Source organism: Chenopodium album, chromosome 7 (assembly GCF_948465745.1).
Source record: "Chenopodium album chromosome 7, dcCheAlbu1.1, whole genome shotgun sequence".
Classification (NCBI taxonomy): domain Eukaryota; kingdom Viridiplantae; phylum Streptophyta; class Magnoliopsida; order Caryophyllales; family Amaranthaceae; genus Chenopodium; species Chenopodium album.
Genome location: NC_137840.1, coordinates 36,782,220 through 36,854,308, shown reverse-complemented (window position 1 = coordinate 36,854,308; position 72,089 = coordinate 36,782,220). Strand labels below are relative to the sequence as shown.

General features: G+C 38.7%; 1 long non-coding RNA gene across 1 annotated transcript; it reads right to left on the bottom strand.

Moving 5' to 3' along the window:
• Positions 1–31,399: 31,399 nt before the first annotated feature.
• Positions 31,400–32,521, bottom strand: LOC145641053 (uncharacterized). The gene is made up of 2 exons (XR_014115126.1): positions 32,209–32,521; positions 31,400–31,614 (listed from the first exon to the last, which is right to left on the bottom strand). It is a non-coding gene; the product is annotated as an uncharacterized LOC145641053 (long non-coding RNA).
• Between the last annotated feature and the right edge of the window lie 39,568 nt (positions 32,522–72,089).

Genomic DNA, 72,089 nt, shown 5'->3' with positions numbered 1-72,089 from the left:
ATTGTACAGACGGAATTCATAATTCTCCCGTCTGGTTGGGGCTGACATCAGGTAGAACCTGTGTTTCCAGCTATCGAACTTGGAGACCTTGTCCAAGGTCATCATATATTGCGGCTGCGTGGTTAGAGTGTACCACGCCCTCCAGCCGCCTGGACTCCTGCTGAGATAGTGCATGCTTGCAAAAGCCTCCCAGCCGGGGTTAAGCCCCTGGAACTCGCAGGCGGCAACATACCCCAGAATGTTGGTCCAGGAGTTGGGGGTAAGTTGCCAGATCCCAAGGCCGTAGCCTCTCAAAATTGCCTTCACCGCCTGGTGAAGGGGGAAGCGAAGGCCGGCTTTGAACGCCGCCTCATAACAGCCAAAATAGTTGTTGGCGTTCTGTTGATCGTCACCCCAGGCGATAGTGCCCAGCTCAGGTGGCACCCGGATCTTATACCCGTCTCCTAGCGGGTTCATTTTCCTAAAATTCTCTAAGTTCTCCTCCATTTGGATCCGGTCCTTGGAGGAGACGTGGATGCTGAAGGGATCGTCCTTCTCACTCCACTTTTTCCTTTCTTCCTCCTCGCTATCCGGAAGAGGGGGCAAGTCATCGCTGCTCTCGGAGGTAGAGGCGGAGCTATCACTCTCCGTCTCCCCCTCACTTTGGTCCATGGGGGCAGAGGCGGCATCGTCGCCGCCTTGGTCACACTCCTCTAGGAAAGAGTCAGCGGGGGTTGAAGGGGCGCGCGGAGGGGATCTCTCCAGAGTCATCTGACCTCCCTGATCAGACGTGTCTCCCTCAGGCGTTTGGCCGCCTGAGCCTTCGCCTCTGTAATTTGGATCATTGGCCGTCTGCATTGTCCGAGCCATGGTGTCCTGCACAGACACATAACTAGTCGGAATCCATGTCAAAGGGTGGTCCCAACACCCCGAGCCGGCACTCCCAGTCCTAGACTCAGCCGTCCCCGGTGACCGGCTGGACTCTAACCTAGGTTGTGCCGTGTGTGTTGGTGATGCATCCATTTATTGCAAGAAATATGTACAGGCGGTGAAAAAAGAAAAGAGCTGAGAGAGACAGAGACGGTACCTTTGTATGTGGTATCTGAAGGAGGGCGGGTCCGGCTGGGTTGCGGAAGAACAAAAGTTTCTTGCTTGCGCCTGACTCAAACGAATGACTTCTGCTCTCTCAAAGTTTTTCTCTCTAGAAAATTTTTGTAAACGTACAAAATTATGAGGGTAAAACGGCTATATATATAGGGTAAATACGGGGGCATTTCCATAATTTACCTGGAAGGTGAACGGTTACTCTATAACTGTAAAATTACCGCCAACCGGAGAGTGGCATGTGTCACAGATGCCACGTGGCATGCCACGTCACATCTGTGAGGGGCAAATGTTTAGGGTATTTTTACCCTGCCACGTGGCCCAATCAGAGGGTGACACGTGTCAGCCTCAGATTGGTCCAAAATGGACCAATCCTTGTTTGACACGTGTCATTCCAGAGATAAAAGGGAAAAGGCGGCCTTCAGGCCCAAATCCCGAGAAAGCCGGAATACGGCGCAGCCCACCAATGATTAGGGTTCAGTGACCTAATCAGGGGCAATTCCCAATGACCCTATAAATTGGGAGATGTCCCTCATTTTGAGGACACGTTTTTTACCATTTTATTACAACTGCATTCTCTTACATCAGAGAAACACCTGAGCTTGGAATCCGAGCAGATACCCACCTAAATTTCTGTTCTCTTTATCCCGTTTCAAGTTACTAACTTGTGCGTCGGAGGCGGAGCACCACCCAACAGGTGTCTCCGTTGGTTTTGCAGGATTAACTCTTCCCGGATCAGTCTTCGTGTTGTAACTCTCCCGAGGGACAAAAACACCCAAAACACTAGGGGTTTAAAATGGCTTGTTGTAGCGAAAAACAAATGTGATTCCTACGACAGTGAGTCTTAGTGTATATTCTAATCTTGAGTCTTTCTTTTTCTTTTTGAATAAATCTTTCATCCTTATCCTTTCTTACTTTGTTTTGCTCGAGGACGAGCAAAAGTTTAGCTTGGGAAAATTTGATGAGTGTCATTTATGGCACTCATTTGGCTTCTTTTAGGATGAATTTCATGCTATTTTATAGCTCTTTTCTTTAGTTTTCCTTAGTTTTGTTCTTTATTTCTTCAGTTTGTGCTTTCCTTAGTTAGTTTTCTTTCTTTGTGCATTTCTTTGTTTATTTGGTCTTTTTCCCTTTTATTTGCTTGTTTTCGTGTATTTTCAGGTTATGATCGTGTTCCGAGGATTCCCGAGCCTTCCTCTCGTATTTCTCATCACTTTAGATGCCTCTTGCTTGTCATTTGGAGCTCAAGTATGAAGGAATGCAAAGAGCAAGTTCATGAGATCAGTGCATGCATTCGGTGGGGGCATCATCTTTGGCATGAACCCACTAAAATAGTCATTTCAAGACTGCCTACCTTAGTGTTCATCAACATCACCAAGACGAGTGCACAAGGATGAGCTAGGATGAAGAAGAGGGGGGCTCCCCTGCGGCAAAGTGCGGGCGCGCACGAGTGTGGTGTGGCGGCGCACCTAGGTGGCGCAGGCGCGCCTGATGCGGGCGCAAGCGCGCCTGCCAGGGCCTCTGTTCCGTACCCTTTTTCTCGCGGACGCGCCTCTCTCTTGATGCGACCTCACCTTCCGGGGTTTCTTTTGGGACGATCTAACTATCTCTTCTTTTGTATCTTTCCTATATATAGTTTTTCCTTCTATTTTTAGGAGGAGGAGAACTCAATTAGAGAATAGGTTAGATCATAATTAGATCATAATTAGAGAGATTTTAAAGAGAGAAACTCTAGGTTTTTAGAGAGAGAAATTCATGGTGGATTGTTGATGATTGATTATTTCTTCATTTCCTTTGATTTTTGAACAAGTTTGTAAGAATTACTTTTATTTAATTCAATCTTTAGTTTAATCTTTAGTTTGATTTCAATTGTTTTGTTGAATGTTCTAGTTTGATTGAAGTTTAATTGATTTGTGTTTGATTTTAGATTGTTTGATTTGATCATGATGAATTTGTTGCTTAGTGTTGTTTTATTCTTAATTTCAATGGCTAGTGAGTATATAGCTTGCTAGGGTAATGGTGAAGCATGTATGATTAATGGATTAATGCTAATTGGGGAAAATTGATGGAGTTGACTATGTGATTAAATTGGTTGATGATCATGTGAATGTGTGTGATTAATTAAAAGAGTAGCTAACTTTGATTGTTACACTAGATTTCGTTGTAAGTTCACATTGATACAGACCATTGATTTGTGGCTCGCATTTAACGATTGAGGTGTCTTATGACGTTCCTAGCTAGAGCTTATCGTAGTTGGCGCTAGTAAGACCTCTAGGAAAAGCTTGATATGCTCTTTTGGTTGCATGATTGGTCTTCCCTCTCGTTGCTTGACTTAGTCACTTTAACCTCCCAATTAGTTGAATCCGTTACGATTGCATGTGGATCCTAGCCCTAGCGTTTTACATACCTACACCCTATTATTTCGGAGTAGCTTGACTTAGGCAATAGATAATCGCCAATCGTTCCTTAGTGGTTCGACCCTCAACTTACCATTATACTCGTGTAAGGGTTTGTTGAGAGATTATAAATTTTGTTTGACCTTTGGTAGGGGTTAGTCTGAACGACCTAGTTTCGACCCTCGTCACCTTTCATGTATAGGGAGAAGGCAACTTCGAACTTGGCTATGTGTTCCTAGATCTTGTGAATGCGGAATTTTGTATGAGAAAAGCTAGTTTAGAAAAAAGAGAGAGAGAGAGTAATCAAGAGATTCTTGATGAGAGTTGGTGAGAAGAGAGAATTCCTAAGAATTGATGATTGAAAACGGAGGTTTTAGGAGGCTATTTTTAGAGAAAATCAGCTGGATATGATAAAAAAACGAATTAGAGTTTCGAAAAGAATAAAGCACGACTGCAGTGCCAAACACGCGCCTGTCGCCAGACGACAGATCTGTCGCCAGTCGCTGCACGTGTCACCAGGCGACAGAGCTGTCGTATGGCGCTGCAATTAATTTTCCACGCGTTTTCTTATTTTGATAAAATTTAAGCGTATGAGAGGGCAAAATTGTATTTTCCTTAAAAACACTTCTTTTATTCTGATTAATACTCCTTAAATTCAACTAAAGTCAATTGATCAATGCTAATAAATTAGGACTCAAAAGAACATTCTAGAAGATTTTAGAAGACTATAATCAATCTTAATTGCATTAGGAATGATAAACCAATAATAGGCCCTTCTCTAGATCATTAGGCTGCATATAAATATCAAACCGGGCCTAGTTTAGTAATTTGGCCATAACATCCTCAATATTCATCGGAATTGGGCTTATAATATATTGATTGAAACCTCTTTTTGAACCCAATCCAACTAAACCATTATTAAACCTTTGCCATGGACCAAACCAAACTGGATTGACTGTTTTCTTAAAATAGGTTTTCAAAAAAGAGAGAAAGAAAATAAATAAAAACTAACCGCAACACTAGACTTTCAACACTTTCACTTCATTCGATTATGATTCGACGCGAAAGGTACTCATCACTGGGTTTGGTTTTTGGGAGACACAAATGGGTGTCTACAGAAGCCCCCACTTTGACTGAGTTTGGAGAAACGCAAGTTTCGAAAACAAAAGTCACAGTATCGATAGGGATGGAGAATGATTAAGAACGTTCTGCAATCCTAAACCACTCTTGTAACGCCGATACCTGCAAAATAGCGTTAGTTAAAACAGATAAAAGAGCTATGAAACGCGTATCTTGCACCGTCGAGCACACGTCACTGAAGGTAACCGATTTGTTGTTGCATTTGATGTTGTTGTGACAACCTTCCATAGCTAGGGAATGCCATCTTGCTGTTTGTTTTGACAATCTTCTGCAAGCTAGAGAATACCGCCTGAAGACTACTACGCCTATAACTGCCTCCAATTACACTATGATAGACTTCTACAAGCTAGAGAACCCCATCGAAGATTGCTTCGCCTAAAACGACCTTCTAGCGCTTTGTGACCATCTTCCGCAAGCCAGGGAACACGATCAAAGATTGCTTCGCCTGAAACTATCTTCATTTGTTGCGATAATACCCTGAAGAGTATCACAGAAGACAAACGCCTGTCGATCCTTAGCTTTTTCTATGCCAGTGCGTCGGCCCTTTCCTGCTTGTGAACCAGTATGTCGGTGCTTCTGAATTGTGAAACAGTATGTCGGTTCCTTTGCTGTATTGAACCATTATGACAGTGCTTTTGTATATGTATGAACCATTATGTCAGTGCCTTTGCAGTGAGCCAATGTTTAGGCGCTTTAAGCTAAGTGAAACGATCATTTATTAGGTCGATCACTTAATGCGATTGTAACCGAGCCGATTACTAAATCATGTCAAATTTCTTATATGGGCTAACTGGCGTACCAAGGAACCCAAAATTTCTATAAGAGGTCGAAATAATCGTTCTTAGTTGTTTAGAGTTGTGTCGCTACTGCAACGTCGCTGGCGCCAAGATTTTGCTCTGTCGCCAGACGCTGCACTCTGTCGCCTGGCGACAGAGCTGTCGTTTGGAGCCTAAATCGAGATTTCTGTATAAATCCTTTTTCTTCGTCATTTTTGCTGTTGTTGCTCTTTTCTTCGAAAAATCGCCGTGGAGATTTGAATTGCTCTAACTTGCTCGTTTCTCAACCAAATTTTCTCAAATTTGTTACAAATCGAAGCTTTGTTCATCTACTTTCCCAATCAATGTAAGTTTTCTTCAAAATCACCCCGGTTTTTGTTGAATTTGTGCGTTTTTGTTCACGAATTTTTGAAAAAATCGAAACTTCTTTTGCTTAATTTGCTTTGTTTGTAAAATTTTATGTCGTGAAACTGCTTGATTATGTTTGTATATTGCCTTGGGAGTATTTTGAGACTTGTTTGACTCTATTTGGTGAAGAAACGAACAATTTACTATTGTTGAACCTCTTAAGGTCGGGAAGACAATGTGGCTCGTTCATGATGTTTTTGCTAACAATTCTTGTCCAATTTGTTACAATAATTATCATAGTATTGCAAGAAATTGTTTGGAGGCTTGAAAAATGTCGTATATGCTTGAATTGAAATTTGCTCTGTTTTAGTACTACGTACTCTGTTTTTTGCGAACATAGTATCATGAGGCTAGGCATACCTTAGATACTATAGAACCTTAATTTTTGTCAATTTTGCACAATGTAGTATGGCTAGACAGTGGGGTTCGGGTTCACGGTCCTGAGATACGTGACGGGAGCATAAGCCTGTTGAGAAGAACGCTGACCCGTCCACTTCTCTTAGTCCCTTCCCCGAGTGGGATGAGCGGACTTTTTACTTTGCCACCGACCACCACATTTCTAAGAGGGTACGTCGTGGGATCATTGCTAGTAGGACGCGTTGCCACGGCTCGGGCAACGATACCTTGGGCAAGATGTACCGTACGTTCTTTAGTGTCGACGAGGGTTTGAGACTTCTCTGGGAGTCTTGTGGGCTGTCTGCCCTGTTTCAGGCTGCGCAGGCCATGAGCTCTTTTAACGGAGGTCACCGCGCGGTTCGTGCTCTAGTGGAGTTGTTCGGGGACACCACCAACACTTTTCACTTTCCTTAGGGTAAGATGATGGTCACCCCAGCCGACTTCAGCCTCATTTCGGGACTAGATCGGAGTTTGGTTCTACTACGCTGTCGTTGACCACACCATCAACATCTACTATTGATGCGGTTCCAAGGCATCCATATTGTTATTATAATTATTTTTATTGTTATTTTTAGTTTATTATTAGATGAACGAATTTATTAGGATATTTTTGTTAGTTTAATTCGGTTAGTATAAGATAAGCTTAACTTTAAAGATCATATTTGCAAAATATTATCTTTACAAGTTAGAGTTAGTTTCCTAGTTAGATTAGAATTTGTTTTACCGATTTTCAGGCTAATTATTTACCTTATAAGTACGTGATGGTGTTTAACGAAAAGTATGATTGATTGATTTGAAATTTATAAAGTTTTGCGTAAGCTTGTGCTTGTGTATTCTTGGCCTAGTTTAGGTTTTAAGCTCGTGTTGCTTAGCGTTTCTTGACCGAGACTCAAGATTCCAAACCTTTCAACTGCGATTGAAGGTTATATCCATCAAAATTCATATCAAATTGGTGTGGCTGCTGTTTGACGAGGGACGAGTTTGACAATTTGTGTCAAAAAACTCAGTTTCGAATGTCATATTGATCGACTTGGTTCTCCTTTGTTTCTAACGATTTTGAGGTGATTATTTTTTTCAAATTGGTTAATTTTTTGTCTAGTTTTCACCTGAAAAATTTGAGAATTGTTCGAGAAGCATAGCTATTAAACTGGGTTTGTTCTTTACACCTGGTCAAAAATCAAATTAATCTGTCATTGTTGAGGAAAAAATAAACTGCGATTACTTGGCTGGGGATTTTTTTCTGAATTTTTGGTCGAGTATTTTAGACAGATAGGGCTAGCAGTATACAAAATTTCAGAATTTTTCGAGGTGTTTTCATTGGGTTTTGGTCCTCGTACTTTCGATCAATTTCTGGACTGGTTTTGTGTGTTTTCTCATCCACATAAACATGGAAAATAAAAGTTGGTTTGAAGCATTTATGTTGGAAATCAAGAAAATGAATGAATGTTTGGATAGAATTGATGGTCGTTTTCAAATTCATGACGTGAGATGTGGTGTACAAGATATGTCTTATGAGAAAGAGACGGAGCAACCAATTGTTGTGGCTATATACGAGGAAAAGATTGTATCTTTACCGAGTGATAATCTTACAAATCCAATTTTAGAGCAATCTCATGAACAACTAGTAGAAGAAAAAGAAATTATGGAGCACAAAAGTGTATATTTGTCTAGTTTTGTTGACGAGGAGGTTACATTTGAACTATCTAAGTTGGTAGCAAAAAGTCAAATTTCTACAACTTCCTTTTATGGTGATAATTGGGATACAAATATTTTCACGTATTATTTCCATTATATTGATTGCATTGACAAAGGTGTGTCATCAATTAAAATTTTGGAGCATTCAATTGAAGTTTGTGGTGCATTCATTGGTGTAAAATATAAGCATGACGTGGTTGGATGGAGACATATTCTTTTAGCTCATGTTCGATTAATTTGGATAATATCTTGGTTCCATGATTTGCTAAAACTTGGGACAAGTTTTTTTCAAGAGGGGGAGTATGATGCGGTTCCAAGGCATCAATATTGTTATTATAATTATTTTTATTGTTATTTTTAGTTTATTATTAGATGACCGAATTTATTAGGATATTTTTGTTAGTTTAATTCGGTTAGTATAAGATAAGCTTAACTTTAAAGATCATATTTGCAAAATATTATCTTTACAAGTTAGAGTTAGTTTCCTAGTTAGATTAGAATTTGTTTTACCGATTTTTAGGCTAATTATTTAGCTTATAAATACGTGATGGTGTTTAACGAAAAGTATGATTGATTGATTTGAAATTTATAAAGTTTTGCAAAAGCTTGTGCTTGTGTATTCTTGGCCTAGTTTAGGTTTTAAGCTCGTGTTGCTTAGCGTTTCTTGACCGAGACTCAAGATTCCAAACCTTTCAACTGCGATTGAAGGTTATATACATCAAAATTCATATCAACTGTCCTGAGGTAGATGAGCTCATGGGTTCTATTGTTGTTCGGGCCCATGTTGAGGTGGAGTCATCACAGTTCAGCACCAAGTGTATTCGTCGGTCTACTCTGGCGGCAGCTTTCGAGGACGATGCTACCACCCGAGAGCAGCGGGTGCGCATCTTTCAGCTTATCTTGCTGTCAAGGACGTTTTCCCTAGACAAGGGTAGTAGGGCGTTGCTTTACTACCTTCCTGCCGTCCGCGACTTTACCTAATCGGGACTTATGACTTGGCCAGCTTTGCCTATGCCGACTTTCTACGTGCGTTGCGAGACTCCTGTCGACACCGATCTTACACGGGAGACATCGCTCTGTCTAGATTCTGGAGAGTCATGGAGGTATACTTTATCTCCCACAAAGTTAGCTCTAAGCTTTTGTTAGATCTGGTTCTACGAGTACTTTCCTCCACTTGCGCCGGCGAGGCCATCACCACGCGAGTTTCCCGTTAGTGCCAACTGGGGAGGGGTCGCCAACTGGTACCCCTTGGCGATCTCATGCGGTCCCAGGGTGGTGCTATGAGGAGGAGTTGCTGCCATTGTTAGCTTCGACCCCTGTTCTATCTGTGGAGGCGGCGGTATGATTTTTCATCTTTTACCTTTTGCTAAGTAGCCCACAAGTGATATTTTATTCACTTTGATTTGTTTTTTTCCAGGCTGGGCCTACTGAGTTTGTTCCCCCTCGTATTTCCATCCACTACAAGGGGACATACGGCCTATTGAGGAGATAATTCCTCCTGCTCCTGAGGATAAGCGCTTTGTGGAGCGATCGATTCCTCGCCACTAAACTCGGAGAGTTATTTTCTTGCTATTTGTTAATATTGGTCTTGCATTGTTACTGACTTTATTTCTTTGACAGTTGTCGTGCAAGGTGGTTATGGCGATGGCGAGATGCATAGACGCCTTCCCTAGATAGCTCGTACGGATAAGGAATGTGGCTACGTGTCATCGCGGCAACGCTGTTATATTTCTATTTTGATTGCTTTTTCTCCTTATTTCTGCATTGTTATATTTCTATTTTGATTGCTTCTGACTTGAGTTCTCCTTTCAGGGACAACCCAATCCTTCTCGTACTCGGACGAGACCAAAGGTTCGGAGAAAGCCGGCGAGGTCTAGCTCGAAGAGTCGCCACACTAGTTCTGGCGGTCGGGGTGGTCGATTTGACGCTGCCCGGACTGAGGCGGTGGAGGGCTCGGGCTCTTCATATGAGGGTGCACAGGCTAGGCCGGTAGGCCACAAAGAGGCCACTTTGGCTCCGAGAGGTGGTGGGATGTACGAGGTCGGCTCGTCGTTGCAACAGCCTTAGCCTCTGCTGATTTATCAGGGCGACCTTGGGTGGACAGGTCCTGAGCTGAGTTTTCCTCCTCCTGGAGAGACTGGAGCTGGTGGGGAGCATACTCCTTGTTATGTACAGTTTTTTTATATGATGAACATCCCTCATCATCTGCGTCCTCCAGCACTATAGTCTGTACCTGTGTTGTATTTATTTTGACTTGTATAGGACTTTGCCTAATTGACTCACATATTTGTACATATTTGTATATACATATTATTATTTATTATGACTAAAATATTTTTCATTTATTTTTCATTTTTATGTGCATATTTGTGTGTGCAAAAAATTGTAATAAAATTGATTTTGCACAAAAAATTCCGTCATTTTTATTATTGATGGAGGGTATCCGACTTTCTCCCCCAAAAAGAAAAAATTAAAAATAAATTGGACTTGAAAAAAATTTAAAATTAAATAAAGTCTGAATAAATCCAAGAAAGAAAAATTGAACGAAAATATATGAAATTAATGTGTAAGGGTATTTGTAGGAAGGGTAAGAATCGTAAAGTCATTGTACAAGTTCGAATCATAGTCCGAAAAAACGCGGTTTGTATAGCTCGTTGAAAAAACGCTGCAGCGCCATGTGTTGCCACTTGTTGGTGTTGTCGCCAAGCGCTGCCTCTCTCGCCAGGAGACAGAGTTGTCGTTTGGCGCTGAAGTGCGCTGACTCCGAGTCCTTTCCGGATTAAAACTGCAACGATTTTGTGCATAAATAGCCCCCTAACCTGCCGAATTTCTTCTTAATTCCAACAGATTAATCATAGTCTTAGTTTCTCAACAAAAAATCATGTCTTTAGTTACTAAGAGTTTTACCATTTTCACTTGTGAATGGTGTCGGTCCTTCACTGCTTAAGAGAGAAAAGAATTTGACTTTTTTCACATGGGAGGTATTTATGGTGTTAAGGGGGTAGATCTTGATATAGATTTTATACATACTGCCTTAGAATATTGGGACATAGATACTCATTGTTTTAGACTAGGGTGTGATGAAATTAGTCCTTTACCGGAAGAATTTGGTGCCATCATAGGCTTCCCTTCATTAGATCTTGCGGTAATCCCTAGAATAAATGAATATTATTATAAAGATTTTGAGAGCTTCTTTAATTTGAGAGACAAAGATCTAACAAATATTGTAGATTGTAGTGTAGTTAATTTGAAAGAATTTGCACGCCATTACTTTCATAGACCTTATTCTGAATCTTTTCATGTTTATAGAAGAAGGGCTTTTTTCTTTTGTATACTTAACCAATATCTTCACACTAGTGGTAGAACTAATGAGGGTCAAGCAAATATATTAACTAATTTGGAGAAAATTGAATCTGGAAGAAATCCAATGTCATTAATTGTTGGAGAGACTATGCTCAGTCTTGATGAATTGAAGAGAAATCCTAAAGCACCTTTTCGGGGCTCTCCAATTTTATTACAGGTAGAAAAATAATATTTTAATTACAGAAATCAAAAACTTATTTTTGTATAGTAATATTAATTTATTTGCATTGAATTTTTGCAGATATGGCTAATGGAGAGACTAGAATTAATTAGTCCTCCCGACAATGTTGAAAAATATACTCCAAATTGCTTTGTGAGGCGAAAGAAATTCTTCTCTAAGATGGGGCGCCATGAGTGGAAAAAAGTCTTTTCTTTTTGCAACTTTTCTATCAAGTGGGTCATCCCCTGGTGAAAAATAGAGAAGATGGTTGGTGTCAACAAGCAACCCTTCTGTCGTCTTCTAAGCTTAACCAAGATGACTTTTTATTATCCCTACTGGGTTAAAAGACAGTACGACCTACTTCAAACAATTCGTTCGGGGGATCTTAGTCGTCCCTATGAATTCCCTATTTCACAAGAAGTAGAGAAATTTGACGCATATTGGAGCGCTAGACCTTTATGGGAAGTGATTAACCAAAAGGTTCCTCCTTCCTTGCCCAACGATGTAAAGAAGTGGCTTCTCAAGAAACCTTCAAAGGACATGAAGAAAAATCAGAGTAAATCCAATGTGAAGAATCGTCTAGGTGACAAAGTGATTCTTGTTAAGTAACGTTTGGGTTAAAAGATTGAATTCAAAACACCTATGATGCCTAAAAATAAAGACTACAAAGGATAAAAGGGAAGAGAAAAGCTGACACTTCAGAGAAGAAGGTTTGGGTAGAAAAGAAACACGGAGTCCTAGCTAATGGAGAAACCATTTACTCGAAAATTGAATGCCAGTCCTCTAAAGGGTGCTGACTAGCTAAAGTCATGGCCGATGAAGAGGATTTAGATAAAAATTGGAAAAGAGCAAAGAAAGAGAAGAAAGATTAAAGCTGATTTGGGTATTTTTGTACCCGGCCAGGTGGCCTAATCGGAACCCGCCACGTGTCATTAGAAGGGGTGCCATCTGGACCTTTAAGATGGTGACACGTGATAGGCAGACATTCCCCCGTTCTGAGATGATTGATGATCCAGCATGGACCATTAAGAGGGCGACACGTGTCACCCTAAGAGATGCCCAAAAGCCTTTTGGGCTTAGTGACACGCGTCACTCAGGCATTACTTATGGAATGGCGGCCTTCAAGGGCCCAAACCTTGAGGTGGCGTTTTACGGCGTGACCTAATCCCTAAGTCACCAGATCCTAGGAAGGGCACACATTTAAAAAAGACCCAATAAATAGGGACAATTCCTACATTTATGACAAGGAATACACGTGATACGAGACAACACGTCACTTTCACATTTATTACAGAGATGTCGTTTTCAAGAAACATTCAGCACCTTACCTGAGGTTGGAATCCGAGCAGATAACATTATTTCCGCACGTTTTACTCCGAATATTACTAACTTAATCTTTGGAGGCGGACCACCGACCATCCGGCGGTCCGTTTACTTTGCAGGTATTGGCGCCCTTTGCTAAATCAAGTCTCAGTTTTGTAACTCTCCCAACGGACAAAAACCCCCGAAACATTTTGCGTCGTCTGTGGGGAGAGAACCTCTGAGATGCCTTCATAAGTCCCTGTACCGAATCTTGAGACCAATCGGCCTCTAGAAGACATAATGGTCCAGACGGACCATGACTTAGGGGACGACGCTGACGTCGAAACCTATGTGGATCCTAACGGGTCCCTCATCTTAAGATGCATCCGCAGTAGGGAAAAGCGGGAGCGTCACACTAATCAGGCGGGGCCAAGCAAAACTTCTTGTCAGCCCAAAAAGACCTCGGTGCGGACGGGTGATCCTTCCCAGGCGGCAGGATCGAGTCCTGTCACTCGAGATGAACTCATGAAACTCCTGAGATGTCTCAGGGGTGAAATCAAACAACTCGCCTCCAAGAAGTCGCCTACTTCTAGAAAGGAGTAGTCGGCAAAGAAGCAAGCCCAAGCTGGCAAACAGAAGTCGGTCAGGGACCGTCAGCCGACTCCTCATCCTGCCCCTACGGAGAAGGCCCAACCCCAATTTGACCTCACCAGGCTCCGTTTCTCATAAACGGGTACAAGAAAAGTAATCCGGCACATACAGCCGGATGGTAGCAAGAAAACATTCTCTGATGCTCGACAATACATGAAGCAGAAGAAGACCCAGCTATCAGAGTTGGCTTCAACGTCGACCTACCGTGATAGCTTTCGGAATACCTTTGTGAGGCATTCCCAGTCTGTACATGAGACCCCAACAAGCAGCCTACGAGTTCAATCTGGCCCTCATATAATCCAGTCGGCCTAGTACATGACTCTGCCATTGTACTAGTCGCCGGCTTTACCTTACATGAAGCCTGCCCTCTTTGGAGGTTAGGCGACATATGGCTATTAGCCGCTAGACTGGCAGCTTAGGCTGCAACACCTTAGAGATCAACCCTCTGCCTTCTCCATGGAAATAACCGAAGCCGAATAGCCGACCAAGGTTAAAAATGTTCTGGTTGGAACCTATTACGGGACCTCCAACCTAGAAGACCACTTGCTAGCATACACCCACCTCATGTATTTACAGGGGTTGGATGATGCCGCATGGTGTCGTTGTTTTCCAGCCACCCTAAAGGGCATAGCCCAACAGTGGTTCGGCAATCTGCTGGCTGGTTGTATTAATAGCTTCAAGACGCTTGCGTTCTTGTTCGCTTCAAACTTCTCTATGAACATCCCTGCAAAAAAGACAAGCATTTATTTGGGTAATGTACAACAGGGAGATAGAGAAGGCCTGCGTTCCTATGTCAGGCGGTTCAATCTGGTACGAATCCAGATTCATAGGCTATCTGATGAGGTCGCTTTCACAGACTTCTTTAAGGGTCTGAAGGACGGGTCAACTTTTAAGTATGAACTCGTCCGCAAACAAATTTTTACTCTGCAAGGAGCCTTACGAGCGGCGGAAGCCTATATACAGGCGACCGAGCTCTGCTCCTCCAATAAGCAGTCGGGCCCTAAGAAGTCCGACTGACAGAAGGAGAGTTGGCCTGCTCAGCCGGCTCCTAAGCCAGAAGAGAGCAAAAAGAAAAAACAAATCTGGGCCATTGATAACTCTGATCAACCGGCCCAGAAGAAGAAAAAAGAGTGGAAACCATACATCCCAAGGTACGAGTTCCACAAGGACTTCTGCTCCATCCACTTGGAAATTAAGGATCGGCTGACTCTTGAGAAGCCGACTCTTATGAAAGGTTCCGCTGAAAATCGGAACAAAAACAAGCATTGCCATTTCCATGAGGATGTCGGCCATGACACGAACAACTGATTCAGTCTCAAGCGGGAGCTCGATCGTCTGGCCGACAAAGGACAACTGAAATGCTATGTGAAGTCCAAAGCGACTTCAAAGGCAAATTCGGGGCAGTCCAAGAAAAAGACTCCCTAGCCTGCTGTGAGTGCCGAAACGGATGAAGATCCGGTATACACCATAGCAGGCGGATTTTTCGGGGGTGGCCCGACCATTCGGGGCACCAAGGACCATCTGAGAAAGATGTTCAACTGTATTGAAGAAGGAGAGGCCGCTGGCACATCCGCTTTCCCTAAAGTTGTCATCACCGAGCAGGACAAAGGCAAAGTCCGCCTGCCGCATGATGACCCTGTGGTCATTGAATGCAAGGTGGCCAATCAACTGGTTGGTCGAATTCTGATTGACACAGGAAGCTCCTCTGACCTCATCAGCCTCAAATGCTTATCCAATCTCAAATACAAACCGGATAGCATGATGGAGGTCTCTCACACCCTTGTTGGGTTTGGGGGAGGACTTGTGCACCCAGTCAAACGAATTGACTTACCCGTCCGCCTAGGGAACAGGGGAGACGGTCGGCACATGACCATCCGTTTCCTAGTGGTTGAAAAGCTCATAGCTTACAACCTCATCTTTGGACGACCCACTCTAAATGAGTGTAAAGCCGTCATCATCCTTGCTCTCATGTTGGTCAATTATGAGAAGGATGATGGAACAGTCAGTTCCCTCAATGGGGACCAAAAGACGGCTCGAGAGTGTTATCTCTCGGACGTCAAGCCCGCGGCCGTAGCATCCGGCCGGGGCAAGCAAACAATCGACCTCGATGATGTCGAGGAAGAACAGTCGGCCCCACCAGCCGGAAAGAAAAGAAAGACTGATCAGCTGGTGGTGGTCAAAAAAGAAAAACAATAGCAATCACTGACCGGGGAACGGTCGGATGATCTCCGTCCCCGGCCTGCTGGCGAACAGATTAATATCCCTCTAGACGACAGTCGCCCAGAGCGAACGGTTAAGGGGGGGACGGTTGCATTTGCTAAGCTGGGTGAGAGCCTGCACCAGCTATTGAGAGAATTCAAAGACATCTTTGCCTTTGAAGTGGAAGATATGCCAGGCATCAGCCCGGATCTCGCGTTCCACAAACTTGCCGTGGATCCTAAAAAGAAGCCCATCCGGCAAAAGAAAAGAAACCATGGCAAGGAAAGAAGTTTGGCGATAGCCGCCGAAGTTAAAAAGCTGCAGGACGCCAAGTTCATTCGGCCGTGCAGTTTCCCTGAGTGGGTAGCTAACGTTGTGTTAGTAAAAAAGCCGAATGGAACTTGGCGCATGTGTGTTGATTACACAGACCTCAACAAGGCATGTCCAAAAGATAGCTATCCACTACCTAAGATCGACAGTCTGGTCGATTCAATAGCCGGACATGCCCTGATGAGCTTTATGGACGCCTATTCAGGTTTCTATCAGATCCCCCTGTGGAAAAAAGATCAAGAAAAGACGGCATTCGTCACTGATCAGGGGTTTTTCTGTTATACGGTGATGTCGTTTGGTTTGAAGAATACGCCTGCTACTTTCCAACAAATGATTAATACGGTCTTCATTAATCAAATCGGAAGGAATGTAGAGGCGTACATTGATGACATGATAGTCAAATCCAAACAACAGGTGGATCATGTTGCTGATCTCCGAGAAACATTCGCAACACTCAGGCGGCACAAGGTCATGTTAAACCCAAAAAAGTGTGTCTTTGGTGTTGAGTCTGGGAAGTTTCTCGGATTTTTGATTGACCAAAGGGGAATAGAGGCCAACCTTGAGAAAATATAGGCGGTAATCGGCATGCAGTCAACCCGTACTGTGAAGGAAGTGAAAAATTTAACAGGTTTCCTGACGGCCTTGGGGAGATTCCTCAATCGGTCAGGCGACAAGTGTCTCTACTTCTTCCAGGCAATAAAAAAGAAGACCAACTTTGAATGGGGGGACGATGTAGAGGCGGCCTTTCAAAAGTTGAAAACTCATCAACACTCTTTGCCGAGGCTTGTTAGCCCTTTTCCCAAAGAGAAGCTATTCATGTATTTAGCCGTCTCTGATCATGCCCTCAGTGACGTTCTCTTAGCTGAAAGAGACAACATCCAGCTCCCGGTGTATTTCATTAGCCATGTTCTCAGGAACGCAGAGCTTCGGTACCCCATGGTTGAAAAATTTGGCCTTGCCCTTTACATGGCCATCAAGAAGCTAAAACCCTACTTCTTGGAGCATGCGGTAGAGGTCTATACTGACCAACCGATCAAGCGGCCACTCACAACCTTGGAGTCTTCTGGACGAATGCTTAAATGGGCGATTAAAATGCAAGGATTAGAAATCATTTACGAACCAAGGAAGGCAATAAAGGGGCAAGCATTCGTCGACTTTATTGTTGAAATGACTAGGCCGGTTGCACCAGACAATACTGACCAGGTTTGGAAAGTATATGTGGACGGGAGCTCCACTGCGAACGGCTGTGGTGCAGGGATTATCTGTCAATCTCCTGAGGGAGATAAGTACGAATATGCACTACGGTTCAAGTTCTAGGTCTATAATAATGAGGCCGAGTATGAGGCTCTGCTAGCCGGCATTCGGTATTGCAAGGCGGCAAGGGCAAAGAAAATTGACGCCTGCTCCAATTTTCAACTGGTCGTACTCCTGGTCAATGGAACGTACGAGGCCACTCATCCGACCATGATAAAATATTTGCAGGCGGTCAAAAGTGAAGTTGGGACACTTGAGGAGTTCCATCTAACTCAGTTGCCCAGATCTTCAAATAATCAGGCGGATGCTCTGTCAAAACTAGCATCATCCGCCTCTTGTGAAACGCCTTGGTCGGTTTTCTGGGAGGTCATGGAAAAGAGAAGTATATCTAATGAAGACCCCATTAGAATTCTCGACCGAAGCTCTACCTGGAAACACAACATTCGGGCTGACAAACTTCGAGCTGAGACAAGGAGATCTCTTCAAAACTGGTTTCTTAAAACCTCTGTTGAAGTGTGTTACCCCAGAGAAGGGTAAAGAGGTCCTCGAAGAATTGCATGCGGGTTTTTGTGCCTCCCATATAGGCGGCAAGTCTTTAGCTGCCAAGGCCTGGTGACTCTATTTCAAGCCTACTCTAAAGTCGGATGCTATGAAAATGGTAAAAAAATGTGACAAGTGCCAAAAGTTTGGCAAGCTCATCCATCGTCAGGCCACAGACCTGACGGCCATCCACAACCCAATACCCTTTGCCAAATGGGGCATGGACATACTTGGGACTTACACAGCTGCACCAGGAGGTAAGCGCTACATATTGGTAGCTGTGGATTACTTTACCAAGTGGGTAGAGGCGGAGGCGGTCAAAAACATCAAGACAAAAGATGTCATTTCCTTCATCTGGAGGAATATTATCACTCGTTTCGGGGTGCCCATGTCTATGGTTTTTGACAATGGTCCTCAATTTAAGATTCCTCAACTCAAGACTTGGCTGGGAGACCAAGGGGTCTCAAGTTTCTTTGCATCAGTCGGCCGGCCTCAAGCAAACAGCCAGGTCGAAGCCTTCAACAAGCTAATCTCAGACGGGATTAAAAAGAAAATTGAACGGGCTGGTGGCCTTTGGGAGGATGAATTACCACACGTCCTCTGGTCCATCAGAACGACTGCTAAAGGGGCGACTGGAGAAACCCCATTCCTCATGTTGTATGGTACAGAAGATGTCCTGCCCATTGAACACTATGAACCTACTCTTCGAGTCATGTTATATGACGAAGAAGTAAACTGGGAGGTCATGCGGCTGGCATTGGACTCACCTAGAACTTGGAATGTAGATAACTTGAAAAAGTACTATTTCTAAGTACGAATGTAAATACCTCAAATTTTGTCATTTCAAATTTTGTTAATGAGAATATGCCTTCATTTCCCAACTTCTTTTTTATTAGCGTCGCCTGAACAAAATACAGATGGCCAATGTACTTGGAAAGCGTCTATCCCAACAGCAAACACCCCAATTTCTCCGAAGGAACCGACTGCTTTAAAGTAGTCGTTCCTACAAAATTCTTTAAGTTTATGCTAACACTTAACGAATATTTGCTTAATTCTTTAACAGGTCTAAGACCAGATAAAATCATTTTGAGGCCAATGGCCGGATATTAAAAAACAAATAGAGGCCGAACGGTCACAGTCTGCTCCAACATGAGTATGACCGTCTGCTCCAACATGAGTCAGATAACCGGTGACATCCATTCGGGCGAATTTGTCGAGGAGAAGCATCTCCCATTTGGGTGGCACATTGCTCTACAAAAACATAAAGCGGCCCTACCAAATGCTAAGGCAGCATTCGCAGTTGTTTGATTTAATCGAACGTGAAAACTAAAAGGCCAGAATTTTCTAACTATTCTAGCACAGTCGGAAAAAGGTCATTGTTTCATAAGTAGAGGCTATTAAGGCATTAGGCCGGATGCGCCTGTTTTTACTCTGGGGCAAGATAGGAAATTTTTTTTTACTGATCTACAAGTTAAGTTAACTTACGAGGCCTATGGCCGGATGCGCCTGCTTTTAGCTCTTGGGGAAAAACAGGCGAAGGTTTTCTTTTTAGCAAATTTGCTAAGTCAAGAATTTTGTATTTCGTTTGTGCCAATGGCCGAATGAAAACAATTATTCATTAGCTCCGGATGGCCGCCTGTCCCGTGGTTTGGGGCAATCACCATAGTGATTGATTGACTTAGAAATCATGCATACTCTTCTAAGTATCAATAATTTCTAAGTCAATCAATCCACTGAACCGAAACCACTCGACATCCGTCCAGGGGCAAGAACATTCGCATGGTATACAGGTTATAATAATTAGCCAAAAAACATGCAATGAAAAAATTTAAAGAACAACAATATGAATAATTTCAGCCAAACGGCCGAATGATTTCAAATTAAAAAGTCCAATCGCCACCAGACGACTGGGTAAGATTGTTTGCTGGTAAAGCCAGAGAAATTGTTAATTTACCCGACCCCTCGATTGGTAAAGATACACATTTATTAGGCACACATGCCGGAAGATGAGATACATGGCCATTCGGCCGCATAAAGAACTTATAAAAAGCTTAAGGGGCAGGGGAGTTATCAACATTGGCAGCCGCATCAACACCTGTCGGCTGCTCCGCATTTTCATCATTTCCCTCGTCCCCCTCCTCGTCCCTAGAAGAGCCTGATGAGGAGCCGGCCTCTTCGCCCTCAGCATCATCCTTGTTCGCCTCCTCTTCAGATTGGCGAAGAAGTTCAGCATTGAAATCCTCGTTTGCCTGATCAAACTTGGATTTCCTGGTGCTATAGTCAGCACCCGGCTGTACCGCCTCCTATGCCATCCGCATGATGGCCTCATAGTCCTCCATCATTTGTTTGTTAAGGGCATCCTTCTCCTCCTCAGCTCGGGACTCGAACTTGGAGTTCAGCTGCTTCTCCTGGTTTGCCAAGCGCACCTCCAGGCGGCCAACCCGCTCCTTCGCCCTCTCGGTCTCTTTCTTGGCCTCTTGAAAAGGCTCAAGCTTTTCCTTAAGACCTTTAATTTCGGCCTTAAGGTCAATAATTTTGGAGCAAGCCGAATCCAGGTCCTTCTTTACCTGCAGGTTGGCATCCGCCTGGGAATACATCATGTCAAGGGTTAGAAGCTAATTTTGAGCAATTTCAAACTGAGCTCGGTCTAAGGCGGACTGATCTCAAGCTTTAGCTGTTGTTACCTCTTTAGACTTCTCCTAGATTGGCCTTCTTAGCCCCAGGATGCGCAGCATAGCCTGAAAATGAGAAAAGAGACAAAAGCTTAAGACCAGTCGGATATGTGCTTAAATAATAAGAAAATTAAGCTAACTTTTTACCTCACAGAGGTTCCCCAAGATGGCATCCAAGTTAAGGGTGCCGACTCTTCTTACGGACGCTTTATCCTCTAGGTCAAGCGACCTCAGCATCTCCTTGACCATCTGGACGACAGTCGGCCTTTGCACAGTAGCTGCAAAATAAAGTTAGTCAAAGAAGTTCTAAGAAACTATCTTGATGTAAAAATTCAATGAAGACGCGGTTTATATTGTTCGGCTAAACCTCCTCCTCCTTCCCGTGATGCCTCTTCTCTCCTGCTGAGTCGACAACAGTACTGGGTTGCTTAAATCCACCCTTTGATGCCTGAGTAGCATCCGATTTGCTGACCTCCTTGTCAGCTTCGAGAGTAGATTCGTCCCCTTTCTTGGGCTTGTGAGCAATGTGCTTCCGGTTCTTGCTGGATGCACTCACATCACTAGCCCCAGTTTTCTGAATTTTGGGTTGGGATTGCTTAGAGGGAGAGGGCCTGGTGGAACCACTCTGCTTCAGCAAAAAAAAGGCGTCAGAAAAACAAGCGGGCAAAAATTAACCTATGTTGAAAAATATACCAAGTGTTATAAACAGCTACCTTGGGAGTCCCAATTGTTTTCTGCTCGTCACTCGCTCGATTCAAGACGTTCGAGCGATATTTTGCTGCAAAAACAGCAGCCGGGTTCCTTGTTGCCGAGACCTTTTCCATAGCTTTGTCTGCACCGAAAGCAGGAGTTAGACATTATAAACAAACATTGAAAAGCAATTTAAATATTGCATAAAATCAGACGGCCGACTACCTCTCGGCATCTCAAAGCTTAGCCCACAAGCGGCCAAGAAAACCCCATCTTCCAGCCACTTGTAAAGGGGAATGTAGCTCTTGGGGACAACTATTTTCTCCCCCTGCTCATTTGTCCGAACATACACTTTGAAAAAACCCTGGTCAAAAATTTCCTCCTAGGCCCGCCTAAGGAGAGGGGGCAAGGCACTCTTGCCAGCCAGGAGGGGCGGATCCTTGTTCCACCTATTGTATTTTTGGTTCAGTCAGCTATCAGAGGAATGGACAATGTAGAACTTTGTTCTCCAGTCTTTCCACTTGTTCTCCTTGCCGACTGCCATCATGTACCCCTTACCAGGTGGGCAAGGTGTACCAGCCTTCGCCGCCCTTAGCAGGCGCTTGGCTGAGATAATGCATGTGGGCGAATGCCTCAAAGCTGGGATCCACCTCTAGCATTTCACATGCGGCAATGTACCCGATGATATTAATCCATGAATTCGGGACAAGTTGCCAAATACCCAGTTGGTATCTGTCCAGTATTCTCTCCACGGACGGATGGAGAGGGAAGCGTAGACCAGCCTGGAGGACCACCTCGTAGTAGCCGGATGCTTGGTCCTTATAACTGGCCAAGGTCGGCCAGGTTATCGTATCATCCTTGTTGGGAACGGACAAGGAAAAGCCATGACCCATTACGGTCTTGCGCTTGAAATTGGCAAGACTGGATGTAATAGAAGTTCGCTTACTTTGCGGGACATGGTGATAGTAGGGAGCGCGTTCCAAGCGCCTAGAAGCACTCGGCTACGCCCAGCCTTCCCCCTTTTCCACTGACAAGGATTCCCTTGCAGTGCTTATCTTTACTCGGGCCTCCTTTGAAGTAACGGAGGCATTTTCAGAAGATGACGAGGCCGAATCGTCATCAGAACTCTCCCCAGAGCTAGGGGATTGCCGGCTAGGGCCAGCAGGGTCCTCCCTTAGACTCTCCTCCGACGCCTTTTCCAAAGGCTCGGTCTGGTATTGACTGTCGGCTTCCCGCAGTATATTATCACTGGGGGTGCCACTTGAAGAAGGGGAAGAGTAATAAGTTGGAGTTTGGGGAAGGTCAGAAGAAGGGTTTGGGGGGTGCTCAGAAATTTCACTAGCAGGCACCCTAATGGAGCCATCAGAGTTGACAGTCTCACTGTCCGAATGGTAAAAGGAACCATACGCCCTATATCTCCTCGTTGTCCGCTTTGTTCTGGCCATCGTGTTCTGCAGATGCACAGACACTATCGGATTTGGAGATGTACTTAAAGGAAAGTTCTCGAACGAGCATTCGGCACTCCTAGTTCTAGATTCAGCCGTCCCCGGTGACCGGTTGATCGCTAACCTAGGCCGTGCCGTGTTGGGAAACCATTTGATAAAGAAAAAATGCAAGAAAGAATAAGTAAAAGAAGAGAGCAGGCGGTTACCTTAGAAGAAGGTACTACGAGACGCCTTGTTTGCTAAAACAGACGGACAGAAAGCCGAGCTTCGGATGCTTGACAAGTTTAGGTCTTTGAGAGTCTTTGAAAGTCAAAAGTCCAGAGATTCTCCAAGATTCGCAAAGGTGTGAAAACAAAACGGGAGTCAAACCCTCTTATTAGTAGAAAGGGTAAACCTTAATTTTTCCCCCCAAAATGAAATTTGAAAATCCGGCCAGTTGGATGATGACACCTATCACAGGTGTCATGTGCAATGCACGTGACCATTATGAGGGGCAAATGATTTGGGTATTTTTATACCCGGCCAGGTGGCACAATCAGAAGCCGCCACGTGTCATCAGAAGGGGTGCCATCTGGACCTTTGAGATGGTGACACGTGATAGGCAGACTTTCCCCCGTTCCGAGATGATTGATGATCCAGCATGGACCATTAAGTGGGCGACACGTGTCACCATAAGAGATGTCCAAAAGCCTTTTGGGCTCAGTGACACGCGTCACTCAGGCATTGCTTATGGAATGGCGGCCTTCAAGGGCCCAAACCTTGAGGCGGCGTTTTTAGGCGTGACCTAATCCCTAGGTAACCAGATCCTTGGGAGGGCACACTTTTATAAAAGACCCTATAAATAGGGACAGTTCCTACATTTATGACAAGGAATACACGCAATACGAGACAACACGTCACTTTCACATTTATTACAGAGCTATCGTTTACAAGAAACAGTCAGCACCTTACCTGAGCTTGGAATCCGAGCAGATAACTTTATTTCCGCACGTTTTACTCCGAATACTTACTAACTTAATCTTCGGAGGCGGACCACCGACCATCCGGCGGACCGTTTGCTTTGCAGGTACATGCGCCCTTTGCTTAATCCAGTCTCAGTGTTGTAACTCTCCTAAGGGACAAAAACCCCTGAAACAAAAGCATTGCTTAACTTCCAATTTATTAGACTTAGTTTTAAATTTAAAGTTAATTTGTTTTATTAAGCTTTTATTTAAATTCCATCAATAATGTAATTTTTATTTTATTTAATTAATGAAATTTCACCTTTTTAATTAAATCTACTTCTTTAAATTTAATTTATTAAAGCAATGAAAACAGAAAATTTTATTTCCCTAAAATTTTTTCGAGTACGGAAGTCAAAATTTTTTCGAAAAACACCAAAATTTGCCCAGGTACTCCCAGAAGAGCAGCGTCGCCGTTTTGCGGGTGTTGCCGGCCGTTGTCGTCTGTCGCCTGACAACAAGCGTTGTCGCCTTGCGATGTAGTCTGTCGGCCGACGACAGACTTTTTTCTGTGAAGCTGTTGTTTCGTCGAATTTCTTTTGAACTCCTTTTTACTTCAGGGATGCGAGGTTTGCAAAAATTAAAGTGGACGCACCCGTAAAGGGTTGCCTACGTATCCTTTCCTAAGGATTCACGCCAAACGTAGCTCTTTTGAGTATCCTACTCAAGTAATTATGGGTAGTACTTTTTATGTTGGTCAAGATTTGTCATGTTTGAGAACTCATTGCCATCCATGTTAGTTAGTTTTGCTGCACCCCCTAATAGGATTATTTTGACAATATAAGGTCCGGACCAATTAGGCCTAAATTTGCCTCTTGGATCCAAAACATTTTTCCTTAATGCTTTTAACACCAAATCTCCTACTTTCTAGTGCAATGCGTAGAGATGGTATCTCTAGCTCTACGGGTTGTACGACATCCATTCCATAAACCAAGGAGAATGGCGTATTTCCTGTTGATGTGCGAATTGACGTGCGATAACCCCAAAGTGCGAAATGGAGTTTGTCATGCCAATCCTTGTAATTTTCTGTCATTTTCTCGATAATATTCTTTAGATTTTTATTAGCTGCTTCAACTGCTCCATTTTCTTGAGGTCTATAGGGGGAAGAATGATGATGTTGAATACCATATTTTTGTAACAATTCTTCACACTCAGCTTGAAAGTGAGTTCCATTGTCGCTTATCATTTCATGTGGGATTCCGTATCGACATATGATATTCCTTTTGATAAAGAGTGTTATATGTTTTGTAGTGAGTTAAGCATCTGATTGTGCTTCAACCCACGATGTATTCGTGACCTCTGGTCCCATGAGGGGTAATTTTACCAATGATATCAATTCCCCATGTAGAGAATGGCCATGGTGAAGTGTAGGTATAAAGTAGAGATGGAGGAAGATGTTGTAAATTGGCCTAAATTTAGCATTTAGGGAATCTTTTTACATATTGATGACAATCCTTATTCATGGTATTCCAATTGTACCCTTCTCGCATTATCTTTAGGACTAGCATTTTGCCATTAACATGGGTTCCACAAATGCGTTCGTGGACTATCCTCATAGCTCTTTGGGCATCCTTTTTCCCTACACATAAGATCGCTCGGCCCTTAGGTACCCTTTTATGTAACTCATTGTCTATGAGTACGTATTGGGAAGACAAGAGTCTTAATGCTCGTTTTTCTCTTTTGTCAGCATGAGGAGGGTATTCTCCTTTGGTGACAAAGTTAAGTATATCCGTATACCACGCTTCTTCTTCATCTCCTTCTTCATCTTGGATCACTTCATTGTCTTCTATGGCCTGAATATAAGCCGGTTTGTGCCTTTTCTCTATAGTTAGAGGCATTTCCTCGATTTCCGTAGAAATTCTAACAATCGAGGCTAGTCTTGCCAAAGCATCAGCAAATTGATTTTCCTCTCTAGGTAGATAAGTGTGTTCTACCTTTTCTAACTGATTGGTGAGAGTATCTAGATAAGTCTGGCAAAGGGATAGACTTTCACTCCTTACTTTCCATCTTTTAGAAATATGATTGATGATCAACAATGAGTCTCCGAATATTCATAATTTCTTTACTCTTAATGCCAAGGCTGTTTCAAGGCCTACCACGCATGCTTCGTATTCAGCAGCGTTGTTGGTAACGTCGAAATCTAGCTTTATGGAGATTGGAATGTGCTCTTCTTTGGGTGATACTAATAATGCTCCATAGATTCCAAGTATCATCTTCTGTGACCATCAAGTCTTCGTCTAGAAATTCATTGTCGTGTATTGGCGTTGAATCTTCTATTAGGAAATCTGCTAGGAAATCCGAGACCACATATCCTTTAATAGCTTTTTGAGGCATGAATCTCACATTGAACTGGGCTAAATTGACTATCCACCTTGATATGCGCCCATTGAGTGTAGACTTCTCAAATAGATACTTAAGTGGATCCATTTGGGAAACTACAAAGACTGTATGTACGTGCATGTAATGTCTTAGCTTGGTTGTGGCCCACACCAATGTGAGGCACAATTTCTCAAGCGGTGTGTAGCGTACTTCATACTCGAGCATATTTTTGCTTAGATAGTAGATTGCATTTTCTTTACCTTCTACTTCTTGTGTAAGTATAGCTCCCATTGTCTCTTTGGTGACTGTTAAGTACAACCTAAGAGGTAATCTTGGAAGTGCTAGTGCTAATACGGGAGGATTTGCGATATAGCCTTTGATCTTTTCTAAGGCTTTTTGACACTCATCATCCCATATTACTGATAGATTCTTTTTAAGCTTCTTGAATATTAGTTCACATATTGTTGTTAGCTTCGATATGACCCTACTTATATATTGCAACCGGCCAACAAATCCTTGAATTTGTTTCTCGGTTTTGGGCGGTGGCATTGACATGATTGGCTTGAACTTGGTTGGGTCGATCTATATTCATCTAGAGCTTATGACATATCCCAAAAGGTTGCCTGAGGTGACTTCAAAAGCACACTTGTATGGATTCAATCTCATGTTGTATTTTCTTAGCCTTTCGAAGAATTTTCTTGAGGCTACTTGATGTCCGGGCGATCTTTTGACTTCACAATCATGTCTTCCACATATACTTCAACCTCTTTGTGCATCATGTCATGGAGTAAGGCAGTCGCTGCTCGTTGGTAAGTAGCACTCGTGTTTTTATACCTGAATGGAATTACCGTGTAACAGTAAGTACCCCATGGTGTTATGAATGTTGTTTTCTCCATGTCTTCTTCTACCATGAGAATTTGATTGTATCCAACGTATCCATCCATAAACGAGAGAAGTTCATGATTTGCTATATTATCTACCAAAATATCGATGTGTGGTTAAGGGAAGTTGTAGACACCTAAATATGTCTCCCCAAAACCAAACCCAATGATGAACAACCTTTCATCGCCATTATTGGTTGGGTTGAGTATTTAATATTGGAATGCTTAAATCCATATTCAATCCCAATACATTTCATAAACCAACCCAACTCCTAGCCCATTTCCCCAAACCATAACTTATTTTCCTCTTTTCGTGCCTTTAAACCCAAAATAATTCATTTCGTGTCCTTTTTATAAAAATCGTTTAATCCAGTTTAGTTTGGTCCATAATCTGGGTCCAATGATTGAATAATTGGATGGGGCTTTAAAAGAGCTTTCTGACGATATATTATAAGCCCAAATCCGAGTTATAACGAATAAGTTATGGCCAAAATATTAAACTGAGCCCAAACCGAACCTAAGCCCACCTTACTTACGACCCAATGATCATATGGAGGGTCAAAATAATTTAATCCCATTCCTAAACCAATTAGGATTAATTAGAAGCTTCTAAAGCTTCTAAAAGATCTTAATTATCCTTTTTGAAAAGATAAGATTAAAGAGTTTGAAATTGAATAAAACTTTTCTTTTTGAAAATCCTATTTTTATCTGAATTGAAAGAGGTTCAAAGATAGTAAGATATAATTTTTGTTCCACATATTTTTATCCAAATTTTATATGGTTGGATAGCCCTTTAAATTATCTTTCCAATGATTTTATAATGTCAATTCCGAGCTATAACGGAAAAGATATGAATTAAATATCAAACTCTATCCAAAACTAACACCGTCCCACTATTTCGGCCATATTTTTTATTCTAAAAAATATTTTAATCCTATTTTAATTGGGTTAAAAATTAGACTTTAAGAGATTTCTAACGATATCTTATTTATCTTATTCCAATTTCTAGATCAAAAGATATGATAAAAAACCGCAACAACTGCCGTCTATCGCAAGAGTTTTATCCGATTCGAATTCTTACCTTTTCTTGATTCTTCGACCCCTCTTTTTTCCTTATAAATAGAATTCATATCTCCCCTTTTTTTAATCATCAATAAACTTGATCACAAAATAATTCTCTTCTCCCTAATTAGCCTAAATTCTAGCCGCCCTATTCTCTCAAAATACTTCCCCTAAGAACTCCAAGGAGTCCATACAATACCCGAAGTTCTATACTTAAACCAAGGCGTGAAAGTTATAATTAATTGGGGTTTGGACCAAATCAACTCTAATTTTGATTTAAATTAATTGTTTCAATTTGATTTATATTTTTATTGAAGTTACTTATAGTTTATTCATGATGTAGCAATTCAAGGAAACGCCGCAAGTGAGTAATTAATACTTAATTACTCTTATTTTTATTCTTGTTGCTAGTATCATGATAAGGGTCATTTTATATTTGATTTGACTAATGCTATTATTGTTAAATTGCTTCCAATATTAATGTGTGTTCTATTATTATTATGATCACTATATTGCCCGTTTAAAGGGAATATGTAATTGAAAATCATGCCTAATAAGATAATTTGGACAACCGGTTTTAGGTTCCTTTTTAATCTTGTTGTTAATTAAAGTAATCACAAATATTTTAGAATTATATGTTGCATTAATATTCAACCAATTTAGCGTAATAATAGTTTGAAGCAAATTGAATATTCACTATAAGAATCGAGTAGAGGCCAATACAGGCGAATGTGACTCCATGACTCACTTCGTACCATCATCCCCGATCTTCCTTTTGTGGTTCCGAACCATATGGAGTTAGTAATCTCATGGATTATGAATGGGGTGTATCCTTCACGGGTCAATCATTGTTGCCTTTCGTTGTCCCTTTATCGTGGTTGCCATTTGTGATCCTTGAACGGTTTACAAGTTCCTTAAAAACTTGTAGGCGGCTCCCTACTTTCCTTGTCCCTAATCGTATATGTCAATTCCCACTTCCTATGAGTGCGAAGCATATTCACAACATGCTTTTGACGTAGGCGCACTTCGAACGACGCCTACAGAAGTCGTCCTTTGCACTTGCCTTATTTAAATCTTGATAGTCGATACACATTCTTACCCTTCCATCCTTCGTCTGAACTGGGACCACGTTGGCTACCCATTCGGGGTATTTGGATATCCTGATAAAACCTGCAGTTATTTGTTTTTGAACTTCTTCTTTTATTTTAAGAGCTACGTCGGGTTTCATTCGACGCAACTTTTTGTTTTACAAGTTTCATTCCTGGAATTAGTGGTATAGTGTGTTGAGCTATTTCTCTTTTAATGTCTAGCATATCTTCATATGACCAAGCGAATACATCGATAAATTCTTCAATTAGATTAATTAAATCGGTTCTTTCTTGTTCATTAAGTGTTAATTCGATTTTAACTTTTCTTTTAATGGCTGAATCATTTGAGATATCAACCGTCTCAGTTTCCTCAATTATCGGTGTTTTATTTTCAAGTGTTTCCATAGCTCTAATAACATCTTTGTCATTTTCATTGTTAGTTAAGCAATGCTCATCGTCTTGGGTTAATGAAAAACACGAGGAGTAAGCAGAAGAAGACATATTATTAAACTCTGAAATCATTACATCCAAAAGGGAAATGTCCTCAAGGACTTGATTACTAACTATCCTAGGAGTAGAAATAGAAGAAGGAGGGGGTGCTACGACTAAAGATTTGGACGACTCTACAGGAGAGGACTCTGACTCTGACGACTCTTTGAACATTGGTCCTTGCCTAGTTGTTATAGAGATTTTCCTTTCACATGGACTAGTCACCTTGACTGTCTTACGCCACCCTTGTACTAATCCTTCCGCTGGAGTGATGAGCTTTGAAGGGTCAAATTTCTCGCTTTGTAGGACTGTTTGGATGAGCTAGGATTTATCCTCTATGTATCTTGGCTCATCTTTTTCTCACCTAAATAGTAATCCCATGACATTAAAGTCAAAGCATGGGGGTGCTTTCTCCTTGTGAATAGGAGTTGGGATTTCATCTAGAAAATAGCAATCCAGAAAGATTTCAAATCCCGGTTGCCTTTTGTTATTTACAACAAAAGGTTCAGGAAAATCATAGCATGGGTTATATAACACCTCAGGACTACGGAGAACATTCGTTAGGAAGTTATATAACCCCTCAGGAGTGGTGTCGGAATCTATCCCTATCTTATCCAGGACATTCATTACTGCCAACCTATGTTCTTGAGACGTGGATAGGAGTTTCCATACATTCACCTTGACCTTGGTCTTTTTTAATTTCTTGACAATGTCATTGTCTTCTATGATAGGTATGGGAACTTGCTGCACAGTTGGTATAGGTTGTGTAAAGACGAGAGGTTGCATTCTCCCAGATCTTATGAGGACGTCTATAGGTGAATCCTCTTCATCCCAAAAGTCACCTACTGAACACAACACTGAAAGTGGAGGTTTTTCCATGTCTTTTAGGTAGACGTCTTCTTCATCGTTGTCCCAAACCCCATTGATGCTTATGTCTTCTTCTTGTGGGATTTGAACTAGATTCTTATCATCCATCATCTTCTGAATTAAATCTTTAAATTTAAAACAGTTTTCAATAGTATGTCCCCCAGATTGATGGTATGGACAATAGAACATATCTGTCCTTTTCAGAGATTTAAAAGGTCTCAGTTTGAGAGGTTTGACCTTACCATTCTCGGAGAGAGCATTTGGAACATCTTAGCATATGAATTCCCAATTGGAGTATAGAGTTTATTACTCTTCTTGGGTGTGTCAATTACTTGTAGAAGGAATGTTTTCTTCATCGTGGGTGGAATTTTATCATACTTTTTTTGAAGTTCCTCCCCTTGTTTCTTTGCAAATTCAAGAGACTCACGTAGTAAGTCTTTCCCTCCCACATGGACCATATAAGCATTTGCACATCCTCCTTGCTTGCTGGATCTAGAAACTCATCCATGGCATCGAAAAAGATCACCTCCTCTTCTTCGATATCATGAATTTCCTCAACAGGTTTGATGAGAGATGAGGGATCAACATCGTTTTCCTCATTAGAGATGGCCAAGGCATGGGAGAGAGGTGCATTGTCGATGCTTGGCTTCTTACTAGAAAGAGTCAATGGTAGTTTGTTGTTATCAATTAAACCTTAGATAGCTTCCTTAAGCTTCCAACAATTTTCCGTGAGATGGCCACTACCTTGGTGATATTTGCAGTGTGCATTGGAGTTCCAATTCCACTACTACAAAATAGGCAATATAGAACGCTTTAGAGGCGTCCTTCAAGTGGGGTGCCTTATAAAGTATACATGACGCCTATTTGAGGCGTTTTATATCTAATACAATACTAAACGCCTATCTTGGATAGGCGATTATTATTCTATGTACAAAGCATATAAAAATCAAAGAAAAGATAACTAAAAACTTTCGAAAGGCGTTCTATATTTGATAAAAAAAGGAGCGCCTATCTTAGATAGGTGTTCTCTTTTCTAATTTTTTTTAATTTAAAAAAAATATTATTATTATTATTATTATTATTATTATTATAATAATAATAATAATAATAATAATAATAATAATAATAATAATAATAATAATAATAATAATAATAATAATAATAATAATAATAATAATAATAATAATAATAATAATAATAATAATAATATCTACATTCTGTAAATAAAAGTCCACTATGATATGATACATTAAAATTAAACTACAAAATACATTATCTTTTTTTTGATAAAATTTGACAAAAATTAGCTAACTGATACATTTAAGCTACAACACACATAGGATACTATCATCATTTAATCAGAAACTCAATGAGCTACCTTGTGATCATCATCCTCCAATTAACATCCTGAGAAAAAAAAATTATTAGCATAAATCAAGCAGCAAACCAAATATTTAAGATTCAATCACGAAGAACTACAAAATAAATGTCACCAAAATCATCAAACATGCTAATTTATAGAGCATAAAACATGCTAACTTACAAGAACATAATCAAATTTCAATTTAAAAAACATAATCGAACTGCTGCTAAAATTTTAATTTGCTCATTTACAAGAACAAAATCGAAATTAAAAAAAAAAAAATACAGATGCACAAAACTCAATCGAAATAATTAATATAGTAAATTCTAGCCCAAAAAATCCGATAGAAATATTACAACCCAGTTATCATAGAAACCTAGGAAAAAAAACAGTTAAACAAAGAAAATCCAGAAAAATAACTAGCAACCTCATCAATTATAACTGATATGTGATTGTAAACGATGATACGATAAAAATCCATCCAAAATCAACAAATTCAAATAAAATAAGCAACAATACATACATCTACAAACTGTAAAAGGCAATTAAACTTTGATAATAATCAATTCCAAATCCAAATTCTGCAATGAAAATCGATGCTCATCATATGGAACCAAATGAAAGAGAAAGAAACTAGCCTATTTGCCGGATCCGAAGATTTTAAGGCCAATACCATCGTCAGGGAAGAGTATGGCGGTGATGAGATAGCAGCAGAGAGGGGAGGAGGCAGTGTCGCCTCGCCATTGTTAAAGCCCCAAATTCGGGCTTTTTGTGTGGAGGAAGGAGATGGGTTTTTTTTGCCATTGAAGGAGGCCGTTAAGGGAAATTAGAGTAAGATCCATGGGAGATTACTAGGTCGAATCGGATGAGAGAAAGCAGAATTCTTTAAGGAGAGGGAAGAGAAAGGAGAGCAGTGAACGGCGGTTAGAGCAAATATGGTTTTAACCTTTTTTTTAAAATACTCCATACCGTAGAACGCTTAACTAAGAAGAATGTTCTATATTGTAAAGCTACAATTTAAAAAAAAAAATCAATAAATCAAACATAACAATTAACTTGGTGAGGCGTTCTATTTGATTCAATATACACAACGTTTCTCTACCAAAGGCGTTCTATATAATTTAGAGAACGCTTTTCCAAATTGACAGTTATATATTCAGTGTTACTTTTTCTCATTTTTGTGGTAGTATTAGCTGTCCTCTTTTCAACTGGTGGGTCCCCAAATGGTCTAGGAGTTATAAGAACTTTTGCATACAGTCGGTCAAATACGGTGTCATAACTCATACCAATAGGAGTAAAGTTCCACCTAAATGGTTTCTTTTGTCCTCAGTTGTTCATAGCAAGCACTTCACTCAAATTAAAAGTGTTATCATTGTTTAAGTGAATGGTTTTGGAAGAAGAAGGATTGTCGTTCTTCTTGCCTTTCCAGCCACTGTTAGAGTTATTATTAGCATCTTTTAGTTTAGCAAGGTCGTCCTCAATGTTAATCCCTATGTCATAGACAGCCTTGAAGGTGTGTAGATTGTGTTGATACTTGAGATGCTTGGAGTACTTTTCTTGGATATTCTTGATGAACAACCTCATAGATTCTTTTTCGCTTGGTACTTTAATCATCCTGGCAAAGGTTTCTCTCCTTTTATTGAAGAAATAAGTGAAACCTAAATTCTCTTTCTGTATAAGTATTTCAAGTTCCCTATAATCAGTTTTAACTTGGAATATTACACTTATACCTATAAATGAAAGTGTTTACTGTTAATTACCAAGTAAAGGTCTTCTCTTTGTCAAAGGAGAAGAACCATTTTTGGCAAACGGTTTCAAGAGATAAGGATAATAAAGAAGGAAATACTTTTTTATCAATACCCTTAATACTCATTATTGTTTCAAAAGCTCTTAAATGGAAATAAGGGTTGTCAGTTGCCTTGAATTTTGGGATGTCGTTGGCATTGAACTTCTGCGGAAGAAGCTCCTTGTCCACCAAGATCCCTTGTGAACTAATGCCCTGAAACTTGTAGTTACTAGATAGCTTACTCAAGCTTTCTTGCATAAGATCCATTTGTTATTGCTTCACAAGGTCATTAATTTAAAGGGTTAAAGCCTTCAACACTTCAGTTATGTATGTCAATTGGTTCCTAAGTTCGTTGACATCTTCTTGGGTTTCCATTATCTTCTGTGCTTTCCTTTTTCGAGTGATTGGTTTATCAAAATTTTGTACTTGAATAAAAAGGTTGTCTTTGATTAAACGCCCTTCCTTTCTTGACCATGCGCTGTAAATTAAACCATTTATTTTAATGACTTGAATAAAATTGACTTTGACTTTACGGGTTTATAAAGAAAAAGAGAAAAAAAAAAGAAAAAAAAGGGTGTATATTTTTGGAAATCAAGTATATGGTTCAAAAAAGTTGTTTAATTGGAGGATTAATATCCGACTTTACCCCCCTAAAAAAAATAACGGAAAATACGCGCATGCAAGATTCTCTTAGACATGGTCAAAATGTACATACATATTAGTGTGTTCATTATATTGTGAGTGCAAGTGACATGCTTTGACTTTTGTGTAAGACCATGGGACTTAGTGTCTAGACTCAATTAAAGACTTAACAAAGGTATTGTTATTAACAAAATAATTGAATTGATTAGCAAACTGTTTAATTAGACTCATAGTGATGACTCGAGCAAAATTCCGAACTGTCGTCAAAGCGACAGGACTGTCACCGTACATTGTAGTTCAGCGCTAGACGACATATATGTCGCCAGGCGTTGCACAATATAGTGTGGCGGTGCAGTCCAAATCGTGGCGCCATTGCTGGAACGTTGATCTAGGACTGCTTTCAGTATTTTAACTCAACGGGACATGCCTAAAGTCATACTAAGTCAATTCCAATTAAATTATTAGACTTTAATTACTCAAATTAATTAATAAATCAATTAATTAGGCAAAGTCCTTTTAGTCGTTATTCAGTTTATTTTAGTCAAACATAAGTCAAACAAACAGTTAGGAAAAACACATAGAGTATGCATAACAAATAATGCACAGTTAGTGAAGTAGGCACAATATGATGCAATGAGTTTGCAACCTAACCATGGCTCTAGTTCTCTAAAGTTTAGGATATGGGTTAGTCAAATAGGGTCCATGGTTAATTGTCCGGATGCACCGCGCAGAAGCCTTACCTTTTGAAAGGTTGGCGTGAGTGGATAGGACACTGCGAGTTAAAAACTCGATTCCATGGTTTGGTGAATTCAACATTCTCGGATGTACCCTTAGTTGCACAGAACATTCAATCAGGTAGATGGAGCATGAATTCCCAAAGAGTTATATCCATATGTAGAACACATATGGTTTTCAAAATGGTGAGAAAAACTCAATCAGGAAGTAGGATCGAGCAAACAGTGCTAAAAACTGGTCAAAATTAGATCGCATATTTCTGGCTCGGTATAGAAAGAACTTGGCGCCAGAGAACAGAGGTTGTCGCCGCAATTTGGTTCTGTCGCTTGCGACACAGTCAAATCCTCGGCGACATACTCTGTTTTCTAGACGCCAGTTCCCACATACCTCAGCAGATTTCTGTGCTCGATAAAATTTTCCAGTTTCTCGCAGCATTATTTCGATCCTAGTTGTGAAAGATATTCCTCAAATTTCCTACGTGTAAAAATCCTATGTTTTAACTCACTAGGGATGGTCTTTCCAATGAGATCTTTTTCATGCATATGACAATAGTGTTAATCAAAATTACGCACATGAAATACTTAAAACTTTTTGAGTCTTACCACTCATTCAAAATAATTGCCAAAATAAATTTTAGGAATTGAAATAAAAATCCTTCCCAGTGGAGTCACCAAAAACTATAGGGAACATTTCAAGCATCACCCCAAACTTGAACCCTAGTGTGACCATACACTAAAGCATCGTGGCGTCCAAAGGGAAGGAAACTAGAGCAAAAGAGTCGCCAACAAGTTTTAGGAACTTGTAAACCGTTCACAGGGTGAAGGTTACACCCCTTAACGATCCAGGTGATCGTCAACTCCAATAGGTCTGAAACCATGACTGGTAGTTTGGGGATGAAGGTAGAAATTCAACCTAAAAGAGATTGAACCTGCCCTAATAATAGGCCTCTACTTTATTCTGATCGTATTCATGTGCGCTTTCTGACTAACATGCAATCATTAGGTTTACCCTAAACATGTTTATTATATGTTTATTGAATATTAATGTACAAACAAAACTATTTTTGGCGATCACTTGAATTATAATCAAATTAACGCTAAACAAGATTATTAATTATCTTATTAAGCGTGATTACAAGTACCTATTCCCTTTAAACATGCATAAAAGGTGTGATCAAGAAATAAATAATAACAAGCATCAAGCAACATAATAATAATCATAATCATAATAACAATTATGATTAAAATAATCAAGTTCATGTTAAAAATAAAGCATAATAATAGCAAGATCCTAGACATGATACTAACAAGATTAATAACAAATTGTAGACACCCATTTGTGTCTCCCCAAAACCAAACCAAGTGATGAGTGCCTTTCACGTCGAACCATAATCGAATGAAGCGAAGTGTGGAAAGTTTAGTGTTGCAGATAGATTTAATTTCTTTTCTCTTCTCTCTGTTTTTTGAAAACTTATTTTAAGAAAACAGCCAATTTAGTTTGTTTGTTCCATGATATGGGTCCAATAGTAGTGTAGTTGGATGGGGCTTGCAAAGACTTTTCCAACGATATATTATAAGCCCAATTCTGATGAATATTGAGGAAGTTATGGCCAATTTACCAAACTAGGCCCGGTTTGAACCTTATATGCGGCCCAATGATCTAGAGGAGGGCCTAATATGATTTATCTTTCCTAATGCAATTAGGAATGGTTTTAGTCTTCTAGATTCTTCTAGAAGATTCTTTTCATTTCTAATTCGATTAGCATTGATAAATTGACTTTTGTTGACTTTTCAGAGTTTTAATTAAAATCAAAAAGCATTTTCGAGGAAAAGATACAATTTTATCCTCCTGGCGCAAAGCCTGGCGCTGGCATTGGCGCCAGCTTTGTTTCACGTGTGTCAGATGCTCTGTTTTGTAAAATTATTATTTTTTTTTTCTGATTTTCTCTATAAATAACGTATTAAAAACTCCGTTTTCATTCACCTACAATCAGTTTTCAATTCTCATTCTCTTTTAATCATTTATCATCTCTTTATTTCTCTTTAACCTTGCTTTTTACATACAAAATTCCGCATTCGCAAGTTCAAGAAACACCTAGCCATATTCGAAGTTGCCTTCGCCTTAGACGTGAAAGGTTTAATTTCTGTGGGTTTGGTCCCAAATCTCTCTTTCAATTATTTAATTTAATTGTTTTGATTATTATTTTCCCTGAAGTTACTAACGTGTGTATTTTGTTATTAGAAAGAGATACGAGGCGTCAAAGTAAGTACTTTAATGGTTTAATTGATATTATGATATAGAAATCATGCTTAGGTTATTATGATCCCTAGTATCATGTTAGGATGTTTTTCTTAATTTGATGTTTAGGGTGACAACAATAAATTACTAGTATCATGTCTAGGGTAAATTTAATATTAAGTATGATTAAAAGTATGATGCCTTTTATGTTCTTCCTAATATTTATGATTGTTATTATCATGTTAGGTTTAAAGATTTGATTTTTATTGCTTAGTGACATGCTAGGGTTTGTTATTAATCTTGTTAGTATCATGCCTAGGATCTTGCTATTATTATGCTTTAACATTAACATGAACATGACTATGATTATAATTATTATTATTATTTATTATTATTATTATTATTATTATTATTATTATTATTATTATTATTATTATTATTATTATTATTATTATTATTATTATTATGTTGCTGGATGATTATTTATTGTTATTTCTTGATCACGCCTTTTATGCATGTTTAAAGGGAATTAGTACTTGTAATCACGCTTAATAAGATAATTAATAATCTTGTTTAGGGTTAATTTTATTATAATTCAAGTGATCGCCAATAATAGTTTATTTGTGCATTATATTCAACCAATATAGATAAACAGGTTTAGGGTTAATCCTATTGATTGCATGTTAATTAGAAAGCGCACATGAATATGATCAGAATAAAGTAGAGGCCTATTATTAGGGCAGGTTCAATCTCTTTTAGGTTGAATTTGTACCTTCATCCCTGAACCCTTGTTTAGTTCTAGACCTTATGGAGTTGAAGATCTCTTGGATCGTTAAGGGGTGTAACCTTCACCCTGTGAACGGTTTACAAGTTCCTAAAAAACTTATTGGCGACTCTTTTACTCTATCTTCTTCCCTTTTGGATGCAATCGTACTTTAGTGTATGATCACAGTGGGGTTCAAGCTAGTGGTAATGCTTGAAATGTTCCCTACAGTTTTTGGCGACTCCACTGGGGAGGATTTCTATTTTAATTCCTGATTTTGTTTCGGTAATGATTTAGAATGAGTGGATGAGACTCGAAACGTTCTAAGTATTTCATGTGCGTAATTTTGATTAACATTATTGTCATATGCAAAAATAGATCTCATTGGTCAGACCATTCGTAATGAGTTAAAAACATAGGATTTTACACGTAGGAAATTTGAGAAATATCTTTCACAACTAGGACCGAAATAACACCGCGCGAAACTGGAAAATTTTATCGAGCACAGAAAGCTGCTGAGACATGTGGGAAGTAGGGCCAGGGGCTAGAGCTTGGCGCTAGACTTTTAGCCGTAGCGCCAAACGCTAGCATTGGCGCCAAGCGCTACAGTTAAAAACTGGCGCCAGTCTCTGTTTGCTGGTGCCAACCTCCCCCAATACCAAGCCAGAAATATGCGTTCTAATTTCGACCGGTTTTTCGTATTGTTTGCTCAATCCTACATCCTGATTGAATTTTTTCTCACTTTTCTGAAACCCATATGTGTTCTACATATGGACCTAACCCTCTGGGAATTCATGCTCCATCTACCCGATTGAACGCTCCGTGCAACAAAGGGTACATCCGAGATGTTGAATTCACCAAACCATGGAAGCGAGTTTTTTCTAAAATTTGCGGTGTCCCATCCACTCGCACCAACCCTTCACGGTTAGGCTTCCGCGCGGTGCATCCGGACAATTAACCATGGACCCTTTTTTACTAAACCATATCCCGAACTTTAGAGAACTAGAGCCATGGTTAGGTTGCGAACTCATTGCATTATATTGTCCCTACTTGACTAATTGTGCATTATTTGTTGTGCATATATTCTATGTTTCTCTTAACCGTTTGTTTGACTTGTGTTGAGATTAAATAAATTAATGGCTTAAAGAACTTTGTCTAATTTATTAATTAATTAATTAATTTGAGTAAATAAAGTCTAATATTTTAACCGGAATTGACCTAGTACGACTTTAGACATACCCTAGTTGATCAATAACACCGAAAACAGTCCCAGATTGAAGCTCCTATATTGGCGCCAAATTCTGAGCTGTAGCGCCACACTGTGGAGTGTGGCGCCTGGCGACAGCTTTGTCGTCTGGCGCCAAGCTGCATAGTGTGACACCAGTTCTGTCGTTTGGCCGACGGTTCGGATTATTGGTCGAGTCATCACCTAGTGTCTAATTAACCAATTTGCTAATTATTTCGGTTAATTTTCGTTGTCAATAGTACTTGTTTGAGTCGTTAATCAAGTTTAGGCACTAAGTCCCATGGTCTTACACAAGAGTCCAAGCATGTCACTTACACTCAACGCACACACTAATACACATACTTTGACCATGTCTAAGAGAGTCTTGCATGCACGTTTTTTTTTCTCCGTCATTTTTTAGGGGGGTAAGTCGGATATTAATCCTCCAATTTAAAAACTATACTTAGTTCCCTAAAAATATGTACATTATTTTTGCCAAAAATATGCACCCATTTTTTATTTTTCATTTTTTATTTTTTCCTCAAAATAAACCGTAAAGTCAAGTTGATTCGAGTTAAGTAATTAAAACGCAAAATGGTTTAATCTACAGCGCGTGGTCAAGAAAGGAAGCACGGTTAATCAAAGACAACCTTTTCGTACAAGTCCAACTTTTTGACAAACTCATAGCTCGCAAGAGGAAAGCTAAGACTATAATGGCAACACAAGAAGAATTCAATGAGCTTATGAACCAATTGGTTAGCGTGACTGAGACACTGAAGCTCCTATCACTCAAGATCGATGATCCCGTGAAGCAACAACAGATGGACCTCATGCAAGAGAGTCTAAGCAAGTTATCTAGCGACTACAAGTTTCAAGGCCTTACATCACAAGGGGTCTCGGTGGACAAAGATCTTCTTCCGCAGAAGTTCAATGCCAACGACATCCCAAAATTCAGAGCAACTGATAACCCTTATTTTCATTTAAGAGCTTTCGAAACAATAATGAGTATTAAGGGTATCGACAAGAAGGTTTTCCCCTCTCTGTTCTCTCTATCTCTAGACCGTTTGCCAACAATGGTTCTTTTTTCTCGAGAAAGAAAAGACCTCTACCTGGGAGTCCATAGAAAACTCTTTCGTTGATAGGTACAAGTGCAACATTCAGGTTGAGACTGACCATTGGGAACTTGAAATCCTCAAACAGAAAGAGAACGAAGGCTTCACCTCTTTCTTTAACAAATGGAGAGAAACCTCAGCTAAGATGATTGAGGTGCCAAGTGAAAAAGAGTCTGTGAGGTTGTTCATCAAGAACCTTCAAGAAAAATATTCCAAACATCTCAAGTATCAAAATAATCTCCATACCTTCAAGGCCGTCTATGACATTGGGATCAATATTGAAGATGACCTGGCCAAGTTAAAAGCTGCCAACAATAACTCCAACAGTGGCTGGAAAGGAAAGAAGAACGACAATCCTTCTTCTTCCAAAACCACCCACTCAAACAACGTTAGCACTTTTAATTTAAGTGAAGTCCTTGCTATGAATAATCAAGGACAAAAGAAACCATTTAGGAGAAACTTTACTCCTATTAGCATGAGTTAAGACACCGCATTTGATCGATTAAATCCAAAAGGTCTTATAACTCCTATCGCACCATTTGGGGACCCACCAGTCGAGAAGAGGTCAGCTAATTGGAACCCCAATGCACATTGTATGTATCACAAAGGTAGGGGTCATCTCACCGAAAAATGTTGGAAGCTTAAGAAAGTTATCCAAGACTTAACCGACAACAACAAGCTGTCGTTGCCCCCTGCCAGTAAGAAGCCAAGCATTGATAATTCACCTCTCGCTCATGCCCTGGCTATCTCTGACGAGGAAAATGAGGTTGACCCCTCGTCTTTCATTAGGCCTGTCAAAGAAATCTATGCCACAGAAAAGGAGGAAGAAACCTTCTTTGATGTCAAGGATAACCTTCCAGAACCGGCAAGTAAGGAAGATATACAATTGCTCACACTGTCTATGATGGAGGTATCACATCTACTACGTGAAGCTCTCAAAGCTATAAAGGAACCCCAAAAGAAATATGATGAGGTTCCACTTTTGAAAGATAAACCTAAAAGAGAATTCACACCCATAGGAATGACCTATGATGCTACTTTTGATCATCTCTATGATCAAGGACTAATCAAACCTATCAGTCCAACAGAGGATCCAACACCAGAAAAGCGATCCCCAAGGTGGGATCCCAAATCCTACTGCAAGTACCATCAAGGAAACGGTCATACCACAAATGAATGCTACAGGTTTCAAAACCTCATCCAAGATCTTGTGGAAGCTAATAAGATCTCATTACCTCTAGCTAGCAAGGGAACGACTTATGAAGCAAACCATTTTTCCTTACAAGTCACTGAAAAATCCAAGAAGAGTAATATAATCTACACTCCAATTGGGATCCCATATGCACAAATGTTCGAAATGCTCTTCGAGAGTGGCGAGATCAAACCTCTCGAATCGAGACCATTCGAATCATTGAAAAGGACGGGTAGATATTACTGCTAGTATCATCAATACGGGGGTCACACTATCGAAAACTGTTTCAAATTCAAAGATTTGGTTCAGAAAATTATTGATGAAAAGAAACTAGTCCAAGTGCAACAAGAAGACGATGCAACCATCAATGGAGTTTGGGACAGTGATGAAGAAGATGTCTACTTAAAAGACACAATAGGATCTCCACCTTCTGTATCGTACACCACATATGACGTTTGGGCTGAAGAAGACTCATCGATAGACGTCCTCACAAGATCCGGGAGAATGCAACCTCCCGTTTCAACACAACCTATGCCAACCACACAACAAGTTCCCATACCTATCATTGTAGACAATGATATTGTTAAGCAGTTTGAGAAGACAAAAGTTGAGATGATTGTATGGAAACTCTTGGCAACATCTCGAGAACAGAGGTTGGCTGTAATGAATGCCTTGGATAAAATTGGGATAGATTCTGACACTACCCCTGACGGATTAGCCCACTTCCTCACAAGTGATCTTCCTAGTCCAATTAATTTGATCACCTTTTCTGACAAGGATTTATCCCCAGAAGGTGACAAACATTACAAGGCATTAAACCTCGCAGTAGTTTGCAAAAGGATGAATGTTCCTATGACTCTTGTAGACAATGGATCGACCATCAACGTCTGTCCACTTAGAACTGTGAGGATGCTAGGCATGAGGGACGAAGATTTAACTCCGTCTACACAAGGAATAAGGGCCTATGACAACACTCGTCGTCAAGCTCTCGATAAAACTACCCTGAATGTAACGGCGGGAGCGATAGAACATGCTACTACTTTCCAAGTAGTAGACATCAAAGCTTTGTTCAATTTGTTGTTGGGATGCCCTTGGCTTCATGACCTAAAGGCCGTCCCCTCATCTCTCCACCAACAAGTAAAAGCTATAGTTGGGGGAATTCGTATCACCATCGATGCTTCGCCTATGAGGATCAAGTCTATAGAGAATCCAATCATTAATGTGGAGCACGACGAGGATGATGAAGATTTATGGGGCTTTAACGAAGAAGTCTCCTTAATCCAGGAGGATGAAAGGACCCCTCTTTGTCATGACCCCCATTCCAACATGATTGTAAATGCCATGCTGAAGAAACAAGGACATTTTCCTAGGATGACCCTAGGAAAGAAGAAAGGAACGACACAACCGCTGGAGTCACCTAGCCTCCCTAAGTTAGACACCTTCGGACTTGGTTTCGAACCGACTTGGAAAGATCTCAAGTGAGCCCAGTGAAAGTCAAAGGCACGTAGGGACGCTCGCACTCAAAAGAAAGCAATCCCAATGGATCAGTACCTTCTTACACTTAATGGTCAATCCATAAAATAAGGAGAGGACTATCCATGCCATGAATTTCCTGAGCCATTTGTCGTAAACGGCATAAGGCAACCGGGTTTTGAGATCTTCTTGGATTGCTACTTCACGGATGAAATCCCAACTCCTGTCCACAAGGAGAAAGCACCCCCATGCTTTGACTTTAACGTCATGGGATTATTGTTTGGGCGAGAAAAGAATGAGCCAACTTACAGAGAAGACAATTCTTCGCTCATTCAAAGAAACCTACAAAGCGAAAGCTTCAATCCATCGAAGCTAATCACTCCAACTGAAGGATCACTACGAGGGTGGCGCAAGACCATCAAAATGACTACTCCAAGCGGAAGGAAGATATCCATCACAACAGGGCAAGGACCAATGTTTGAAGAGTCGCCTGAATCAGAGTCAGAGTCGGTGTCTCTCCCCCTAGAGTCTTCTAAGTCCCTAGTAGTAGCACACTCCCCTCCTATTTCTTCTCCTAGATTAGTTAGTGATCAAGTCCCTGAGGACATATCACTCTTTTATGTAATGATCTCAGAGTATAATAATATTTCTCCTTCTCCTTATTTCTCGTGTTCTTCTCTAACCCAAGATGACGAGCATTGCTTAACTAACAATGAAAAAGACAAATAAATTATTAAAGCAATGGAAACACTCAAAAAGAAAACACCGGTAATTGAAGAAACTGAAACAGTTGATATCTCAAATGATTCAACCCATAAAAGAGAAGTTAAAATCGGATTAACACTGAATAAACAAGAAAGAACCGATTTAATTAACTTACTTAAAGAATTTATCTATGTATTTGCTTGGTCATACGAAGATATGCCAGGCATTAATAGAAAAATAGCTCAACACACTATACTACTAATTCCAGGAATAAAACCCGTTAAACAAAAGTTGCGTCGAATAAAACCCGACGTAGCTCTTAAAATAAAAGAAGAAGTTCAAAAATAAATAATTGCAGGTTTCATCAAGGTATCCAAGTACCCCGAATGGGTCGCCAACGTCGTCCCAGTTCCGAAGAAAGACTGAAGGGTAAGAATGTGTGTCGACTACCGAGATCTAAATAAGGCAAGTATAAAGGACGACTTCCCTTTGCTACACATCGATATTCTGGTGGACAACACGGCAAATCACGCGCTCCTCTCGTTCATGGATGGGTACGCAGGTTACAAACAGATTCTCATGGCAGAAGAAGACATGGAGAAAACTATTTTATAACACCATGGGGCCCTTACTGTTACACGACAATGCCATTCGGGTTGAACAACCCGGGTGCTACTTACCAACGTGCAGCAACTGCCTTACTCCATGACATGATGCATAAAGAAGTCGAGGTATATGTCGACGACATGATTGTAAAATCAAAAGACCCTTCAGGCCATCAAGTAGCCTTAAGGAAATTTTTCGAAAGGCTAAGAAAATATAATATGAGGTTGAATCCAGCTAAGAGTGCTTTTGGAGTCACCTCATGCAAACTTTTGGGTTATATCATAAGCTCTAGAGGAATAGAGATAGACCCAACCAAGATCAAAGCAATCACGTCAATGCCACTGCCCAAGACAAAGAAACAGATTTGAGGATTTATTGGCCGGTTGCAATACATAAGTAGGTTCATATCAAAATTGACGACAATATGTGAACCAATCTTTAAAAAGCTTAAGAAGAATGTACCAGTAATATGGGATGACGAGTGTTAAAAAGCCTTTGAAAAGATCAAAGCCTATCTCGCAAATCCTCCCGTATTAGCACCAGCACTTCTGGAATACCTCTTAGGTTATATTTGATGGTTACCAAAGAGACAATGGGAGCTATGCTAGCACAAGAAGTAGAAGGAAAAGAGAATGTAATCTACTACCTATGCAAGAAGATGCTCGAATACGAAGCACGCTATACGCCACTCGAGATGTTGTGCCTCGCCTTGGTGTGGGCCACAACCAAGTTAAGACATTACATGCTAGTGTATACTGTCTTCGTAGTTTCCCGATTAGATCCACTCAAGTATCTATTTGAGAAATCTACACTCAATGGACGCATATCGAGATGGATAGTCAATCTAGCCCAGTTCGATGTAAGGTTCATGCCACAAAAAGCTATCAAAGGATCCTTGGTGTCAGACTTTCTAGCAGACTTCCCAATAGAAGACTCGACGCCAATACAAGATAACGAATTTCCAGATGAAGACTTAATGGTTACTGAAGATGATACTTGGAATTTATACTTTGACGGAGCCTCGAACCAAAAGGGATTTGGCGTTGGAGTATTACTAGTATCACCTAAAGAAGAGCATGTTTCAATCTCTATAAAGCTTGTTTTCGACATTACCAACAACGCTGCTGAATATGAAGCATGCGTGGTAGGCCTTGAAAAAGCTTTGGCGTTGGGAGTAAAAAAGTTAAGGATATTCGGAGACTCTTATTTGATTATCAATCAAATATCTAAAAGGTGGAAAGTAAGGAGCGAAAGTCTAGCCCCTTACCAAACCTATTTGGACACTCTTACCGATCAATTAGAGAAGGTAGAATACACATATCTACCTAGGGAAGAAAATCAATTTGCTGATGTCTTGGCAAGACTAGCCTCGATGGTTAGGATTCCCTCGGAAATCAAGCAAATGCCTCTAACCATAGAAAAAAGGCATAAACCGGCATACATCCAGGCTATAGAAGACGACGAAGTAGCCCAAGGCGAAGAAGAAGAGGAAGAAGAACCATGGTACACGGATATACTCAATTACGTCACCAAAGGAGAATACCCTCCCCATGCTGACAAAAGAGAAAAACGAGCATTAAGGCTCTTGGCTTCCCAATATGTACTCATGGACAACGAGCTACATAAAAGGGTACCTAAGGGTCGAGCTCTCTTATGTGTAGGAAAAAAGGATGCCACATAGAGCAATGATGATAGTCCACGAAGGAATTTGTGGCACTCATATAAATGGCAAAATGTTAGTCCAAAAAATAATGCGAGAATGATATTATTGGACTACAATGAATAGGGATTGCCATCAATATGTAAAAAGATGCCCTAAGTGCCAAATTTATGCCAATTTACAACATGTTCCCCCATCCTTGCTCTACACCTACACATCGCCATAGCCATTCTCTACATGGGAAATCGACATCATCGGCAAAATCACTCCCCCAAGAACAGGAGACACGAATATATCTTAGTAGCGATTGATTACTTCACAAAGTGGGTCGAAGCGCAATCATACGCTAAACTCACTGCAAAACATGTAGCATTCTTTATCGAGAGAAATATTATTTGTCGATACGGAGTCCCAAATGAAATGATAAGTGACAATGGAACTCACTTTCAAGCCGAATGTGAAGAATTGCTACAAAAATACGGCTTTCAACATCATCATTCTTCCCCTTATAGGCCTCAAGCAAATGGAGCAATCGAGGCTGCTAATAAAAACCTTAAGACTATCATCGATAAAATGATGGAAAATTATATGGATTTGGATGACAGACTTCACTTCGCATTGTGGGGTTACCGCACGTCAATTCGCACATCAACAGGAAATACGCCATTTTCCTTGGTATACAGAATGGATGTCGTACAACCTATCGAACTAGAAATACCGTCTCTACGCATTGCGTTAGAGAGTAAACTCGATGAAGTTGAATGGGCTGGGGCAAGATATGAAGAACTAACTCTACTCGATGAGAAACGACTAGAAGCTCTTCATCACACTCAATGTTATAAAACTCGCATGGCTAGGCATTTTAATAAGAAGGTCAAGACAAGAAATATCAAAGTAGGAGACTTGGTGTTAAAAGCACTAAGGAAAAATGTTTTAGATCCAAGGGGAAAATTTAGACCTAATTGGTCTGGACCCTACATTGTCAAAACAATCTTGTCAGGAGGTGCAGCAAAACTAACTGCCATGGATGGCAATGAGTTCTCAAACATGACAAATCTTGACCAACTTAAGAAATACTATCCATAATTACTTGAGTAGGATACTCAAGAGAGCTACGTTTAGCCTGATTCCTTAAGCAAGGATACGTAGGCAACCCTTTACGGGTGCGACCACCTTATTTTTCGACATTCTCGCGTCCCAGAATTAATTAAAAATTTAGCAGAATATCGGCGAAATATCGGCGTCGTAGAGAAGAATCTGGCGCCAGCCTATGGAACTATCGCCTGATGCCCGACTGTTCTGGAAGGCGCCAGTTGCAAATGAGCGGCGCCAATTCACAGACAGATTCTGGGAAAATTTCAATGTTTTTCGGAAAATTTTCGACTTTCGTACTCGAAGAATTTCTGGAAAATTAATTTTTTTCGGTTTTCATTGCTTTAATATAATAAATTTAAAGTAAATAATTTAATTAAAAGCAGAAATTTCATTGATAAAATAAAATTACATTATTGATGAAATTTTAATAAAGCTGAAATAAATTAACTTTAAACAAAAATATAAACTATGTCTAATAATTTGAAATTAAGCAATGCTCCTAATCTTTCTTTTCTTTCCTAGCCCTTTTCCAATTTTTGTCTGCTTCCTCCTCCTCATCCATAACCTTAGCTAATAGGCATCCTTTAGAGGACCTACATTCAATCTTAGAGTAGATAGTCTCCCCTTCGCCTAGGACTCCATGCTTCTTTTCTACCAAGACTTTTTTAGCTGTGGTGTCAGCTTTCCTTTTTCCCTTATCTTTGGTAGTACTTTTCTTCCTAGGCATTGCAGGTGTTTTGAATTCAACTCTTTCACCTAAGCGTTCCTTGGCAGGAATCACCCTATCACCTAGACAACTCTTCACATCAGTTTTACCCTGATTTTTCTTCAAGCCTTTCGAAGATTTCTTCAGGAACCACTTCTTCACATCATTGGGCAAAGAAGGAGGAACCTTTTGGGTAATCACTTCCCATAAAGGTCTAGCACTCCAATAAGCATCAAATCTGTCTACTTCCTGAGAGACATGGTACTCATAGGGAGGATGAAGATCCCCAGAAGGAATATTCTGAAGCAAGTCGTATTGTCTTTTTACCCTGAAGGGATAATAATAAGTCATACGGGACAAACTTGGAAGACGGCAGAAAGGTTGCTTGTTGACACCAACCATCCTTTCTATTTTCCACCATGGGACGACCCACTTGATAGCAAAATTGCGAGATTCGAAGACCTTTCTCCACCCATGGCGCCCAATTTTAGGGAAGCGTTTCTTCCTCCTCACGAAGCAATTGGGGATGTACTTCTCAATATTGTTCGGAGGGCTAATTAATTCTAGCCTTTCCATTAGCCACATCTGTAAAAAAAATTGCAATGCAATTAAATTATTATTACAATACAAAAATATGTTTTTTTATTTCTGTAATTAAAAATATTATTTTTCTACCTGTAATAAAATTGGAGAGCCGCAAAAAGGTGCTTTTGGGTTCCTTTTCAATTCATCAAGACTAATCATAGTCTCTCCAACTATCAATGGCATTGGATTTCTCCCTGATTCAATTTGTTCTAGTACGGTTGTTATAATTGATTGACCTTCATTATTTTTACCACTACTAAGGAAAAATTGATTAAGAATGCAAAACATGAAAGCCCTTCTTCTATAAATATGAAAAGATTCAGAAAGAGGTTTATCAAAATAATGGCGTGTAAATTCTCTCAAATTAACTATGTTGCCATCTACTATTTTTGATAGTTACCTTTCTTTTAAATTAATGAAGAGCTCAAAATCCTTGTAATAATATGCATCTACTCTAGGGATTACTATGAGGTCTATTACAGGGAAACCTAAAATAGCACCAAATTCTTCTGGCAAAGGGCTAATCTCATCATACCCTATTCTAAAGCAATGAGTATCAACATTCCAAAATTCTAGAGCGGTACGAATGAAATCTAAATAAAGATCTACCCCTTTTATGCCATAAATTCCCCCCAAGTGAAACAAATCTAATTATTTTCTGTCTCTAGCATCAAGAGATCGACACCATTCATGAGTGTATTGGGTGAAAGTTTTGGTGACTAGAGACATGATATTATTTTTCTAAGGCCAAGAATTATTTTATTCGCTGGAATTATGAAAAGAATTTGTTGGGCAAGGGGCTATTTATGCATGATTTACGAGCAGTTTTAATCAGGGTAAAATACGGAGACAGCGCCAATTAGTGTCAGACTCCACAATTGGCGCCAGACGCCAAGGCTTGGCGCCACACGCCAAGTGTAGCGCCTGGCGCTACACCCAATTGCGTAGCGCCAGCTGGCGCCAATTTGCCACGTCATCCGCACTTTCTTAAACTGCGTTTTACCTTAATCCGAGTCTGCTAATGACTTTACGGCTTTTTTTTTCTTTTTCTAAAACATCTTTTTATCCTTTTTAATTAATATAACTATTATATTAATTATGTTATTCTTTTTTTTTTGGATTTTATTAATTTCCAAGTTTTGATAAACCCAACATTTTATTTGGCCTTTCCTTTTTCATTTTTTCTTTTGGGGGAGCGGGTCGGATACCCTCCATCAATAATAAAAATGACGGATTTTTTGCGCAAAATTGTTGTGACACTTTTTCTTGCACACACAAACATGCACATAATAATAGCAAACATAAATAAACTCATAATAGTATGTATATACAAAATATGTCTAAAAATGAGTTTTAACTAAAAGGCAAAGTTCTAAACAAAGTCAAATAAATAATAAAAAGCATAGGTACAAACCACCTTGCGCGAGAGCTGACACAGAAATAAGTCAGTAAACATGCATAATATATGTGGACAAAATTTGCAAATAAATAAGCTTACTCGAGTCCGGTGGCGAGATATCGACCGCTCTATGAAGCGCGGCCGAGGAAATCATCTCCCCAATCGGCCTATATGTCCCCTGGTAGTGGATAGACATACGAGGTGGCACGAACTCAGCAGCATCGTCCGAACAAAGCAAAACCAAGTCAGTGAAGCATTACTTGGGGGCTACTTAACGAAAGATAAGAGCTGAAAAATCATACCGCCACATCCTCAGCCGGTACAGGAACTGGAGCTAACAACGACAGTAGCTCCTATGCATAGCATCGCCCAGGGATCGTGCAAGATCACCAAGGGGGACTAGTTCCCTCTGACATGCTCAAGCGACCTCGCAGCACCAGAACACTCAGCCACTCGTTGGGGTTGTTCTATCTTCATGCAACATATTTTCGGGTTCCTTGGTCCACTAGTTAGCCCCTCTAAGCAATTTGACATGATCGGTTTGATTGCATAAAGTGATCGACTTGATGAAAGATTGTCTCACTTAGCTTAAAGCGCCTAAGCATTGGCTCATTGACAAAAGGCACCGACATAGTGGTTCATTCGCAAAAGGCGCCGACATAGTGGTTTATCAGCAAAAGGCACCGACGTACAGGTTAGAAGCAACGGAAGCGCCGACGTACAGGCATAGCGGAAGCAAAGTTCAGGCAAACTTTTAAAGATCGACAAGTGGAGGTCTTCGGTAATTTTCTTTGGAAAATTATCGCATCAAATGAAGATGACTTCAAGCGAGGATATCTTCGACGGCATTCCCTAGCTTGTGGAGAGTTGTCACAAACAATTGAAGATTGTTTCAAGAGAAATAATCTTCGATAGTATTCCCTTGGACGTGGAATATTATCAATGCGGATGAGGATTGTTTCAAGAGAAGCAATCTTTGATAGTATTCCCTTGGACGTGGAATATTATCAATGCGGATGATGATTGTTTTAAGAAAAAAGCAATCTTCAATCGTATTCCCTTGGACGTGGAATATTATCAAAGCGGAGGAGGATTGTTTCAGGCGAAGCAATCTTCTATATTGGAAGCAGTTACGGGCATAGCGGTTTTCAAGCGTGATGGCATTCTCTAGCTTGCAGGAGGTCATCAAAACAAATCGGTTAGTTTCAGAGACGTGTGCTTAACGGTGCAAGATACGCATTTAGTAACTCTTTTATCTGTTTAACTAACGCTAGTTTGCAGTTATCGGCGTTACAAGAGTGGTTTAGGATAGCAGAACGTTCTGAATCATTCTCCGTCCCTATCGATACTTTGACTTTCGTTGTCAAAACTTACGTTTCTCCAAACTCAGTCAAAGTGGGGGCTTCTGTAGACACCCATTTGTGTCTCCCCAAAACCAAACCCAGTGATGAGTGCCTTTCACGTCGAACCATAATCGAATGAAGCGAAGTGTGGAAAGTTTAGTGTTGCAGATAGTTTTAATTTCTTTTCTCTTCTCTCTGTTTTTGAAAACTTATTTTAAGAAAACAGACAATAAAGTTTGGTTGGTCCATGATATGGGTACAATATTAGTTTAGTTGGATGGGGCTTGCAAAGACCTTTCCAACGATATATTATAAGCCCAATTCCGATGAATATTGAGGAAATTATGGCCAATTTACCAAACTGGGCCCGGTTTGAACCTTATATGCGGCCCAATGATCTAGAGGAGGGCCTAATATGATTTATCATTCCTAATGCAATTAGGAATAATTTTAGTATTCTAGATTCTTCTAGAAGCTTCTTTTCATTCCTAATTCGATTAGCATTGATAAATTGACTTTTGTTGACTTTTCAGAGTTTTAATTAAAATCAAAAAGTATTTTCGAGGAAAAGATACGATTTTATCCTCCTGCACGGCAAAATTTATCTAATTTGAGAAAGCGCATCAAAAACAGTGTTAGCGCCAAACGACAGGCATTGGCTTCTGGCGCTGGCATTGGCGCCTGGCGCCAATTAGCCAGCGTTGGCGCCAGCTTTGTTTCACGTGCGCCAGATGCTCTGTTTTGTAAATTTATGTTTTTGCTGATTTTCTCTATAAATAACGTATTAAAAACTCCGTTTTCATTCACCTACAATCAGTTTTCAATTCTCATTCTCTTTTAATCATTCATCATCTCTATCTTTCTCTTTAAACTTGCTTTTTACATACAAAATTCCGCATTTGCAAGATCTAGAAACACCTAGCCATATTCGAAGTTGCCTTCGCCCTAGACGTGAAAGGTTTAATTTCTGAGGGTTTGGTCCCAAATCTCGTTTTCAATTATTTAATTTAATTGTTTTCCCTAAAGTTACTAACGTGTGTATTTTGTTATTAGAAAGAGATACGAGGCATCAAATTAAGTACTTTAATGGTTTAATTGATATTATGATATAGAAATCATGCTTAGGTTATTATGATCCCTAGTATCATGTTAGGATGTTTTCCTTAATTTGATGTTTAGGGTGACAACAATAAATTCCTAGTATCATGTCTAGGGTAACTTTAATATTAAGTATGATTAAAAGTATGATGTCTTGTATGTTCTTCCTAATATTTATGATTGTTAGTATTATGTTAGGGTTAAAGATTTGATTTTTATAGCTTAGGGACATGCTAAGGTTTGTTATTAATCTTGTTAGTATCATGCCTAGGATCTTGCTATTATTATGCTTTAATATTAATATTAACATGAACATGACTATGATTATAATTATTATTTATTATTATTATTATTATTATTATTATTATTAATATGTTGCTTGATGATTTTTTATTGTTATTGCTTTATCACGCCTTTTATGCATGTTTAAAGGGAATTAGTACTTGTAATCACGCTTAATAAGATAATTAATAATCTTGTTTAGGGTTAATTTGATTATAATTCAAGTGATCGCCAATAATAGTTTATTTGTGCATTATATTCAACAAACATAGATAAACAGGTTTAGGGTTACGTTAATCCTATTGATTTCATGTTAATTAGAAAGCGCACATGAACACGATCAGAATAAAGTAGAGGCCTATTATTAGGGCAGGTTCAATCTCTTTTAGGTTGAATTTGTACCTTCATCCCCGAACCCTTGTTTGGTTCTAGACCTTATGGAGTTGACGATCTCTTTGATCGTTAAGGGGTGTAACCTTCACCATGTGCACGGTTTACAAGTTCCTAAAAAACTTTTTGGCGACTCTTTTGCTCTATCTTCTTCCCTTTTGGACGCCACCGTACTTTAGTGTATGATCATAGTGGGGTTCAAGCTAGGGGTAATGCTTGAAATATTCCCTACACAAACCCTACCATGTCACTAAACAATAAAAATCAAAGCTTTAGCCCTAACATGATACTGACATGAATATTTAGAAAAGACAATAAAAGGCATCATAGAAATCATAATTGATCTAAGAAACTTATTCTTTACCCTAAACATGATTCTCGGAAGATCAAAACACCCTAACATGACACTAGGAATCATAATAACAACCTAGACATGATTTCTATATCATAATAACAATAAATCAATGAAAGCACTTACTTAAATGCCTCGTACCTCTTTCTAATAACAAAATACACGCGTTAGTAGTTTCAAGGAAAATAAAAAAAAAAATCAAAGAATTAAATTAAATAATTGAAATAGAGACTTCTGACCAAACCCTCAGAAATTAAAACCTTTCACGTCTAGGGAAAATGCAACTTCGAACTTGGCTAGGTATGTCTAGATCTTGTGAATGCGAAATTTTGTATGAGAAAAGCTAGTTTAGAAAAAAGAGAGAGAGAGTAATCAAGAGATTCTTGATGAGAGTTGTTGAGAAGAGAGAATTCCTAAGAATTGATGATTGAAAACGGAGGTTTTAGGAGGCTATTTATAGAGAAAATCAGCTAGATATGATAAAAAACGAATCAGAGTTTCAAAAAGAGGAAAACATGACTGCAACGCCAAACGCCAGGTCTGTCGCTAGGCAACAGAGCTGTAATATGGAGCTGCAATTAATTTTCCACGTGTTTTCTTATTTTGATAAAGTTTGAGCGTACGAGAGAGCAAAATTGTATTTTCCTTAAAAACACTACTTTCTTCTGATTAAAACTCCTAAAAGTGAACTAAAGTCAATTTATCAATGCTAATTAAATTAGGACTCAAAAGAACCTTCTAGAAGATTCTAGAAGACTATAATCAATCCTAATTGCATTAGGAATGATTAACCAATAATAGGCCCTCCTCTAGATCATTGGGCTGCATATAAATATCAAACTGGGCCCAGTTTAGTAATTGGCCATAACTTCCTCATTATTCATCGGAATTGGGCTTATAATTTATCGTTGGAAAGTTCTTTTAGAACCCAAACCAACTACACCATTATTGGACCCTTGCCATGGACTAAACCAAACTGGATTGGCTGTTTTCTTAATATAGGTTTTCAAAAACAGAGAGAAAGAAAAGAAATAAAAATTGACCGCAACACTAGACTTTCCACACTTTTACTTCATTCAATTATGACTCGATGCAAAAGGTACTCATCAATGATTTTGGTTTTGGGGAGACACAAATGGGTGTCTACAGCGGGCAAACTTCCTGAAAGCGGAAGTGGTTACAACGAAGCTAATAGAATTAAAAATTCTTCCAAGTTGTTTTATATCTCATCTAATCCACAAGATAATTTTGCATTTCCACATGGAGTGGAAATGGTTAATAATGATCCAAAGTGGAGGACAAAACTAAGATGGGGTCTGTCAAAGAAGGAAAGAAAGGGTTGTGGTGCCGATGATGAGGAAGATAGCAGTGGAAGTGGGAAGAGGTCTAGGGCGGAGAGTGAGAATGAAATCCGTACTGATGGATGTATGTTCGGAGGTCTACCACAACCAGACGGTGTCAAAAAAAACAAAAGCTAAGCGTAAGGGCAAAGCAGTAGCTTTCGAAAGTGCAATATTGAGCATCAGTGAACAGATAAAGGCGTGTAATGAGGTTAGAGAAAGGGAGGCAAATTTATGACAGCAACGGTTGGAACTTGATAGAGAAAAGGAAAAGAGGAAGCAAAAGCAAGTTGATTTAGCAGAGAAGAAGATGAATTTTGATATGCTACAATTAATTTTTGGAAGGACAACACCACTCACTCCAGCTGAAGAGCCCCACAAAGAAGAGTTACTTCAACTTGTGTGCGGTAGAAAATGATTTTATCTCTTTAAATATTGTGATTTAATTAAAAATGAAAGTATGAACTACAATTTAGGTTTTATTTTAGAGGTCGGTTAAGATTATTTTTATTTCGTTGTATTCTGAGGTTAGATTTTTCTAATTTATGTAATGAAATTGAATTGTTGTAAGCAAAGACTGGTCATAATCACTCGTGGTCATGTCTCATTCATGTCCCTTGTCTTACTATATTTTGAGTAGTCATGTACTCATGTATATTTCATGTCAATTGTCTTGTTGTATTTTAAATAGTCAAGATTCTTTTCGTCAAAAAGTATCTTTAAGCACTCAAGGAATTGTCATTCATATTTAATCACTCATGGAATTTTCATTCATATTTTTGTCCTCTCATTGAGAGTTCATGCTTATAAATACTAGTGAAACCATCTACGCAAACACAATATAATCTTACTCCTCAAATATATAAAACACTCATAAATTACAAGAAAACACAATGATTTCCATTAGCTCAACCACCAGCTCATCTGATTCTGATCAATACGTATAATTATATCATTTAGTTCACGAATTTGTCACAACCCATCTACCAACTTTGTTGTTTAACCAAACACAACCCCAACCCGTATCTGAAATTGAATATGTTCCTGAGCGTAGAGGGGATACAGATAGAAGATATAGGGAAAAGGGGCATGTTCAAGATTACTTTGCGAGTAATCCAGTTTATAGCGACTAACAATTTTGGCGTAGATTTTGAATGCATCGACCTTTGTTTTGTAGGATTATGAACAAGGTGGTCGAGGGGGATCATTTCTTCCAGCAGCATAGGAATGCTGCTAGAAGGCTTGGGTTATTACCGTTGCAGAAATGCACCGCTATGATTATAATGTTGGCGTACGGTACCTCTCCAAATGTCGTGGATGAGTATCTGCGCATTGGCGAAACAACCTCCAGATTGGCATTGCAACATTTTTTTTAGGGGTTATTACACTTTTTGAAGCTAAATATCTCAAAAGTCCCACCAACGAAGATTTAAGGAGAATCTTGCATCAAAATCAAATGCGAGGTTTTCCCAGTATGATAGGTAGCATTGACTGCATGCATTGGGAGTGGAAGAACTGTCCCATGGCTTGGAAAGGCCAATACGCAGGCCATAATAAAAATGCAACCCTCATTTTGGAGGCCGTTGCAGATCAAGATTTATGGATTTGGCATGCATTCTTTGGAATCCCTGGATCTTGTAATGATCTTAATGTCCTTTACCGTTATCTGTTCTTTGATGATGTTCTTCATGGCCGGGCACCTCCAATTCATTTTACCGTGAACGACCATGAATAATAGTTGGGTTATTACTTAGCAAATGGGATTTACCCAAAATGGACTACTTTTATTCAAGTTATAACACTTCCTCAACTTCAGAAGGATAAATTATTCGCTGTTAAACAAGCTCCGGCTCGAAAGGACGTTGAACGAGCTTTTGGAGTTTTACAGGCTAGGTTTGTCATTCTACGACAACCCTCCCTTGCGTTTAACGAAGACATATTGTGTGACATAATGAAAGCTTGTATCATTATGCACAACATGATTGTCAAAGTTGAACGACACAACTATACTCAGGCCGAAGTTTTAAGAAAGTACTATAAACAAGATTGCCCGCAAATTACAAGACCCACTACAAGTACTACAGTAACAACGAGCCTTTTGAATTCAATGTTGGCTGACCGCATAACGTTGATATCGACACGTATGTCCAGAGAATAATGTCACTATGTGATAGAGACACCCATGTCCAATTAAAAGCAGATTTAATGGAACATATTTGGTAAAAATATGGTACTATTAATGAGTAAAAAACTAAGTTGTCGTATAATTAAAATTTAATGTAGTCTTATGCAATAGTACGTTAAAAATCTAAGTTCGTTACTTATTTGGTTTGTAGTATGCATTAAATGTAATCGTACGCCACTAAAATATTATGTTGTCTTAAATTTATAATTGTTTCAATATTATTAATTAATATTTAATAATTGTATTAAGTTGAATAATAGTATAATTGTAATTAGTAGTACTAAAACTTCATTTAACCAAAACATAATTAATAATGATATGGTGATGTGTAAGAGAGAAATGTTGGTGGGGTATGTGACAAAGTATGAGAGAGATTGATAAATATTTTTTTTTTATCATTAGTGGGATAAAATTTACTCACAAAAAATACTCATGGTCTGCAAGAGAGAGAAAGTTGTTTGAGAGAGAATGAACAAAAAATTTTTTGCTCAATAGTGTGAGTGCCCTCAAAGCAGCAAGCCCACTTTTATCTGCCTCCAATGATAAATTTGACATTCTTTATCTATATTATATTTCTTTATCTATGTATACCATAACTTATCCTTGTAAAATTTATTGCTTTCACGTATCTTTTCTTCTCATGCTCAAGTATTTTATAATAATATAAATTATAATTGTTTCTTTATTTATGTTCTGGAAAATTATTAGTTCATTAATCTATTATAACTTATATAGCACTCATAAAGTCTTTATTTTAAAAACAAATTTACCAATTAGTTGTTGGTGTAGTGGTTATTGGGACTACACTTGGTAGGGATGACCCGTATTCTATCCACGCAACAACATCTGAGAGGGGACTAAAACCTAACCCTCTAGAATTGATCCCCAAATCCGAATTAGCCCAAAGGATAAATCGGGTGGAACTCAAAAATATCGCGTCTATTATACTTCCAATGTTTTTTTATTGCACCATTTTTATTAGGAAGCTGCATATTAATTGTAGTAATTTTTGATTTGGTATGTTTGATTCACTTTTTGCATGTGTCATACATAAAATACCCCCAATTATCCTTGTCTACATGTTATAATAACAATTATTATCCCACCTTCTCTCTCTCTTTTTTGTATGTTTTTTAATTAAGCACATATGGCAATCTCCATTTTTTATACTTTTTCTTAAATCGTATGCCCATACCAAATGGTACATTTTTTTTCTTTAAAAGGAGGTATTTACTACACATGTGTCTATTATGAGAGCTTGTTATTTTCTTTTTTACATGAACTGAAGTCACTTTTTTTTTTTCAATAGTTATAAGAAGTGTCATTGTCAAATAGTTGCACCATTTTTTGTAAACAAATTTCGTCAATGAGTCTAACTTGAATTTGAAATTTTTTTGATAAATTGTAAATAAGATTATTTAGTATATTTGAGGTGGACATTTTTCTTCAAATAAATGATATAGATAACAAAATTAAGGTATATTTCAAATAAAAAATTAAGAAATTTATAATTTAATAATAATAATGATAATAATAATAATAATAATAATAATAATAAATTATTATTGTTATTGTTATTATTATTATTGTTATTGTTATTATTATTATTATTATTATTTCTCAAAAAAGATAGTGATACAACTTACAATAAATTAGTGGGAAGTCAAGATATAATATGGGCCCCTACTTCTCTAGCTATAGCAAAGCCTACCCTAGTGAAAATATGAGCTGCCGCGAGCCCCAATGTATTGCGTCGTTGAGAACCTCTTAATCCGCTTCAGCAACGCTACAACTTCCTTATCTAATTCCCCAAGTGAAGAATAGGAGAAGGGAATGAAACCATATCCATTCGCCCGACCACGAGATTCATACTTAACCCGCTTCAGCTGAGCCGCATCAACCACAACCCGTTTAGGAAAAAAATCAGCTAACCCTGTCTATGTCAAAGGAGAAGACCCTGTGAAGTCGACACATACATCACGACCACAATCCTATGAATAAAGTAATACATCGGCAGGTCTGAGGGCCCCATCATTCCCTCTAGACAATCCTATGTAAGCCTCTTTTCTTGCCGAAATCCCAGATATGTAGCAAATATCAACACGGGTATCCCGAACAACATTATGTCGATGTTTAATACCCACAATACCAGCACAAGACACCGCTTGATCGCCGAAAATATCCCCAGGAAAAACCCGAGAACAAGAAGAGCACGACATCGAGATAGAGAACAATGGAACACCCAACCGGTAGCACAACACACATCGATATGTCTTTTCAATCATCGTCTGACCCACCCAGAAATAGGGACAACCCGAAGCCAAGCAGAAGTGTGAACTCCTTAATGCGATTTCCACAATACTGATTGTAGGCGTCGGTTGAAGTGCGCCTACGTTAAACCATTTGTTAATATGCTTGACACTCATAGGAAGTGGGAATTGACGTATACGATAAACGACAAGGAAAGTATAGGGAGCTGCCAACAAGTATTTAAGGAACTTATAAACCGTTCACAGATCATAAAAGACAATCACGAATAAGGGACAACGAAGGAAACAACGATTGACCCATGAAGGTTACACCCTATTCATAACCCATGAGATTACTAACTCCATAGGGTTCAGAACCACGAAAGGAGGATCGGGGATGATGGTACGAAATGAGTCATGGAGTCACATTTGCCCGTATTAGCCTCTACTCGATTCTTGTAGCGAAAAACATTTATGCGATCTCAAAGGCATACAAAAAATGATTCAATTTACTCCAAACTATTATTAGACTAAATTGGTTTAATCACTACAACAAAATAAAGCAAAGGTAACAGTGCGAAACCATTGCCTAATATAAAACAAGTGTTGCCTTGTAGCTAAGGCAACATATATGAGGTGTAGTATAACCCCCGTTGTCTATTCTTAAGGCAACACATTTTTATTCAAACATAACAATTTTTAAAGCCAAGGTAAAATGAAAGATAAGGTAACACTATTACAAAGACAACAAATGAAAAAAGTTGCCATCTACGGAGACAATTCAAAAATATTTCTAAATGTTGTCACTCCCAAGCATTTAGTAGTTGATAGGGCTCGAACTTGTGACCTCAAAGTGACAAGGTGAGTTCCCCACCAACTCCACAAAACTTGCTTGTTTATATATATATATATATATATATATATATATATATATATATATATATATATATATATATATATATATATGTGTTTAAATTATGTTGTCTTTTTAATATATATGTTGCCATAAATGGAAACATAGAAATTAATGTTACATTTTCAAACAATAGTTTTGTTATTGTTATCTTTTCATACAACAATTATTATGTTTGTTGTCTTAGACAAGAAAAAGGTAACACTATAAGCGACTATTGCCTTATATAGTCTAGAGCAAAGTAACAAATAAATGTTGTTGCGTTAGATTATTAAGAGTAACATTTCTGTAAGTGTTGCAATCTTTAGTATTGACTATTCTCATTTTTTTTTTTTGTGTAGTGAATATTAATGCAACACATAATTCTAAAATGGACACTTTATATACATATTTTTTCGTGAAAAACTACCTTATAAAAAAAATGTTGTAAGAAACTTCCTTATAAAAGCTAAATATTGTAAGTTGCTACCATGTGCTTAATTTAACAATGAAAGAGAAGGGGAATTAGGGGTTATAAGGAGGCTATGGAGAAATTGGGTGGAAAAGGAGAAAATTTGATTGAAAATAGGTCATTAAATGTCTCTTATTCAATGCAATAATTCGATAAAAAGGTAGCTTTTTACAATATGAATTGTTTTATAAGGTAGTTTCTTACAACATCTATTTTTAAAAGGTAGTTTCTTACAACATCTATTGTTTTAAAGGTATTTTCTTACAATATTTTTTTAATAAGGTAGTATTTCACAAAATATAATTTTTAAAAGGTAGATCTTCACAAAAATTCCTTCTAAAATATTTGTGATCACTGCAATTAACAACAAGATTAAAAAGGAACCTAAGCCGGTTGTACAAATTATCTTATTAGGCGTGATTTTCAATTACATATTCCCTTCAAACATGCAATATGGTGAACATAAAAAATATTAATAGAATAAACATTAATATTGGAAGCAATTGAACAATAATAGCGTTACTCAAATCAAATATAAATTAACCTAATCATGATACTAGCAATATTCAAATAAAATAAATAATTAAATTAATTAATTAATCACATTGCGCGCGTTCCATTAAATTGCTACATCAAGAATAAATTGTTAGTAACTACAATAAAAAAAATTTATAAATCAAATGGAAATAATTAAATAAAATAAAAAGTACAGTTAATTTTGTCCAAACCCTCAGTTAATTATACCTTTCACACCTTGGTTTAAGGACGGAACCTCGGGTTAAGTATGGACTCCGTGGAGTGTTTAAGGGAATAATGGTGTAATTAAGAATATAGGTTTAAGGCTTATAAAATGAGAGAGAGAGAGAGAGAGAGAGAGAAGATGATGATGATTTTTGGTGTAAAAGGGAGGAAGAGAGAATGATTTGATGCCCCGAACTGCAGAAAGGAAGGGGGTATTTATAGAGAAAATGAGCAGGGGGAACACACGAAACCCTAAAAAGATAAAAACCCTAAAAAAGGTTGTTGTGACACGACGAAAATTGCCGTGACACGGGAAATATTTGACATACGGGAGTAAAAACGTGTGAAGGGTTTATGCAGAAAAGACACGAGAAAATTTCGTGACACGGTAGTTTCCACCGTGGAACGGTTCAGTACACTGTGTCAAGGTAAAAAAGTGCGTGAGAAAACGCGGAAATTACATAGAAAAAGCACCGTGACACGGTGAGAAATACCGTGTCACGGCAACAGGTACCATGCCACGATGAATTTTCACTCAAAAAACTTTGAAAATAGCACTGTGAAACGATGTAAATTACCATGTCACGACACCGGGCGCCGTGACACGGTGCTTTTACACTGTTCGCGGTAATTCCAGTTTTTTACACGTTTTTAAAATCATCATAACTTTTGATCCGTAACTCGGAATAAGGCATATAATTTATCACTAGAAATCTTATCAAGTATACTTTCCAATTAAATTAGAATCAGGTCAAAATAAATTTTTTATATTTTAATATATGGTCGTTTTAGTAGAAGGGTGTCGATTTTGGGTCGAGTTTAGTGTTTGGCTCTTATCTCTTCATTTTAAATCGGAATTAGGTTTATGATATATTTTTGGAAAGCTTATAAAAAGGAATATATAACCAAATAATAATTGGACCAAAATTATAAGGAAACAAAATCAGTTTATCTTGGTTTTGCGATGTGGACACGAAAAAAGGAAAACAAGATATGACGTAGGGAAATAAGCTAGGAAATAGATTGGTGTATGAAATGTATTGAATGGAAACTTGGATTTAAGCACTCCAAAGATTAAATACTCAGCCTTACCAATAATGGCGGTGAAAGGTTATTCATCATAAGGTTTGGTTTTGGGGAGACATTTTTACGTGTCTACAAAAGCCCCCACTTTGACTGCGTTTGTAGAAACATCATATTCGAAAACGATAGTCAAAGTAGTCGATAGGGAAGGGGAATGATATAAGACGTTCTGCGATCCGAAATCACTCTATATACGTCGATACCTACAGAAAAGTGTTATAACTATAGATAATAGAGTAAAGGGATAAAATGCATATCTGACACCAGTGCATCGGTGACAAATATGTTTGGTAGCTTCCTATGCTTGAAGGAATCCACCGGATGACGTTTTTTGAAATGCTTTCCATGACTGAGGAAAGTCGACTGACGAGGTTATAGCTTTCTATACTTGAAGAAATCTACCGGATGATACTTTTCATGCTTGAGGAAAGTCGACATATGAATTTGGCGATTTTTTATGCTTGAAGAAATCCTCCTGATAATACTTTCAATGCATGAGGAAAGTTGACAGATGATTTTGGCAGCTTTCTATGCTTGAAGAAATCCATCGGATGACACTTTCCATGCTTGAGGAAAGACTTGTCTGATGATGAGATTGCAAGTCTCTGTGTATCGAGAGCCTTGCGCAGTGAATCGTCTTTGCTTGGGAGATGATCAATAAAATGATGATTGTTTGCTTTTCCCCGGACGTGGGTTGTAGATGGTTCGCTTGTCCCCGAACGTGGGCTGTAGATGGTTCGCTTGTCCTTGAACGTGGGCTATAGATGGTCCGCTTATCCTTGGACGTGGGATGTAGTTGGTTCGATTGTCCCTGAACGTAGGCTAGAATTGGTTCGCTTGTCCCTGAACTTAGGATGTAGATGGTTCGCTTATCCCCAAATGTGGGATGTAGATGGTTTACTTATTACTGAAAGTGGGATTTGGATGAGACCTGCAAAATTAAATTTACCAAGGGACTCGTATAGACTATGGTTGACATGACCAACTAACTTGACCAAGTTTGACTTGAAATGACATGACATGTATATAACTTGTGGTTGTGTGTGTATATGGTGTTTATGTGCTGACACAAGCAATCGAAAATGCAAAAGCAAAAGTTTTCCATCATTTTTGTCATGAGAAGAGTGGAGGGTACCGACTTTCTCTCGAAAAATAAAGACGTGAAAAATGAATTTTTATTTTCGAGCTTCCCTCGATAAAAGACTTTGAAAAAGTTTTTGAACTTCTCCAAAAGAAAAGGAATGAAGTTTTGAACTTCCTCGTTAAGTAACGCAAAATGAATCGCATGGATTGAATTGCTTATCTTGAAAATAATGTATGCATGATGCATGTTCCTAGGACAGGAGGCTAAGGAAGATTACATTATGTGACATAATAGATGAATGAACTTAGGTCATGGAGATAAGCATCATATGTGGTGTAAAGAAGAAATCTTGAACGTCACTTATGTCTAGAAACTAAGCATTGTAGACACCCAAATGTGTCTCCCCTAAACCAAACCAGGTGATGAATACCTTTCATGTCGCTTGATTATCGAACGAAGTGAAAGTGTGAAAGTCTAATAATGAGGATGTTTTTTTATTAAAATCTTTCTCTTTTTGTTGTAAAAAATCTTTCTTTTCTTACCCTGTTTATGAAAAATAGCCAATCCAATTTGTTTTGGTCCATGATAATGGTCCAATAATAGTGTAGTTGGATTGGGCTCGAAAAGAGCTTTCCAATGATATATTATAAACCCAATTCCGATGAATTATGAGGAAGTTATGGATTAAACTAGATTAGGCCCAATGAATTTAAAGGTGGCCTAATGATCTAGAGGAGGGCATATTAATTATATTTTAAGAGATGTTTTAATAAGAATAAAATATATTAAATCTGATTTTGAAAGATGCTCGGACGCATAATTACATGCAACTGGTGTTAAAGGTAATTACGCGTGGAAAAGCGCATTGATTTTTGGACCAGCGCGAGACGACATAGTCGTTGCCAGACGCTGACCTTCGTTGCCTGGCGATGAGCTTGTCGTCTAGCGTTGACTCATGTCGTTTGCGAAAGGAGGTATTTTATTCCGAATATGATTTTCGTCGATTTGGTGCTATTTTTCCTATAAATAGGGGTCGTATCTCCCTGTTTTCAAAACATCGACATCTACAAGAATCATCTCTCTCTATTCTCTCTCTAAAAGCTAGAAGCTTTCTCTCTCTTTTCTTTTTATAAACCTTCCCTCTCTCAAAATTCCTCATACATTAGCTTTAGACACACCTAGCCAAGTTCGAAGTTATCTTTGCCCTAGAAGTGAAAGGTTTGATAATTTATGAGGGTTTGGTTACTAAACTCTATTTCAATTATTTAATTTAATTGTTTTATATTTTCTTTGAAGTTACTAACGTGTGTATTTTCTTATTAGAAAGAGGTACGAGGCATCGAAGTTAGTGCTTTAATTATTTTATTGATCTTTTGATATAGAAATCATGCTTAGATTATTTTATTGATTCCTAGTATCATGTTAGGATGTTTTTATTGCATCCTAGTATCATGTTTAGGGTTAATTAACATTTTTAATATCAAGTATGATTATTATGATGCTTCCTATTCCGTTATTAATATCATGTTAGGGCTAAAGCTTTGATCTTTAATGTATAGTGACATGCTAGGGTTTGTTATTAATCTTGTTAGTATCATGCCTTGGATCTTGGTAATAATATTGTGCTTTAACATGATTAATTTAATTATGATTGTTATTTCGTTAATTGTTATAATTATTATGATTATGTTGCTTAATGTTTATTATTGTTATTGCTTGATCACATCTTTTTATGCATGTTTAAAGGGAATTGGTACTTGTAATCACACTTAATAAGATAATTAATAAGCTTGTTTTAGGTTAATATGATCATAATTCAAGTGATCGCCAATAATAGGTTTATTTGTGCATTAATATTCAACTAAAATAGATTAAACAGGTTTAGGGTAAATCTATTGATTGTATGTTAGTCAGAAAGCGCACATGAATACAATAAGAATAAAGTAGAGGCCTATTATTAGGGAAAGTTCAATCTCTTTTAGGTTGGATTTGTACCTTCATCTCCGAACTTCCAGTCATGGTTCCAGACCTATTGGAGTTAACGATCTCCTGGATAGTTAAGGGGAATAACCTTCACCCTGTGAACGATTTACAAGTTCCTAATACTTATTGGCGACTCTTTTGCTCTAGCTTTCTTCCCTTTGGATGCCACCATGCTTAAGTGTATGATCATAGTGGGGCTCAAGTGTGGGATGGCTTGAAATATTCCCTACAGTTTTTTGGTGACTCCACTAGGAAGGATCTCTATTTTAATTCCTAAAATTTATTTTGGATATCATTTAGAATGAGTGGATGAGACTCAAAAAGTTCTAAGTATTTCATGTGCGTAATTTGATTAACAATATTGGCATAAGCATAAAAATGTTGTCATTGGAAAGACCATATGTTATGAGTCAAAAACTGTAGACACCTAAAAATGTCTCCCCAAAACCAAACCCGATGATGAACAACCTTTCACTGTCATTATTGGTCGGGTTGAGTATTTAATCTTGGAGTGCTTGAATATATATTTCCATTTCATAAACCAACCCAACTTCTATCCCATTTCCCCAAACCATAACTTATTTTCCTCTTTTCGTGCCTTTAAACCCAAAATAATTCATTTCATGTCCTTTAAAATTATTCATTTTGTGTCCTTTTTAAAAAAACATTTAGTCCAGTTTATGTTGGTCCATAATCTGGGTTGAATGATTTAATAATTGGATGGGGTTTTAAAAGATCTTTCCAACGATATATTATAAGCCCAAATCCAAGTTATAACGAATAAGTTAAGGCCAAAATATTAAACTGAGCCCACACCGAACCTAAGCCCACCTTACCTACGACCCAATGATCATGGGGAGGGTCCAAAAGATTTAATCCCATTCCTAAACCAATTAGGCTCAATTGGAAGCTTCTATAAGTTTCTAAAAGATCTTAATTATCCTTTTGAAAAGATAAGATTAAAGAGTTGGAAATTGAATAAAACTTTTCCTTTTGAAATCCTAATTCTATTCGAATTGAAAGACGTTCAAAGATAGACATATATTATTTTTGTTCCTCATATTTTTTATCCAAATATTATATGGTTGGATAGCCCTTTAAATTATCTTTCCAATGATATATTATAATATCAATTCCGAGCTATAAAAGAAAAGATATGAATAAAACATCAAACTCTATCAAAAACTGACACTGTCTCACTATTTCAACCATATCTTTTATTATACAAAATATTTTAATCTGATTCAAATTGCGTTAGAAAGTAGACTTCAAGATGTTTCCAATGATATCTTATTTATCTTTTTCCGATTTTTAGATCAAAAGAGATGATAAAAACAAAAACCAAAAAAACTGTTGTTTATCGAGTTTTATTCCGATTTAATTCGGATCTTATCTTGTTTTTTCGACCCTTCTTTTTCTCTATAAATGAAGGTTATATCACCCCTTTTTCAATCATCAACAATCTTGATCATCAATAATCATTCTCTCACACCTTAAACCAAAAATCATTCTCTTCTCCCTCTTTAACATAATTTCTAGCCTCCTTATTCTTCCATAATAATTCTCCTAAGCGCTCCAAGGAGTCTATACTTAACCAGAGGTTCCGTCCTTAAACCAAGGCGTGAAAGGTACAAATAACTGAGGGTTTGGATCAAATAAACTCTACTTTTTATTTAATTTAATTTAATTTTCATTTACTTTATATTTTTTTTATTGAAGTTACTAACAGTTTATTCATGATGTAGCAATTTAAAGGAACGTGCGGAATGTGAGTAATTAATTAATTTAATTACTCTTATGTTATTTTAATATTTCTAGTATCATGATTAGGGTTATTTTATATTTGATTTGACTAACGCTATTATTGCTAAATTGCTTCCAATATTAATGTTTATTCTATTGTTACTATTGATCACTACATTGCATGTTAACGGGAATATGTAATTGAAAATCACGCCTAATAAGATAATTTTGACAACCGGTTTAGATTCTTTTTTAATCTTGTTATTTAATTCAAGTGATCACAAATATTTTAGAATTATGTGTTGCATTAATATTCAACCAATTTAGCTTAATAATAGTTTGGAGCAAATTGAACATTTTGTTTATATGCCTTTGAGATCGCAGGAATCACTTTTCACTATAAGAATCGAGTAGAGGCCAATACGGGCGAATGTGACTCCATGACTCACTTCGTACCATCATCCCCGGTCCTCCTTTTGTGGTTCTGAACCATATGGAGTTAGTAATCTCATGAATTATGAATGGGGTGTAACCTTCACAGGTCAATTGTTGTTGCCTTCGTTGTCCCTTTATTGTGGTTGCCTTTTATGATCCGTGAACTGTTTACAAATTCCTTAAAAACTTGTTGGCGGCTCCCTACTTTCCTTGTCCCTTATCATAATGTCGATTCCCACTTCCTATGAGTGCCAAGCATATTCAAATATGCTTTAACGTAGGCGCACTTCGAGCGACGCCTACAAAAACATAGGAGTTTTACACGTAGGAATTAAAGGAAATATCTTTCACAACTAAACTCGAAATAATGCTACAAACTGGAAAATTCAAGAACAGAAAGTTGTTGAGGCATGTAGGAAATAGCGCTGAGAAAACAGCGTCAGCACAAAACTATGGCGCTGTCTTCAGGCGACAAGCTTGTTGTCTGGCGATGGTGCCAGCGTCTAGCGACGATGCTATTTTCTCGCGCCAAATTCTTCCACTACCGAGCAAACAATCTACCTTCTTATTTCGACTAGTTTTCTAGTACTGTTTGCTCAGTTTTCCTGATTGAGTTTTTTCCTATTTTCTGAAACCCATATATGTTCTAAATATGGACATAATCCTTTGGGAATTCATGCTCCATCTACCCAATCAAACGCTCTAGGCAAAGAAGGGTACATCCGAGATTGTTGAACTCACCAAACCATGGATGCAAGTTTAACTCGCGGGGTCCCATCCACACGCGTCAACCCCCCTGTAGACACCCAAATGTGTCTCCCCAAAACCAAACCCAGTGATAAGTACCTTTCACGTCGAATCATAATCGAATGAAACGAAAGTGTGGAAAGGTCTAGTGTTGCGGAAAGTTTTTATTTTCTCTTCTCTCTGTTTTTGAAAACTTATTTTAAGAAAACAGCCAATCCAGTTTGGTTGGTCCGTTATATGGATCCAATAGTAGTTTAGTTGGATGGGGCTTGCAAAGACCTTTCCAACGATATATTATAAGCCTAATTCCGATAAATATTGAGGAAGTTATGGCCAATTTACTAAATTGGGCCCGGTTTGAGCTTTATATACGGCCCAATGATCTAGGGGAGGGCCTAATATGATTTACCATTCCTAATGCAATTAGGAATGCTCTTAGTCTTCTTGATTCTTCTAGAAGGTTCTTTTCATTCCTAATTCAATTCGCATTGATAAGTTGACTTTGTTGACTTTTTCAGAGTTTTAATCAAAATCAAATAGCATTTTCGAAGAAATTATATTATTTTATCCTCCAGTACGGTAAACTTATCGGATTTTCGAAAACGCGTTAAAATCAAGCTTGGCATCCAACCCCAGGCCTTGGCGCATGGAACCAGGCTTGGCGCCTAGCGCTAGTGCTGGTGCCTGGCGCCAGCTCTGTTTCCTGAGCGTCAGACTCTGTTTTGTTGATTTATCTTTTTTGGCTAATTTTCTCTATAAATATCGTATTAAAAACTCCGTTTTAATTCATCATCTACATTTATCATTCACCATTCATTTACCAATTCTCCTCATTCACATGTTTTCCTCAACAATTAGTTTTATTAGCATTCTTTCATTCATCTCCCTCATTCATCTTTCCTCTAAACTTTGGTTTTCTTATACAAAATTCCGCATTCTCAAGACCTAGAAACACCTAGCCATATTCGAAGTTGCCTTCGCCCTAGACGTGAAAGATTTTAATTTCTGAGGGTTTGGTCCCAAATTTCTCTTTCAATTATTTAATTTGATTGTTTGTTTATTATTTTCCTTGAAGTTACTAACGTGTGTATTTTGTTATTAGAAAGAGGTACGAGGCATCAAAGTAAGTACTTTAATGGTTTTTATTGATGTTATGATGTAGACAACATGTTTATATTGTTATTATGATATTCCTAGTATCATGTCTAGGGTAATTTTAATATTAAACATGATTGTTACGATGCTTCCTATGTTCTTCCTAATATTTATGATTGTTAGTATCATGTTAGGGCTAAAGATTTGATTTTTATTGCTTAGTGACATGCTAGGGTTTGTTATTAATCTTGTTAGTATCATGCCTAGGATCTTGCTATGTTTATTATGCTTTAATATTAACATGAACATGATTATGATTATAATTGTTATAATTTATGATAATTTATGAATATTATTATTATTATTATTATTATTATTATTATTATTATTATTATTATTATTATTATTATTATTATTATTTTGATAATGATTATTTTATTTATGATTATTATTGTTTTGATTATGATTATAATTTTATGATGATTACTATTATTATCATGATTATTATTATGTTGCTTGATTATATTTATATTTATTGCTTGATCACCTTTTAGGCATGTTAAAGGGAATTGGTACATGTAATCACGCTTAATAAGATAATTAATAATCTTGTTTAGGGTTAATATGATTATAATTCAAGTGATCGCCAATAATAGTTTATTTGTGCATTAATATTCAACCAACATAGATAAACAGGTTTAGGGTTAATCCTATTGATTGCATGTTAATTAAAAAGCGCACATGAATACGATCAGAATAAAGTAGAGGCCTATTATTAGGGCAGGTTCAATCTCTTTTAGGTTGGATTTGTACCTTCATCCCCGAAGCGTTATTTGGTTCGTGGCCTTATGGAGTTGACGATCTCTTGGATCGTTAAGGGGTGTAACCTTCACCTCGTGAACGATTTACAAGTTCCTAAAAAAACTTGTTGGCGACTCTTTTGCTCTATCTTCTTCCCTTTTGGACGCCACCGTACTTTAGTGTATGATCACAGTGGGGTTCAAGCTAGTGGGATTTAAAGGCTTGAAATTATTCCCTACAGTTTTTGGCGACTCCACTGGGGAGGATTTCTATTTTAATTCCTTAATTTGTTTCGACAATGATTTAGAATGAGTGGATGAGACTCGAAAAGTTCTATGTATCTCATGTGCGTAATTTTGATTAACATTATTGTCATATGCGTAAAAAAGAACTCATTGGAAAGACCATCCGTAATGAGTTAAAAACATAGGATTTTACACGTAGGAAATTTGAGGAATGTCTTTCACAACTAGGACTGAAATAACACCGCGCGAAACTGGAAGATTTTATCGAGCACAGAAAGCTGCTGAGGCATGTTGGAAGTAGCGTCAGGGGTCAGAGCTTGGCGCCAGACTTTTAGCCGTAGCGCCAGACGCTAGTATTGGCGCCAGGCGCTACAGTTAAAAGTTGGCGCCAGTCTCTGATTGCTGGCGCCAATTTCCCCCAATACCGAGCCAGAAATATGCGTTCTAATTTCGACCGGTTTTTCGTATTGTTTGCTCGATCCTACTTCTTGATTGAATTTTTTCTCACTTTTTTGAAACCCATATGTGTTCTACATATGGACATAACCCTCTGGGAATTCATGCTCCATCTACCCGATTGAACGCTCCGTGCAACAAAGGGTACATCCGAGATGTTGAATTCACCAAACCATGGAAGCGAGTTTTTTCTAAAATTTGCGGTGTCCCATCCACTCGCACCAACCCTTCACGGTTAGGCTTCCGCGCGGTGCATCTGGACAATTAACCATGGACCCTTTCTCACTAAACCATATCCTAAACTTTAGAGAACTAGAGCCATGGTTAGGTTGCGAACGCATTGCATCATATTGTGCCTACTTGACTAATTGTGCATTATTTGTTGTGCATATATATTCTATGTTTCTCTTAACCGTTTGTTGACTTGTGTTGAGACTACATGAATTAATGGCTTAAAGAACTTTGCCTAATTAATTAATTAATTATTTAATTAATTTGAGTCAATAAAGTCTAATATTTTAATCGGAATTGATTTAGTACGACTTTAGGCATACCCTAGTTGACTAATAACACCGAAAACAGTCCCAGACCGAAGCTCCAATATTGGCGCCAAGGTCTGAGCTGTAGCGCCACACTATGAAGTGTAGCGCCTGACGGCAGCACTGTTGTCTGGCGCCAAGCTCCATGGTGTGACGCCAGTCCTGTCGTTTGGCCAACAGTTCGGATTATTGGTCGAGTCATCGCCTAATGCCTAATTAACCAGTTTGCTAATTAATTCGGTTAATTTTCGCTATCAATAACACCTTGTTAAGTCATTAATTGAGTCTTAGTCACATAGTCTAGTCACATGGTCATGACACGAGTCTTAACGTACCATCTACACTCACTAGTCTTAGTACACACTTTGAGTATATGTCACCATGACCATGTCTTAGGTTCATGCATGAGTCGGTCTTTTCCGTCATTTGAGTTGGGGGGTACATTCTATTCCTAATTCTTCATATCCCTCCACCTAAATCTTCTTCACATTCTTCCATCTTTCTTCACTTCCTCCATCCATTGCATGTTGAATAAAGTTTGAGTCAAATAATTAACAATAAGTATCCCCAAATTCCTTTTCCACAGTACTTGGTCGAGGAGAGAAGGGCGATTAATCAAAGACAACCTCTTTATTCAGGTCTCACTTTTTGATAAACTGATTCGTCAAAAGAGGAAGGCTAAGAAGATAATGGCAACTCAAGAAGAAGTCAATGATCTTAAGAACCAACTGGCTACTGTGACTGAGACACTGAAACTTCTCGCACTTAGGATCGATGACCCCGTGAAGCAACAACAGATGGACCTCATGCAAGAGAGTCTAAGCAAGCTATCTAGCGACTATAAATTTCAGGGCATGAGTTCACAAGGGGTCTTGATGGACAAGGAACTTCTTCCGCATAAGTTCAACGCCACTGACATCCCAAAGTTCAAGGCAACAGATAACCCTTATTTCCATCTAAGAGCTTTCGAAACTATAATAAGTATTAAGGGTATCGATAAAAAGGTTTTCCCCTCTCTGTTCTCAATATCTCTTGAAACCGT